The 72089-nt window shown below is 42.0% G+C and overlaps 3 protein-coding genes across 5 annotated transcripts; 1 reads left to right on the top strand and 2 right to left on the bottom strand.

Moving 5' to 3' along the window:
- Nucleotides 1-5505: 5505 nt before the first annotated feature.
- Nucleotides 5506-6773, top strand: LOC120054647 (homeobox protein Nkx-3.1-like). The gene is made up of 2 exons (XM_039002158.1): nucleotides 5506-5829; nucleotides 6048-6773. Exons 1-2 carry the CDS (start codon nucleotides 5628-5630, stop codon nucleotides 6452-6454), a joined length of 609 nt encoding a protein of 202 aa, XP_038858086.1. The 5' UTR covers nucleotides 5506-5627; the 3' UTR covers nucleotides 6455-6773.
- An 18473-nt stretch (nucleotides 6774-25246) lies between these two features.
- Nucleotides 25247-49832, bottom strand: LOC120054641 (mitoferrin-1-like). The gene is made up of 4 exons (XM_039002144.1): nucleotides 49599-49832; nucleotides 26702-26930; nucleotides 26407-26463; nucleotides 25247-26274 (listed from the first exon to the last, which is right to left on the bottom strand). The coding sequence occupies exons 1-4, from the start codon at nucleotides 49752-49754 to the stop codon at nucleotides 25742-25744; spliced, it is 975 nt and encodes a 324-aa protein (XP_038858072.1). The 5' UTR covers nucleotides 49755-49832; the 3' UTR covers nucleotides 25247-25741.
- Nucleotides 49833-61184: 11352 nt separating this feature from the next.
- LOC120066754 (ectonucleoside triphosphate diphosphohydrolase 4-like) lies at nucleotides 61185-69838 on the bottom strand. 3 transcript variants are annotated; one of them, XM_039018282.1, is made up of 13 exons: nucleotides 69713-69838; nucleotides 69155-69263; nucleotides 68793-68987; nucleotides 68465-68670; nucleotides 66123-66273; nucleotides 65909-66012; nucleotides 65713-65772; nucleotides 65405-65559; nucleotides 63678-63844; nucleotides 63242-63566; nucleotides 63021-63106; nucleotides 62764-62925; nucleotides 61185-62688 (listed from the first exon to the last, which is right to left on the bottom strand). In XM_039018282.1, exons 2-13 carry the CDS (start codon nucleotides 69160-69162, stop codon nucleotides 62457-62459), a joined length of 1851 nt encoding a protein of 616 aa, XP_038874210.1. In that variant the 5' UTR covers nucleotides 69163-69263; nucleotides 69713-69838; the 3' UTR covers nucleotides 61185-62456. The 3 variants fall into 3 exon arrangements, with proteins under 3 accessions (XP_038874210.1, XP_038874185.1, XP_038816023.1); XM_039018257.1 differs by having other exon boundaries at nucleotides 61185-62650; XM_038960095.1 differs by having other exon boundaries at nucleotides 61185-62650; nucleotides 65429-65559.
- Between the last annotated feature and the right edge of the window lie 2251 nt (nucleotides 69839-72089).

Below are 72089 nucleotides of genomic sequence, written 5' to 3'. Positions count from 1 at the left end.
GCATTTTTAAATGGTGAAAATGATCTTCCCCAAACTTGAAACACGCTGCTTATGTATGACAGTCAGGTTCTACACCTCTTGTAAAGCGAATGAATCTGCTTAATTTTAAGAAGTTATTTGGCCACTTTAGTTGTGATACAAACCTTATCAAACATATAGGCCTATGGGCTAAACTACATGAGGTGTGTGACTATGATTAGAAAAAGTCGCAAAAAAGGCATTGTTTCTTGCCTTATGCTGGGCATCATTCACAAGTGATAATATATAATTCACGCGTGATAGGCTAATATTGTCACCCATCAGAGTATTCTCGATTTAATCTTGTCTTTACATATACAAAAAAATATATGTGTGAAATTTGTTTTGATTTAGAATGGACCATTATCATGCACCTTTCTTGAAACAGGGGCAGCGGGGGGGAAAACATGTCATCTATGCACTTAAATAGCGAATGGAGGACGCTTTTCCCTTGGTTCATTTTCATGCCAGCCAGGTAGACTATACTCCTGTTGTAAAGATAAGCAATGTGCTTAATATTAGGAAAGTTGAGAAATAAATATAGCAGGCCTAGCCTATAGAAAGCTGATGGGATCCTCCTCTTTTTAATAGAGACCATCACTCTTTTTTCTCATGCAATATAGAAATGTTGCGCAACAGGAGCTCTTTGGCTCTCATGAAGTGTTTGATTAGATTTTCGATTACATTTGCATTGATGTCAGAGTGATTAGAGGTACAACAGAGTGCTGAGTACCAGGCAGTTAGCAAGTTTGGTAGGCTACTAATGACCATCAGTAGCATCAGAGCTTGGAGAAGCCTACTGTAATTACTGTGACTAAACGGTCACGTGGAATTTGCCTGACTTCATGACTGCAACAGCCCTACTTGTGTGTCTGTGTATGTTTTTCAGTATTTAGTACTCTGCAGCCACTTACTGTGGAAACCAGGTAAGGCCACACACACAGATTCCTGTGGAACACTGTCGCTTTAACTACCTGATTTTCTCAATAACAGTCTCTCTCCTTCACTTTATCCCTCTCCCCCTTCTCTCTCAATTTTCTAGGTTATATCCGCTGTGTCGGTGAAGCCCTCCCTCTTCTGAACTACCTAAAACATGCATGCTGCATGCACCCTCACGCACGACTAGCATCACTACTCTGGACGGTTCTGACAAATTCCTAGGTTAGACTGTAACCTCTCCTTCCAGACTCACATTAAGCATCTCCAATCCAAAATTAAATCTAGAATCAGCTTCCTATTTCGCAACAAAGCCTCCTTCACTCATGCTGCCAAACATACCCTCGTAAAACTGACTATCCTACCAATCCATGACTTCGGCGATGTCATTTACAAAATAGCATCCAACACTCTACTCAGCAAATTGGATGTAGTCTATCACAGTGCCATCCGTTTTGTCACCAAAGCCCCATATACTACCCACCACTGCAACCTCTATGCTCTCGTTGGCTGGCCCTCATTACATATTCGTCGCCAAACCCACTGGCTTCAGGTCATCTATAAGTCTATGCTAGGTAAAGCCCCACCTTATCCCAGCTCACTGGTCACCATAGCAACACTCACCCGTAGCACGCGCTCCAGCAGGTATATTGCACTGGTCACCCCCAAAGCCAACACTTCCTTTGGCCACCTTTCCTTCCAGTTCTCTGATGCCAATGACTGGAACGAATTGCAAAAATCACTGAAGCTGGAGACATACAGTTGAAGTCGGAAGTTTACATGCACCTTAGCCAAATACATTTAAACTCCGTTTTTCACAATTCCTGACATTTAATCATAGTAAAAATGTCCTGTCTTAGGTCAGTTAGGATCACCACTTTATTTTAAGACTGTGAAATGTTAGAAAAATAGTAGAGAGAAGGATTTACTTCAGTTTTAATTTCTTTCATCACATTCCCAGTGGGTCAGAAGTTTACATACGCTCAATTAGTATTTGGTAGCATTGCCTTTAAATTGTTTAACTTGGGTCAAACGTTTCGGATAGCCTTCCACAAGCTTCCCACAATAAGTTGGGTGAATTTTGGCCCATTCCTCCTGACAGAGCTGGTGTAACTGAGTCAGGTTTGTAGGCCTCCTTTCTCGCACACGCTTTTTCAGTTCTGCCCACAAATGTTCTATAGGATTGAGGTCAGGGCTTTGTGATGGCCACTCCAATACCTTGACTTTGTTGTCTTTAAGCCATTTTGCCACAACTTTGGAAGTATGCTTGGGGTCATTGTCCATTTGGAAGACCCATTTGCGACCAAGCTTTAACTTCCTGACTGATGACTTGAGATGTTGCTTCAATATATCCACAGATTTTTCCATCCTCATGATGCCATCTATTTTGTGAAGTGCACCAGTCTCTCCTGCAGCAAAGCACCCCCACAACATGATGCTGCCACCCCCATGCTTCACGGTTGGGATGGTGTTCTTCGGCTTGCAAGCCTCCCCCTTTTTCCTCCAAACATAACGATGGTCATTATGGCCGAACAGTTCTATTTTTGTTTCATCAGTCCAGAAGACATTTCTCCAAAAAGTACGATCTTTGTCCCCATGTGCAGTTGCAAACCGTAATGTTTTTTTAATGGCGGTTTTGAAGCAGTGGCTTCTTCCTTGCTGAGCGGCCTTTCAGGTTATGTCGATATAGGACTCGTTTACTGTAGATATAGATATTTTTGTACCTGTTTCCTCCAGAATCTTCACAAGGTCCTTTGCTGTTGTCCTGGGATTGATTTGCACTTTTCGACACCAAAGTACATTAATCTCTATGAGACAGAACGCGTCTCCTTCCTGAGCGGTATGAAGGCTGCGTGGTCGCATGGTGTTTATACTTGCGTACTATTGTTTGTACAGATGAACGTGGTACCTTCAGGCGGTTGGAAATTGCTCCCAAGGATGAACCAACCACAATTCTTTTTCTGAGATCTTGGCTGATTTCTTTTGATTTTCCCATGATGTCAAGCAAAGAGGCATTGAGTTTGAAGGTAGGCCTTGAAATACATCCACAGGTACACCTCCAATTGACTCAAATGATGTCAATTAGCCTATCAGAAGCTTCTAAAGCCATGGCATCATTTCTGGAATTTCCCAAGCTGTTTAAAGGCACAGTCAACATAGTGTATGTAAACTTCTCACCCACTGGAATTGTGATACAGTGAATTATAAGTGAAATAATCTGTCTGTAAACAATCGTTTGAAAAATTACTTGAGTCATGAACAAAGTAGATGTCCTAACTGACTTGCCAAAACTATAGTTTGTTAACAAGAAATTTGTGGTGTGGTTGAAAAATGAGTTTTAATGACTCCAACCTCAGTGTATGTAAACTTCCGACTTCAACTGTATTTCATGGGGCTCTGAGGCCAGGCTGGGTATGTACTAGGAAGGAGGGGCTAAGTGAATATAAGCGACTGTTTTGGGGCTTTTCTGAGAGATTTGTCTTGGTAGGCCTAATTGTGAGCGTAGGCTGATGTGAGCCTGGTCTAGCCTACCCCAACCTTGGTCTTATGGAATAACAGTTTGCCTGCTTGTATTTTCTTTTCATTAAAGTTATATTGAAAAGTTTGACATTTACAATCTTGATTATTTTGTAAATTGAACTTCTGGATCACGATCATCACCTGTAAATACATACTCCTTTGTGCAAAGTGATTGATGAGTATTTGATCCTGTGCTCTGCTGCACTTGCACCAGTAGAGGGCATCTCCACGAGCTTTGCATGTCCAACTTTCTTTTTACTGTGTTGTATAGAGGCAGAACGTGGAGAAAAGTGATTTATAAGTTAAATGTATCACGCATTATTATATTCATTACAACTAGCATGAATTGGACACAAATAATTGTACTGAATAAAAACAACAGAAGATTGATAGTCCAAACCAAGAGATCTTGACTGGGTGGAAACAAAACAATAGACAGTAACATGTTATTATGTATGGTGGAAGACTAATGCCTTCCTAGGCTATAGGGTCAGATTCTAACAAGCCAACATCTGGTGTGGCCATGCTGGGCCAGCCAAGAGAAAGCTTCTACTACATATCTGCACCATCCTATGAGCTTTAGGACACAATGGTGGTCTACAGAAGAGACAGAGACCAGTGTCCACATGATATGAGTAATGCTATCTTAATTACACAGCTTGTTTAACAGTCAGGGTAGGAGATGACATAGCCAGTATACAGGATAAACAGTGTTTATGCATTTACAATTAAGATAGGCATCGGGGGAAAACATTAAACCGGAAAAATACTTCATCAAAGACGTACATAAGGAATAAAGGCACTGTGAGAAGATATATCCCACAATACAACATACTCACAGAGGGAGCCGGGGGAAAGGCAGACAAAGAATTCAAGATTAACCTTATCAAACAAAACATCTTAATACAATGTTTACATGAAAATAGCTAATGTTTGAAATTAAGATGGACCCTAAAATATCCACGCTCTTGTTTTTCTACTTAAAATACCAGGCTACATGATCTACTTGGAAAGGTAACTCTCTGTTGAGATCCAATCAGTCATAAAATAATGGGAATAAAGACAACTGGGGAAATAATACAATAAATAAAATTATATATTTTAAGCAAACTTGTTATTTGCACATAACCTGCAGTGTAACAATAGAAAAGGGAATGTAAAATTAAAGTCAGAATTATTAGCTTTCATGGTGTGGTAGGTAAAGGAGATGTCAAGGAAAGCTGATGAGGTAATAGGCGAGGGCAGGGGGCATGTGGGGGTAAACTGATCTGTTTGTCATCCCTAGATTCTTGTTATTACAAACAGAGTCTCAATTCTCCAAGGGTTTGTGCCACTGAAAACAAAACAGGCAGAAGCATGGTAGAGCACAACAAACAAACAGCCGTTGAACAATGTATGTGTTGGTTAAGGAGCCAGTCTAAATCTGCTGAACACATTAGCCCCTCCAAGACGGCTGGCCACCCACGCTGACCCCTCCCTGGCACTGGCAGCCCCCGCAGCGCAGACACAAGGGTCACTTACTCCCTAGGCATGGCTGAAACCCAGGCATGGCTGTAATGATAATAGCTATCCTGTTGCACACATTTAGAAATACATCTCACAGTTCTAATAATGAGCACAAGACAAAGGGCCACATCCCCAGATCTTCCAAGTCCTATTTAATCACATCACAATAGTATTTCCACTTTTGAACAGTAGGCATAATGTTTTATAAATATACATATATTTAAATATCAGGGAGACACGGATAAATGAACATGTTCATTTTATTTATTGTCCATGCAATATTATTTATATATAATGTTTAATTTGACTATATCGTGAACTCACACATGAGGTGCCATGACAAAGATATCTTAAAATCAAGAATAGATCAATGTAAAGTGAGCACAGCAGTTCTGTTCCTATCATCAGTGTCATCCAGGTAGCCTACACCCGTGACGTCGCCGAGATTACGCGTCTCGCCAGTCGCTTGTGCTGTCATGACCACTACAGCACTAGTATAAATTGACGCGCCAGTAAGACTTTCCCAAGGTATAAGCTTTGTAACGAGTTAGCCCTGTGTCCCGGGCATCATTCCCCACTTGGCTTGTGCGATTCAGTCAAGCCTAGCATACATTCGTTGGCCCATACGGTGGATTCCTAACTGCAGAATGTCGGAGACAGTCAAGCCACCAACTTCGTTTTTCATCGAGGACATCCTCTCCATTAAAGAGAATACACGGCTAAACTTCAGGTGCTCTTCCTCACACAAGTCCAAGGAGGGATGCGCGCAATGGAATAACCAACAGTGCGAGCATGTATCACAGTCAGAGGAACTTTGCGCACAGGATACAGCATTTGAAGCGCGGAAAGGTGAGCACATTGGATTGTATGTAGGCTACTTAAAAATAGTTTAGGCTAAGGTATTGATTGACGGTGTTGTGCCAGATTCCCTGGACTCATACTAATAACAACTGGAAATAAACCTATTCCATATGAACCTGTGGAGTAGGCAGTTTACCTGTCAATTGCCAGCTTTTGACGCAAAGTCACCACACCACAAATGGGCTAATCATGTCTCTCTTTTACAGATTTATTTGACAGCTCTTGTTCTAGCACCCCAGATGCCATGATAAGTTTTACATCAGTCGGCAAACAGAAGCGCTCGCGCGCTGCCTTTACGCATCTGCAAGTGTTAGAACTGGAGAAGAAATTTAACCACCAGAAGTACCTGTCCGCTCCCGAAAGAGCCAATCTTGCCAACACGTTGGGACTGACCGAGACCCAAGTTAAAATCTGGTTTCAGAACAGAAGATACAAAACCAAACGGAAGCAGCAAGCTACGGAGTACTGTAAGGACATCTTTCAAAAGTCAGAAGAACTAAGTACAGAGGACAATTTAGTCAGATCGTCGCTTCTCTCCACGTTCTACAAAACATATAAATACCAACCATATGTGTATGACTTCAATAGCACATGGAGACCAATACTGTGGTGAACATTACATAATACTGGACAATATTCAGGTCAATGTGGACACAATGCCTTATGAGGAGAGCATGTTAAACAACTAATTATGTTACCTAGGTATTTGATCTATTCAGCACAGTAACTTGTCATATTTTTTCACAATCTACTTTTATATGGCTAAAATGTAGCCTACCAATGTCAAACTGTCAGCTGTCATTTTTCATTCATAGCCTATATGTCTGAGTATGTTATCACAGAAAAAATGACAATCACTTTGTTGCTTGCATTTTCTTTTTTATGTATATTTTTTTCCCAAAGTTGCAAGAAAATAAAGGGTAACTGATTTGAAATTGAGACTAAGTAATTCAAAGGATATTGTAGTGTCAAGGTCTATGAAAAGTTTTGCTCATTACTATTGAGAGTAGTGATGGTTATTGAAAATGACAGTTTACTCTTTCCATTTTACAGAGTTACAGCTAACACTTTATCTCTCTGTGTAAGCATACATGTCATAATTCTGAGCTCTGAGATGCTGAAGATAAACGGTGAGACACTAAAACACTATGTATGCAAAGGCCACACAACATGGCTGGTTGGAGACATGAGATGTGACCAAAATTTTACTTGGCAATATCTTGACAAACTCCTCTCCCTGGAGCAGCCATGAATGTTGCTTTAAACTGAAATGTATATTCTTACATTCAGGAATGAATGCTTGAAATATGGTCTACAGTAACTGTTGCCAGAGGCAAACAATGGTTGTACCTGTAGTTCAAATTTGATAATACTAGAAAATTGCATGAGCAGATAAGGGTTTGCCTGGGATCTTCAGAAAACATAAGGGCCCTCTCTAAACAACGATGCTTGGCTTCTTTAACCGATAAAGAGCCCCTATCCATCCATTTAAACTGAGGCTTGATTCAACATCAAGGTGTTTTTAACTGACCCTACTGAAGGCAGTTCCTCATTGTGGTGACTACATTAAATTATAAGTGGTTTCCCCCACAAGCATGCTTGTGAGAACTGTGAGACAGGCAAGGGATAGACACATTGAGGCAGCAGATAGCCATCGGCTAGAGTAGTTAGAGCGCTGGGCCACTAACAGAAAAATTGCTAGTTTGAATCCCCATGCCGACAATGTGAACAATCTTCTGATGTTCCCTTGAGCAAGGCACTTAACCCTAATTGCTCCAGGGTCACCTTTGATAATGGCAGACCCTAGCCCTGATCCTACTCTCTGAGGGTGTCTCAGGGGGGCCTGGGATATGCAAAAAAACAAAAAAAACATTTCCAATTCACACATGCATATAATACACACTTGTACTTGTGTGAATTAGGACGAATATAAACACCCACCTAAAATTCTTATTATTATATGGAGCTATGGGGGAAACCAAAGTTAGTGTTTAGCCTTCAGGATCAAATGAGGGGTATAACTGTTGGTAGAATGCCCACAATTAAAGGGTCGTTGAGTATGTGACACTTGCATGGCAGTCAGGGAAGCTGCATTGTGGCCCATATTTTCTCAGCAATGTTATGCCACCTAATAAGAGCAATCTCTTTATTGAGATAGGCAGGGTAGCATAAGGGTAGGCAAGAGTAAGATATGATGGTACCATGAATGAGAAAAATGGAATGCAACCCGCTGACCTCTTTGGCAGCCATGGAATACACTCGGTCAAGTTGTCTGTTTTCAGGAAACTGGAAGCATTTTGATATTATCCATGGCTTGTATTTAGTGCCTCCTATCCTCACTCAATCACATAGTCAAAGCGCAAGGGCCTCGCTCTTATCAGCTGAGGAGGCACAGCTTTCCGAAGCCTGAGGCCTCAGTGTCTGGAAGAGTTGTCTACTACTTCACCTCAATTTAGCTCAATGTACCTTGATTGTCATTGGCCTGTTTTTGTGATTCATTGTAAATGAGTCAGATGTGTTTTGAGTTGGTGGTTTTCTCCTCCAGAAGCCCCTCTCTTGGTGCTCTCCTAGACAGATGAGTTCTCATCCATGTCACTCAAAATGAGGGCAGGAACAATGGGCCAAGCAGAGACCCACGCTGATGATCCATCCACTGATAATCACATTCCCCTCGCTCTAGCAGAGCATGTTTTGATTTGACATCTCAGATACAAGAGGGTGCTATCAATTTTATGTAAAAAAAAATAATTAAATTCAACATTAGAATCAGAGAGCATTTTCAAGAACAATACCAGGTAGTTGTTGTTCACAATAGTTATAACTATTGAAACTGTAAGAGACACTCAACCAGACTGAAGTGAAATAGTTTATGGATAAACAGGATTAACTTAAATCCTAATGAAGGGTTTTACTTATTTCACAATGTTTCTACAGGTCAGGGAATGTTTAAGAATGAGTCTCCAAACTCGACTTTCATTAGGTTTTTGATAGAGCTATCGACAATGACTATCGACATATTTGAGGAAGCACCCCTCCTCTTTATCATTGAAGAGGGAAGTAAGCCTTTTCCATTTGGAGATAGTAGATTGCACAAAGAAAATGGACATCTACGTCATTTATCAAATAGATTTTAAATAATATTTTGTACTGTAGATTTAAGCAATACTTTTTTACTGTGTCAGAAAAATAATCGCTCACCAAAGAATGGGTAAGGACCAAAATCGAACATTGCAACAAAGTGAAGTTTCAACTATAACAGTAGCCAGACAAACAGGAAAAAATCCTCCGAACAGTGCTGATAAGATGACATGGTCTGGGGCTGTACTATGAGGGAGGGCATGTTTACAGTAGCACAACTCCAGTGTGAACAGAAATCTGATCCAGTTCAGATAACCATAGCCTTTATCTGGAAGTTTGAAGCGCCCACGCCAATAACCTGTCTGAGACTGATAACTCACTGACCTTGTGGATCCTCCTCAGGCAACCCAACTAACATGTTACACACAGTGGTATTCAACTGGTAACTCCCATATCAACTATAGGGATCATATAGGAATAATTAAACCAATGGATTATGTTTTCAATGTATGTACTGCTATTAAAATAAATAACATAAACAGTAACCTGTTTACAGATACTGTGTAAATGTAGGGTTATAAAAAGTGTAGTACTTACATGGTCAGGATTACATTTCACTATACATGTGTTCATAGTCAATAAAATGTCAAAAGCTTCACTGTACAGGTGCTGCTCGTTTTTCATCCCTTTTCTCACCCTAGAGTTGGTTGCTATTCATTCAAGTGAGGTTTTTGTTAATGTTTCCTTCTTGCAGTGCTCATCTGTCTGTCAACATTGCACACGTACGGGCAGGTCTGGGTTCTGCATCTTTGTGAAGTTAACTTGCTCTGCACTGCTTGGATGCACTCAAAAGAGTTGATTCAACCAAGCACTACTTGCTGGAGATTGTCATAAAGAGCATGACTTATGTTGTGGAGACACTCGCAGCAGGGGACTGATGCAAGATTCTCCTCTCTAAAGGATACTATGGTATAGTCAAAGAAACTAAGGTGGAATGATGCTTATGGCTTCTCATTATTATGCCAATGTGAAGTGACATTTAAAGTAACTGTCCAGTGAACTTTTAAAAGTTCATATTCTGTTTACTCATACCCAAATAAATGTTATTGACTCATCCAATACTCATATTTGTGACAAAGGCATGAATTGAAAAAAAATAACTACAAAACCCACATCATACTTGTATCTCAAACCGACCGTTTCAAAAATGCTTGCTATTTCCTCACAGAGAATGATGTCAGCTAACCAATCAGTGGTCTATTTGTATGAATATTGTTCATGACCGGTATACGCCCACACCATTCTGTTGTTGGGGTACGCCCACACCATTCCAAACACTTAAAAGCTGCTTTTAACATACTATATATACAGTATATTTTTTTAAATTGTATGGAAAATTATTTCACTCATATTGTAATTAATTATAGGTAAAATTTCATAGAAATCTGGAAACCCTGGACAGGTTAATTTAAACATATGTCTGAATGAAAGAATAACTTTAAAAAAGATGACTAAATCCCCATTCAAGTGCTCAAATAACAGAAGTGGTCTCCCTTCATCTCTAGCAAGCTATATTTTGTGAACAAGGCCCTTGGAGCACGCAGGTAATTAGCTGTGAAGAGAGGAGATCAATATCTCTCAGTGTGTCTCTGGCAACATGGTGTAAAAGAACATGCCCATCAAGATAAAGGAGCTTGGTGACAGGCATAGCTGAAGGTTAGAACTATTATTACCCCACTTGCCCTTGTGACGCCTGCACTTCCAAGAGCTGAGAGGGACACGGTACATTGATTTACAAATGCAGTAGAGTAAAACATCATCCTCCGTGTCTCTCTTCCTTCACATCTTTCTTTAGGCTCAGACAGAGGGAGTGTCTCTGCCACCTGGACAAACGGGCTTTCCAAAGTCAAAGATGAGGGGTTGGAAGGTCCCAATGCACCTTCCCACACAGAGAAGCTCATAAGCCCCCACTGTAAACATATGAACACACTCATGGAGCCATCAAAGCATGTACAGTGGCAAGAAAAATATGTGAACCCTTTGGAATTACCTGGATATCTGCATAAATTGGTCATCAAATTTGATCTGATCTTCATCTAAGTCACAACAACAGACAAACATAGTGTGCTTAAACTAATAACACACAAATTATTGTATTTTTCTTGTCTATATTGAACACATAATTTAAACATTCACAGTGTAGGTTGGAAAAAGTATGTGAACCCCTAGGATAATGACTTCTCCAAAGCTAATTGGAGTCAGGAGTCAGCTAACCTGGAGTTCAATCAATGAGACGAGATTGGAGATGTTAGTTAGAGCTGCCTTGCCCTATAAAAAACACTCACAAAATTTGAGTTTGCTATTCACAAGAAGCATTGCCTTATGTGAACCATGTCTCAAACAAAAAAGATCTCAGAAGATTTAAGATTAAAAATTGTTGACTTGCATAAAGCTGGAAAGGATTACAAAAGTATCTCTAAAAGCCTTGATGTTCATCAGTCCACGGTAAGACAAATTGTCTATAAATGGAGAAAGTTCAGCACTGTTGCTACTCTCCCTAGGAGTGGACGTCCTGCAAAGATGACTGCAAGAGCACAGCGCAGAATGCTCAATGAGGTTAAGAAGAATCCAAGAGTGTCAGCTAGACTTACAGAAATCTCTGGAACATGCTAACATCTCTGTTGACGAGTCTACGATACATAAAACACTAAACAATAATGGTGTTCATGGGAGGACACTACAGAAGAAGCCACTGCTGTCCAAAAAAAACATTGCTGCACATCTGAAGTTTGCAGAAGTGCACCTAGATGTTCCACAGCGCTACTGGAAAAATATTCTGTGAACAGAAGAAACTACAGTTGAGTTGTTTGGAAAGAACACACAACACTATGTGTGGAGAAAAAAAATGTGCAGCACACCAACATCAAAACCTCATCCCAACTGTAAAGTATGGTGGGAGGAGCATCATGGTTTGGGGCTGCTTTGCTGCCTCAGGGCCTGGACAGCTTGCTATCATCAACAGAAAAATTAATTCCCAAGTTTATCAAGACATTTTGCAGGATAATGTTAGGCTATCTGTCCACCAATTGAAGCTCAACAGAAGTTGGGTGATGCAACAGGACAGCGACTCAAAACACAGAAGTAAATCAACAGCAGAATGGCTTCAACAGAAGAAAATACGCCTTCTGGAGTGGCCCAGTTAGAGTCCTGACCTCAACCTGACAGATGCTGTGGCATGACCTCAAGAGAGCAGTTCACACCAGACATCCCAAGAATATTGCTGAACTGAAACAGTTATGTAAAAGGAATGGTCCAACATTCCTCCTGACCATTGTGCAGGTCTGATCCGCAACTACAGAAAACGTTTGGTTGAGGTTATTGCTGCAAAAGGAGGGTCAACCAGTTATTAAATCCAAGGGTTCACATACTTTTCCCACCCTGCACTGTGAATGTTTACACAGTGTGTTCAATAAAGACAAACGTATAATTGTTTGTGTGTTATTAGTTTAAGCAGACTGTGTTTGTCTATTGTTGTGACCTAGATGAAGATCAGATCAAATTTTATGACCCATTTATGCAGAAATCCAGGCATTTCCAAAGGGTTCACATACTGCAATGTTTACAGTGGCAAGAAAAAGTGAGTGCCATGAGTCCATAGTTGCCATACTATAGAAAGAGAAACTGCATAGGAACAGAGGAACACCACATTGTTTTCTTAAGAATCTTTAAAAATATTTAAGTCTATTGACGCAACTGTGCATCAATCTAAGTGACATAATACAAAAATCCCCATTACAAACTATTATGACCACTATGAAATAGGGACTCTCAAGAACACGATGTTCACAAGTGTCACGGGACTTGTCTGAAGGTAACCCATACAAACAAATGGAAGTATGGAGGTAGTTTTATGCCAACACAAATAAAGGGTTAATGATGTGTTCAAAAAAACATATTTCCTAAGCTTTTTTATATCTCCTAGATTTAGGACAGACACAGCATGCTGACTTCGGTCGCCAGCTGTACAGTGTTTCCTCCGACACATTGGTGTGGCTAGCTTCCGGGTTAAGCGGGCAGTGTGTCAAGAAGCAGTGCGGCTTGGCGGGGTCGTGTTTCGGAGGAAGCATGGCTCTCGACCTTCGCCTCTCCCGAGTCCGTACGGGAGATGCAGCGATGGGACAAGACTGTAACTACCAAATTGGATAACATGAAATTGTGGAGGAAAAAAATAAATAACCAAATAATCTAATATTATTCCTTATGAGTTATTTTTTGACAGTGGTATATCTGTAATGACTAAAGTGAAGTAAGGTTTCATGGAAATGTGCCCGTAATGTCTGAACAGAATTAAATCAATATTTTCACATTTATTTTATGATTTAAAAAAAATACCTGCATTTTGCCTCTGTTTGGTCCTGTGCTTGTATGTCCCATCTCCTCATGAATCTGATTGGCCCACACAGAGTGGTCATGAAGCCATCATACAGCTCTTCATGGTACCCACGCATACTTTTGAAAACTAACAGATTTCTTCCTTTAAAGACAGGGGAAAACCGAACTCCACCACAAAGACAGGCATTGTCAGTGCTCCAATATGCCGTGACTGGCTAACAAATTTGCTGGAGCTGATAAGGTGGTTTAAAATCAGCCCAGATCGTTGCACAAGGGAAGATTCATAAACTTCCCAGGACAGCAGTGAAACTGGATCCCTGATGTAACATGGTACCAGCACAGCTCCTTTCTTCTCCCATCTGCAGATATACCCTTGCATCCGACTCGTCAGATGGTTGTCATTGATTGTACGTACTGTCTTGAGCAAAGTGTGTGTGAGCAGTGTGTGTGTGTTTTAGCAGCATGGTTAAGAGAATGTGAGTGTGTGTATGGATCCAGTCTGTTGAAATTTCCAACGACCTTATCTCAAAGACAGAGACACAAAGTGGTGGGACGGTTTACTGCAGATAAAGTGATTAGAGAGCAGAGCAGAATGACAAGGACAGCGACATGGGCCATTCATACAGATAAACAGCCAGCAAGGAAAAACAAAACACAAAGGGGACAGCAGTCCCTCTAGGAGTGTACGTGTCTTGGGACATGTATAACTCATATTATGAATGTGATTGGTGAATACATTCATAGCATTGTAGATACAATACTAAGGGAAAAGTTATTTGAGATGCTTTTCAGTTATTACAACTCTAAAAAGGTCAAAGCATAGGTGATTAGCTATGAGACTAAATTAAGTTATTTCGAAATTATTTCAGAAAATACTGAATGCATATAGGCATAGATGAGCCAGAAATTTCACCGGATGTATAAAATGTGAAGCATCCGGTTGGCGATTCCACATACTAACAAATATGATGATGAGAGGAAGCCCTGTGGCAGGCAAGTGGGAGAAGATGGAGCGAGATGGATTTTGTCCGACTTCCTGCTCATTTTCTCATCGATGAAACATTTGATCTCCATACAGTTTTCTGTTTCCCAAACTAGAATATGTAACAGAGTGGAGTGCGTTTTGTAGACTTTACCCTTTGCCAAAGTTTTTTTTTTTAATTGCGTTGTTTAGGAGTGCAAGGGCGAATTGAGCTATTGCAAACGCACACTTCAAAGTAGGCGTTCTTTAACAGAAATATGCAAATAAATGCTAGAAGGCGCCTATAGGATCTCACTAGCTTTGCCCACCATAATTCATTTTCTCCCATAGACCGGCACATTGGACACATCATAATACCCGGTAATGGTTCCAATCGTTTTTCCCCCATTCATTTTTGCATCTGGAATTTTAAATCTACTTCACATAAGGTCTGTGTTTTGTGTCGGCTTACCCTGGCGTGACATTTTTATAGCCATGTAATTCTCTCTCGGACAAGGTGAGTTTTGTCAATATATTCGCCTCAATTTACTCTCAAATTCGAAATGCTAATTAGCAACAGAGAAGACCACAAATTCCTGCAGGAAATTCCTGCACTTAAAGCTGTCAGCTACGTTAACCAGCGTGCCCAGAGACCTGTGCCCAATCCATTAATTTGCATCCCCTTTCCTCTGTCCAAGCTAGGCCACGGACAACACATTAGCTAGTTAACAGAGTAGTAGATCAAAAAATAATGTTGCTTTACTTAGCCTAGATAATTGTTTGTACAGTATGTCAACTTGGTGTCCATTTCATACCTTATGTCATTTTTCAAGGATGAGAATAACAACATTAAAAGGGGAGAGGACCACTATAGTGAGAGGCAACTTACCGGTTTGGTCAGGGCCAGCATGACACAACTTATCCGGTGTCAGTGAGCGTAGCTATTAAGTTTGAGCATCTTAGCAATACAATGTTTTTTAATACAAAGAACCACTTATTCAATGACATAATTATTAACCAGATTACCCCTGATACCAGACTTCGATAAGTGGTAACTCGATGAGTGCTAATTCTAGAATGTTGTCATTGAGAATGAATAAAACAATCTATTGACATTCAAAATGGACTTTGTTTGGACATCCAGCCTGTATTCTAGTTTCATGACCAGAGTCAAATCTTCAAAAAGGCTATTTATTTATTTATTCAGAGTGCTACATGCATTCCGTTTTGATTTATAGGATCCTTCCCACTATATGATTGATATGTCAAGTGATAAAGTGATAGAATATTTCATAATTCTACAGCTGTAATGTCATCAATAAAATAAAACTATTTATATAGCACATTTCTTACAACAAATACATTTCAAGGTGTTTTCATTGGATGGGGGTTTGTCTGTAAAGTGAAGCACAGATAAAGAGGAGAACATCAAGGCATTCAAAATGGCTACAGGGATGGATGTGCAGGAGTCAGGACTTTGGGTCACATGGTCTGGGATCCTGGAATCACCAGATGGTCTGGTGGGCACCCCAACAGTGGTGGAGGTCAAGCGACCGTATGGTGCAAGGGACATTACCATTGAAGAGGCAGTAAAGTCAAAGGATTTCTATATCCAGAGGGGGTGTCTTACAGCCTCCGTGAAGACCATTCCTTACTGGCACCAGGTTCAAGGGCAGCTCCACATCACTGGAAGGGACACTTTATCCTTCGTTGTGTGGACCACCAAACCCTCCATCACCATCCAGCGTGACGACCTTGGGCAGACTCATATTGTTGGACTAGAGGAGCTTTTCAAGGACCACATGCTCACAAAATTGACACTGCAACAGTGAACCAGTGACCATCTAAATATCTTGTAAATAGTTTTCGCACAAATCAGTTTTTGGTCTTACATTGCGGTTTAATTCCAATTAGGTTTTTTTGGGGGGGGGGGGGGCACTGGATCAACGTTCTAGTCGCACCTCCTGTCAGTACAGGGAAAACAGGGAAGCCAAGGGTCCAAAAATATTCCACATAGATCATACGCACACTAGGCTCCCAGAATGTTATATTACATACAAGTTTTGCTCAAAGCAGCCAACTAAAGTACTGTAGTTAATGTAAGTTCAATCACAAAGGCTGGTCTGAGTGCATCTCTCACAGTTTCACTCAGTAGTACAACACAATTAACATAGCATTTTATCATGTGCACAGTAGGAATTTACACTACCGGTCAAAAGTTTTAGAACACCTACCCATTCAAGAGTTTCTTTATTTTTACTATTTTCTACACTATAGAATAACAGTGAAGACATCAAAACTATGAAATAACACATATGGAATCATGTAGTAACCAAAAAAGTGTTAAATTAAATTATATTTGAGATTCTTCAAATAGCCACCCTTTGCCTTGACAGCTTTGCACTCTTGGCATTCTCTAGATCAGCATCACCTGTAAGGAACGCTGTTTGGGTAGCAGCAGCGTGTTGGCGGTGGTGGGGGGGGGGGTGGGGGGGTGGGGGGGGGGGGGGGGGGGCAGCAATGTAAATAGTCTGGGTAGCCATTTGCCATTTGATTAGCTGTTCAGGAGTCTTATGGCTTGTGGGTAGAAGCTGTTTAGAAGCCTCTTGGATCTAGACTTGGCACTCCGGTACCGCTTGGCGTGCGGTAGCAGAGAAAACAGTCTATGACTAGGGTGGCTGGAGTCTTTGACAATCTTTAGGGTATTCCTCGGACACCACCTGGTGTAGAGATCCTGGATGGCAGGAAGCTTAGCCCCAGTGATGTACTGGGCCGTACGCACTACCCTCTGTAGTGCCTTGCGGTCGTAGGCCGAGCAGTTGCCATACCAGGCAGTGACGCAACCAGTCAGGATGCTCTCGATGTTGCAGCTGTAGAACCTTTTGAAAATCTCAGGACCCATGCCAAATCTTTTTAATTTCCTGAGGGGGAATAGGCTTTGACGTGCCCTCTTCACGACTGTCTTGGTGCGTTTGGACCATTCTAGTTTGTTGTTGATGTGGACACCAAGGAACTTGAAGCTCTCAACCTGCTCCACTACAGCCCCGTCGATGAGAATGGGGGCGTGCTCGGTCCTCCTTTTCCTGTAGTCCACAATAATCTCCTTAGTCTTGGTTACGTTGAGGGATAGGTTGTTATTCTGGCACCACCCGGCCAGGTCTCTGACCTCCTCCCTATAGGCTGTCTCGTCGTTGTCGGTGATCAGGCCTACCACTGTTGTGTCGTCTGCAAACTTAATGATGGTGTTGGAGTCGTGCCTGGCCAAGCAGTCGTGGGTGAACAGGGAGTACAGGAGGGGACTGAGCACGCACCCCTGGGGAGCTCCAGTGTTGAGGATCAGCGTGGCAGATGTGTTGCTACCTACCCTCACCACCTGGGGGCGGCCCGTCAGGAAGTCCAGGATCCAGTTGCAGAGGGAGGTGTTAAGTCCCAGGTTCCTTAGCTTAGTGATGAGCTTTGAGGGTACTATGGTGTTGAATGCTGAGCTGTAGTCAATGAATATCATTCTCACATAGGTGTTCCTTTTGTCCAGGTGGGAAAGGGCAGTGTGGAGTGCAATAGAGATCGCATCATCTGTGGATCTGTTTGGGCAGTATGCAAACTGGAGTGGGTCTAGGGTTTCTGGGATAATGGTGTTGATGTGCGCCATTACCAACCTTTCAAAGCACTTCATGGCTCCAGACGTGAGTGCTACGGTCTATAGTCATTTAGGCAGGTTGCCTTTGTGTTCTTGGGCACAGGGACTATGGTGGTCTGCTTGAAACATGTTGGTATTACAGACTTAATCAGGGACATGTTGAAAATGTCAGTGAAGACACCTGCCAGTTGGTTAGCACATGCCCGGCGCACACGTCCTGGAAATCCGTCTGGCCCCGCAGCCTTGTGTATGTTGACCTGTTTAAAGGTCTTACTCACGTCGGTTACGGAGAGCGTGATCATAGTCGCCTGGAACAGCTGATGCTCTCATGCATGCCTCAGTTTTGCTTGCCTCGAGGCGAGCATAGAAGGGATTTAGCTCGTCTGGTAGGCTTGTGTCACTGGGCAGCTCGCGACTGTGCTTCCCTTTGTAGTCTGTAATAGTTTGCAAGCCCTGCCAAATAAGCCGGTGTAGTATGATTCAATCTTAGCCCTGTGTTGACGCTTTGCCTGTTTGATGGTTCGTCGCAGGGCATAGCAGGATTTCTTGTAAGCTTCCGGGTTAGAGTCCCGCACCTTGAAAGCGGCAGCTCTACCCTTTAGCTCAGTGCGACTGTTGCCTGTAATCCATGGCTTCTGGTTGGGGTATGTACGTACAGTCACTGTGGGGACGACGTCCTCGATGCACTTATTGATAAAGCCAGTGACTGATGTGGTGTACTCCTCAATGACATCGGAAAAACCCCGGAACATGTTCCAGTCTGTGATAGCAAAACAGTCCTGTAGTTTAGCATCTGCTTCATCTGACCACTTTTTTATAGACCGAGTCACTGGTGCTTCCTGCTTAAATTTTTGCTTGTAAGCAGGAATCAGGAGGATAGAGTTGTGGTCGGATTTAACAAATGGAGAGCGAGGGAGAGCTTTGTACGCGTCTCTGTGTGTGGAGTACAGGTGATCTAGAATTGTTTTCCCTCTGGTTGCACATTTAACATGTTGATGGAAATTTGGTAGAACTGATTTAAGTTTCCCTACATTAAAGTCTCCGGCCACTAGGAGCGCCGCCTCTGGGTGAGTGGTTTCCTGTTTGCTTATTTCCTTATACAGCTGACTGAGTGCGGTCTTAGTGACAGATTGTGTCTGTGGTGGTAAATAAACAGCCACAAAAAGTATAGCTGAAAACTCTCTAGGCAAGTAGTGTGGCCTGCAATTTATCACAATATACTTCAGGCGAGCAAAATCTAGAGACTTCCTTAGATTTCGTGCACCAGCTGTTGTTATGCACAGACCCCCCCTATCACTGTTGGTCCTCCTCAGTGACCTCATGTCTTGAGAATTAGAATAAGAAGTACAGTTGTATAGCTTATCGCAATACTTCACCTCTTCGGGCAAATAGTACCCTTGACTGTCCTGATCATCTAGTTGAGCATTCCAGATAATTCCTCCAGCCCAGCAAAAATGTCCCATCCACATAAAATCCTACTATCTATTTTACCATTACTATAGTCAAGTCTGTGGGTTATGGTATTTAAATATCGATGTTACCATTTTAGTAATGAACCTAGTTGGCTAGCAAAAAGTAACTTTTTTGTTGTTGTCTTTCAGGCAGGCGGACCGGAAACCCAGTAATGACGCTCAGGTCTGCAACTGCCATTTTCTGTTGGTAAAGAGAAATGGCCCTGTATTTACCAGAAAAGGTAGGTCCAAAAGGATCCAAAATGCCGCCGGAAGAAATGGCAGCAGTTTTATGGGCGCCCAACCAATTGTGCTATTATGTTTTTTTTCGCGTTATTTGTATTTATATTTATTTATTTTGTACATAATGTTTCTGTAACCGTATCTTACGGCAAAAAAGAGCTTATGGATATCAGGACAGCGATCACTCACCTCGGATTAGACAAGGATTTTTTCTTCAACAAACAAGACGCACAAGACATCCGGCAGGGCCGACATTCACATTATGTGCAAGAGGAAGCGACGCAGGTACAGAGGACAAAGAGCCGGATGCCTGGTCAGGACCCGAAAAAGGCGAGTGGGAAAGCTGCCGTTACCGTCACTACTACTCGCCAACGTGCAATCATTGGACAATAAACTAGATGAGGTACGATCACGAATATCCTACCAACGAATATCCTACCAACGGGACATCAAAAACTGTAATATCCTATGTTTCACGGAATCGTGGCTGAATGACGACATGGATATTCAGCTAGCGGGATACACGCTGCACCGGCAAGATAGAACAGCACACTCCGGTAAGACGGGAGAAAAGAAATGCTTTGAAAGGCTGGTCATGGCTCACAACACCATTATCCCAGAAACCCTAGACCCACTCCAATTGTCATAACGCACCATCAGATCCACAGATGATGCAATCTCCATTGCACTCCACACTGCCCTTTCACACCTGGACAAAAGGAACACCTACGTTAGAATGCTATTCATTGACTACAGTTCAACGTTCAACACCATAGTGCCCTCAAAGCTCATCACTAAGCTAAGGACCCTGGGACTAAACACCTCCCTCTGCAACTGGATTCTGGACTTCCTGACGGGCCGCCCTCAGGTGAAGGGTAGGTAACAACACATCCGCCACGTTGATCCTCAACACGGGTGCCCGTCAGGGGTGCATGCTCAGTTCCCTCCTGTACTCCCTGTTCACTCATGACTGATGACACAACATTGGAAGGCCTGATCAACAACAACACAGCCTATAGGGGGGTCAGAGACCTGACCGTGTGGTGCAAGGACAACAACCTCAATGTGATCAAGAAAAAAGGACATGATTGTGGACTACAGGAAAAGCATCCTGACGGTTGCATCACTGCCTGGTATGGCAACTGCTCAGCCTCCGACCGCAAGGCACTACAGAGGGTAGTGTGTATAGCCCAGTACATCACTGGGGCTTAGCTTCCTGCCATCCAGGATCTCTATACCAGGCGGTGTCAGAGGAAGGCCCTAAAAATTGTCAAAGATTCCAGCCACCCTAGTCATAGACTGTTCTCTCTGCTACCGCACGGCAAGCGTTACCGGAGCGCCAAGTCTAGGTCCAAGAGGCTTCTAAACAGCTTCTACTCCAAGCCATAAGACTCCTGAACAGCTAATCAAATGGCTACCCAGACTACTCTCATTGCTCCCCCATTTTACACTGCTGCTACTCTCTTATCTATGTATAGTCACTTTAATAACTCTACCTACATGTACATATTACCTCAAGACCGGTGCCCCCGCAAATTGACTCTGTACCGGTATGCCCTGCTATTGTTATTTACTGCTGCTCTTTAATTATTTATCTCTTACCTTCATTTTTTCCCCTTAAATCTGCATTGTTGGTTAAGGGCTTGTAAGTAAGCATTTCACAGTAAGGTCTACACCTGTTGTATTCGGCGCATGTGACAAATATAATTTGATTAATATGAAGTAGTAGTAAAATCCCAAACAGAAAATGAATGGTGAAAGAACGATTGTAACCATTACCGGGTTTTACCACTAGGATTTATAAAGATAGTAGAACTCCTACAGTGGTACTCTTTTTGGAAAGGACAAGCTCTGGTCTATCTTGAATATAGGCCAACAACTCTAGCAGTGCCCTCATGGGTGCAGGCTGGATTAAGGAGGCTATCCATGAGATGAACTATTTCAACTATAGTGCCCTCTATTGGTTCTAATGCAACAAAGTTTAAGGTAGACTGATCAGTCTACTTTAGATTGAGCCCTCAGCGATACTCCTTTACATCATTATCAACAAAAATAATAGGTTTATCCAATAAACACAGCATTGACCACTTGCATTTTATTTGAGCTTCAGTTTTACATACTGTAGCAGCATAACCACAATCATTTTAACATTTGCATGGTGTTTTTCCCCCCAAATCTAACATATAATTTTACTGTAGATGGCACTCTAGTCATATCATCCCAGTTTCCCCCCTTGTTTTGTTGTGTGCAAAAAAGCAGCAACAATGTTACATGAACATACCTGGATAAGATTTTAATTTCCCAATTCATTGAAATATATCAATCACTTAATGTGGCATACATAATAATACTTACAATGTACATTGTTGAAATGATCTTACGGTCAAGTTAGACAAGCTAGATAATTAAGCAAGGTTTTTCCTTCAAGTATTTTTCCTTATATCTCCAGGGCTGTAATGCAATGTGTCTAAACAAGGCAAGACCTGTATTCTGTGGATATTTTATCAGAAGCTAAAAAAGGTACTTCAGACTGAATCTGTGAACAATATTAGTTAATCAAATGTTTCCAATATTCTAATTATCGTGAATTATCAACCAACCCATCGATTTCTTAAATAGAACATCAGTCCTGCTAAACATTTAACAATGTATAAGAGCAGTATTATTGAAGAGGGGTTAAAAGACCTGGTGAGTGCTTTTAATGCAATGAATTCCATCAACTGAATGACAAGCATTTAAGCATAAGATTAATACAAATTGAATAAAAGTCAGAACAGAAATAGCATGTTCTGCAATTGGATTACAGGCAACATCCACACAAAGCTAAAAAGGCTAGAGCTGCCGCTTCCAAGGAGCAGGACACTAATCCGGACGCTTATAAGAAATCCCGGTATATTTTTGTGTTACTTTTTTAAATGTTCTACTTTAGTTTATTTAGTAAACATTTTCTTAACTCTATTTCTTGAACTACATTGTTAGTAAGAATTTCACAGTAAAGGTCTACCTGTTGTATTCGGTGCATGTGACATAACATTTGATTTGTACAGAATCATACATGACAAGTCTTGAATTCACTTTTCAGAAATATGAACCAACAATATGCCATAAACTAACATCAAATTAATTAACCTTCAGCTGTCCAATAGTTGTAAAAAAGCTTGAATTTAATAAACCTAAATGTGTTAGTGTTGCATATTTGTTTACATTTACATAAAAAATAGCTGTGATATTTAGCAAAAACATAGGTGTAATTCTATAAAACACACACACAGAAAAGGTTCAAATTAAGAGTGACAATTTAAATTAAAAGAAATGGTCATGTACTGTGCCAACTTCTCTCTACCACTTAACCTGGTAGTCCCAGTTTAGACTAAAATATTCCCTTCCACCAAACACTTCAGCCTCCACAGATACAGTACATTTGGAGAAGAAATGATCATATCGCTACCCTTCATAAAAATGCTGAGGCACCCACAGATACTTTTCAAACAAAAGGCAATAAGCCTCAAGACAGCTAAATTACAAGCTTAAATAAAGAAATCCAAAGAAAAAGATGCTAAAGATATTGGCTGGAGATGATGCTTGGAATGAACGGACTGACAATAAGCAGTCCTTTAATTTATTATTATTTCACAGGTAGGTTCACCAATAACTTCAAAAATACAGGTTTGCGAGTGGAAGCATACAATGCATATCTTTAGGATTTTAACAAGGAATGAATTAGCCTACATTTGAGGGAATATTATCTTTGGAGATCTCATAGAACTTTATACTTCACTGGTCAATGAAAATAAAACAGAAGCATTTATTTAAAAACAAACAAATCTCGCAGCTTTGTGGTTACAGCAATATGTGGAGAAATGTCTTGTCTTCGGAGCAGAAAACACTGAGCCAAGATGCTGGTAAGAGGGAGAGCACAGTAAGTGGCTAAAACATGCCACAGAACAAACAGCTCATCTGGTCAACCATTAGTACTGGTCTCACGGTCACAGACAGAATCCAATGCTTAAAGGGCTTGCCTAAAAATATTTTTTAAAAAGCTTATTCTCTGCAACATAGAAGATCGTTATACAATTTACACTAACACTCTTGATCATTGTGCGTGATTCCAGTGCATAGGCCTACTACCGTGCTCAAACAAGGCTAATATTTGGGCCATTACGGCTTAATTCGAGGGATTCCAGTAACCTCAGGAAAAGGAGGCCGACTCACTTCACTGTGTGGTTAAAATAAATTACTGAAACTAAACTACTGCAGTCTTGAGTATGGGTGGTGCAGAGGTTTGAATGAAGACCAATCTAAAGTGAAAACACCCAACATGAAAATGAAAATAAACCAACATTTGTGGGTTGAGCCAATGCACTACTGTATGTAACTCTCAGAACTGCATTTCTAACAGAATAGAAAATATCCCTAATCTTGAAAGGTTCAGCTCAGACTACAGCCACATTGCATGATGCCAACCTTCTGACCAAGGAAAAATAACAATATGGTACTATTTCAGTACATTTGGTTTTAACATGAGTGGTTTCTTGTTATGATTGATCAAATCTGGCTTCCAGAGTTAACATTTAAAAGACCATTTGAGATTCAATCCACAGAATGATAAGCCCTTTTAATGGCAAACAATGATTATGGTCATGGAAATAATGATCAGTCCAATCTATTTAGGACCTGAACAACACACAAAGCTTAGCTTGTAGCGGACTTCATTACTAAAGAGGCACTTTGAAAGCGCAATTGTTCTGTGTTTACTGTGCAGCGAGACTCAGGAATGTGATCAAACAGTCCTTTATAAGTACACAAGAAAAGAAAATCAAGCAAACAGCCACATCTCTTCCTAATCCATAAAATACAAGCACTGAAAAGTACATTTAAAAAAAGTGTTCCCATATCAGATCTATACTGAACAAAAATATAAATGCAACATGTAAAGTGCTGGTCCTCTGTTTCATGAGCTGAAATAAAACATCCAATTTTTTCCCCCATATGTATGAAAAAGCACAAATGTGCACAAATTCCTTTACATCCCTGTTAGTGAACATTTCTCCATCCACCTGACAGGTGTGGCATATCAAGAAGCTGATTAAACGGCATGATCATTAAAACAGGTGCACCTTGTGCTGGGGACAATAAAGGGCCACAAAAATGTGCAGTTTTATCACACAACACAATGCCACAGATGTCTCAAGTTTTGAGGGAGCGTACAATTGGCATGCTGAATGAAGAAATGTCCACCAGGGCTGTTGCCATAGATTTGCATGTTAAAGTCTAACATAAGCCGCCTCCAACGTCGTTTTAGAGAATTTGGCAGTACGCAAACCGGCCTCACAAACACAGACCACGTGTAACCACACCAGCCCAGGACCTCCACATCTGGCTTCTTCACCTGCAGCATCGTCTAAGACCAGCCACCCGGACAGCTGATGAAACTGAGTGGTATTTCTGACTGTAATAAAGCCCTTTTGTTGGGAAATACTCATTCTGATTGGCTCCACAATGAGTGGGCCTATGCCCTCCCAGGCCCACCAATGGCTGCACCCCTGCCCAGTTACGTGAAATCCATAGATTTGGGCCTAATGAATTTCTTTCAATTGATTGATTTCCTTATATGAACTGTAACTCAATAAAATCGTTGAAATTGCATGTTGCATTTATATTTTTGTTCAGTATACATACTGTATGAATGTAGCCAAACACAATCACCAGATAGAGATAGACGAAGTAGGGAGTGTTGTGCGCTTAGTGAACAGGTGATTTGTGAAAAGGGCCTGTTGCCATATGAAGATGCCCTTTTCTCTGCATTAATGGAAAGACAAGCCATCTCTGTGCATTTCCTGTTCATGTAACAGCCTCCACTCCTCTAATGAATGACACTGTACAATGGAAGGGCTTGCTGAGTAGGTAAGAAGGGTAAGGAGTGCCACAGTCTACCACTCCCACAGCAAGTCTTTCAAACTTCCTCCATTGCAGTGACTTCCCTTCGAGAAAACACAGATTATTACACAACAGCACACAGATATAAATTATGAACACGACATTGCATACACAATGAGACTTTTGGCATGGATTCCATTGGAGAGCCAGGAGCTTCCAGAATACGTGTGGTGGATAGTCGGCCCTGTCCACAGCCCTTCCTCAGACTGGGCCTGCTGTCCCAGCCTCTCCCTCCATCTGCTGCTTGGTCAGGAAGTACTTAAAGAACTCATAGACTGACCAGGCAATTGCAGTGGAGGGCATCTGGTATATGACCCGGGCCTGGATCCCTTTGAAGAAGGCAGCCATGCCGCCAAAGCGATACACTGTCCTGAAGGCATTGGCCATGCCTGTGAGATGACCACTGATGTGCATGGAGCTGAGCGCTACGTTCTCCTGTGTGTTGAGCAGGGTCTTACACACATCCAGCGGGGTGGTTATCGCTGCAGACACGGCCCCCGCCGCAGCCCCAGACAGTATGTGGCTGCCGGGGTGGTACTGTCTGTGGGGGTTGAGCCGCTCCTGCATCAGTTCATAGGTCATAAAGTGGACAGCCTGGAAGGGAATGTTCATGGCCAGCTGTGTGCTGTAGCTGCGGTAGAAGGCTGCGAGCCCCTCAGTATGTCGTATAGTCCGAACACAGTCCAACAGGTTCCGGTAGGGAGAGTTGTACATCTGCATCCGCTGTTTCACCACTAAGACACCATGCAGGACAGCATCGTCACACAGACAGGGGAACAAAGAAAAGGGGGTTCATATTCTGTACTCATTTCTAATTGAGAACATTTCTAAATCGAACACCCCAATGCCCCCTTTGAAAGCCTTACCTTCAGCTGGGTTCATAACTGCGTCATGCAGCACAGTGGCCACACAGCCTGCCAGTCCTAGTTGGAACAGAGTCATCAGTCAGTCAGGCCTCCACATGTTACCACCCATCAACATACAATACCTCATGTGATACTACATCAGTTCTCACCTCAACTGTCTCAAGACAATTACTTATACTGTAAGTTTATCAAAACGACTACCAAAACAATTAACTTATTTCTGTGCCATGTTCCAGTGATCACCTTCCAGTGGTCAGTGTGAAACATGAGAGTTCCAAGGGAAACAGAACTGTACCATTGGCTATGTGGCTGTTTCCTCCATTCTGAATTACTTCGCTGAGTGTGCACTTGACCCGTTCGTAGCAGGCAAAGTAGAGGGCGTGGGCAGGGCCAGCCCCCAGCATGGTGATGTTGAGGCCCCTCAAGGGTCTGAGGAGACCCTCCGTTTGGATGATCCTTCTCAGGGCCTCGTATACGCTGCTGTACTGAGCCTTCGGGTCTGGCTGCAAACTCTGCATCCTGGTCTGGAGAAAGAAGAGGGTAATTTGAAGTGAGAGACCCTAGCTTCTCATGGACGTGGTTCATACAACCTGCAAAAGCTAAACTAAAGACCGTAGTCAAACCTCCACACACTCACCTGGGCTGTCTGTTTCTGAGGTTATTGTTTCTCCAGTGATCTGATGTCCTGCCATGTTTCTGTTAATGTCTGTTCTTGTCAGAACTCATGTCCTGGGGTGTATCTGTCCAAGGCCTAGGGTGGGGAACTGTGGCAATTCTTTGTTATACCCTGCCATGCCAAGTTATTTGGACAGCACAAAGAATGTTTTTATTTGGCCTAAAATGTAGGGCAGCCCAAAAGACAGGCTATTTATCTTCCTCAGCACATTGCCTTGTGTTTCCGTCCTTTCCCCAAACAATACAATATCAATTACATTTCCTTCAGATACATCTGGAGGCTTGAGGGACTCATACAACTTAGTTTAAGTTTTTGTCAAATTGAACTAAAACTCTACACGAATCACAGACATAGTTGAACTCTGCCTCAAGGAGACAATGAATTCTGCATGTGCCCTCAAGACTAGCTTCTGTAGTTGTCTTTTACTTACATGTGATATTACTTATCTTCCATCACTCTCTCAACAAGTCTTTGAAAGGGGGATTCCAATGGATCATTCCGTCTCAAAGAGCACAAGAAAGAGGATTGACACCATCTCAGATTGTTCTGAAATTGTTTATGTTCTTAGAAAAAAGATTAGCATTCCTGCAGCTTTATTTTGTTGAAATATGATTTGATCTAAGAAATTAAGCTAATTGATTGCACCCAAATTGGCCATTTTAATTTATAGGATTCATATATTTAATAAATATTACACCCAACATCTGATTTGGACTATGGATTTTGACCTTTTTCTAACAATGAGTTAGACATGAGGAATCCAAAGAAATGGTGAAAAGCCACCCACGCCAATCCCACCCAACAATGAGTATATAGTATCAGTTCTCTATGTCTCACAAGTAGTATGGTGCTGCGGCTCGGAGTATTGTTTCTTCATCCTATGTAATCTATTCACACTGAATTTGGTGATGTTTCTCCCCCTGTCCAGAGAAATTTGTCATTGAAGTTGTTAGGTTAAATGTCCTATCCTACTTCTGATATTACCAGGTTCTGACCACTAGATAGTGCTGTTCCGGGCATTCTTTTTATTCATTTAGTATTTGTGGCACAAATCCAATGCAAGTCAATCGTAGCTATATTAGAATTTTCACGCTTCATATTGTTTCATATTATGCTGTATCGTCTATTTCGTTGTGTCGCAAATCACACTCTTTTAGGCAATATTTTTCGTCAATTGGATAACACTTTGCGTTCTGAAATTTGCAACACAAACAAACATGGAGGAGAGTGAACGTGACACAGAGCACGGACACACGGAGCTCGTACCTAAATGAGGGGCTACTTCGGTCGCATGGACGTGGTTTGGGTATGAAAAGTCTGACACGGACCAGAAAACTGTCCTCTGCAAAATATGCCGCAGGCCGGTCCCGACAACAGGCTCAAACACCACTAACCTCTTACCACCTACGCAAGAATCATGTGAAACAGTACAGAGAGAGTCTACGGATGAGACCCAAAAAAGTACAGTCGAGTGCTCAAAACAAACCCGACTCAGACGTTGCAAGAGGCTTTTGCCCGCGGCACACCATATGGCAAAGAATCACGAAGATGGAAGGAGATTACAACTTACGTCTGCCAAGACGTGACCCCAATTTACACGGTCGAGAAACAGGGGTTACATGAGTTGGTGCAAACACTCGAACGGAGGTACCAAATTGATATGTGACACGTATTAATGCCAAAATAACATGCAAAACAGGTAAGCCCCCAATATATATATATATATATTTGAAGTGCTTTGAGAGGATGGTATGGCACATTAACTCCACCATCTCAGACACCCTAGACCAGTGGTAACCAACCTTTGAGTCGAGATCACTTTGAGTCAAAATGCAAGCAGAGATCTACCACCCAGATTTTTTCCAAACATGACTTAAAAAACATAAGCCTATGCATCATTAACCAGGTTTCCTCCAGATGTGACGCTTGGCACAGGCAAAAGAGTTTAATCTTGGTTTCATCAGACCAGAGATTCTTGTTTCTCATGGTCAGAGTCTTTAGGTGCCTTTTGGCAAACTCCATACGGGAGGTAGAGTGCATTTTACTGGAGGACTGATTCCGTCTGGCCACCATAAAGGCCTGATTGGTGGAGCGCTGCAGAGATGGTTGTCCTTCTGGAAGGTTCTCCCATCTCCACAGAGGAACTCTGAAGCTATTGGGTTCTTGGTCACCTCCCTGACCAAGGCCCTTCTCCCCAGATTGCTCTAGGAAGAGTCTTGGCTTCCAAACTTCTTTCATTTAAGAATGATGGAGGTTACTGCTTTCTTGGGGACCTTCAATGATGCAGAAATGTTTTAGTACCCTTCCCCAGCTCAGTGCCTTGACACAATCCTGTCTCTGAGCTAAACGGACAATTCCTTCGACCTCATGGCTTGGTTGTTGCTCTGACATGCACTGTCAACTGTGGGACCTTATATAGACAGTTGTGTGCCTTTCAAAATCATGTCTAATCAATTATATTTACCACAGGTTGTAAAAACATCAAGGGTGTTCAATGGAAAAGGGATGCATCGGAGCTCAATTTCGAGTCTCACAGCAAACAGTCTGAATATTTATGTATATCATTTCTAAAAACCTGTTTTCACTGTCATTATGGGGAATTGTGTGTAGATTGATGAGAAAAACGATTTAATACATTTTAGAGTAAGCCTGTAACGTAACAAAATGTGGAAGTCAAGGGGTCTGAATACTTTCCGAATGCACTGTTAGACGGATTTCTTCAGCCTCCTGTTGAAGAGGCGCTGTTGCACCTTCTTCATGCACTGTCTATGTGAAGGGGCCATTTCAGGTCATCAGTGATGGAACTTGAAGCTTTTGACCCTCTCCACTGAGGCCCTGTCGATGAGGGGTGCGTGCTCTCTACTGTCGCCTGTAGTCCACGATCAGCTCCATTTTGTTGACGTTGAGGGAGTTTCTTTTCCTGGCACCACTCTGCTAGCATTATCACCTCCCTGTAGGCTGTCTAGTCATTGTTGGTAATCAGGCCTACCACTGTTGTGTCGTCAGCAAACTTGATGATTGAGTTGGAGATGTGTGTGGCCATGCCGTGTTGAGGATCAGCATGGCGGAGGTGTTTTTGCCTCCCTTCACCACTTGGGGTCGGCACGTCAGGAAGTCCTGGACCCAGTGATGAGCTTGGAGGGCACTATGGTGTTGAAGGCTGAGCTGTAGTCAAACAGCATTCTTACATACAGTAAGTATTTATCTTGTCCAGTTGGGATAAGAGTGTGTGCAGTGAAATGGCGACTGCATCGTCAGTGGATCTGTTGGGGCTATTTGTGAATTGTAGTGGGTCTAGGGTGTCAGGTAAGGTGGTGGTGATATGGTCCCTAACTTGCCTTTCAAAGCTCTTCATGATGAAAGTAGTGAGTGCTACGGGGCGATAGTCATTTAGTTCAGTTACCTTCACTTTCTTGGGTACAGGAACAATGGTGGAGATCTTGAAGCAAGTGGGACAACAGACGGGGATATGAAGAAATGTAAAATGTCCGTAAAAACACCAGAGAGCTGGTCTGCACATGCTCTGAGGACGCAGCTTGGGATGCCATCTGGACCGGCAGCCTTGCAGGGGTTAACATGCTTATAATTATTTAGTCACGTCGGACACAGAGAACGAGAGCACACATTCCTTGTGAGCGTTGAGGGCTTGCGTCAGCGGCTCAATGTTGTTTTTCTCAAAGCGGGCGAAGGCGTTTAGCTCTTCCGGGAGCGAGCTGAAGGTTTTCACTACGTAGCTGGCTTTCCCTTTATAATCTGTGATTGTCTGGAGTCCCTGCCACATACGTCTCGTGTTTGAGCCGCTGAATTGCGACTACTTTGTCCCTGTACTGTCCTTTTGCCTCCGATTGCCTTACTGAGGTCAGCTGGTCTGTTTGTACACGCCGATGTTCACAGTCACCTTGCCATAGTTAAATGTGGTGGTTCGTGCTTTCATTTTTGAGCGAAAGCTACCATCTACCACGGTTTTTGGTTTGGATTAGTTGTAATCGTCACAGTGGAAACATCCTTACCACGGGAGCTTCCTTCTTAAGTTTCTCCTCTGGTGAGGAGCAGATTGGAGGCATGATCTGATGTGCCTAAGGGAGGGTGGGGGAGGGACTTGTAGCCATCCCGGAGTGGAGCTTAGCAATGATTCAGTAAAACAGAGTATGTTACAGTTCCTGATGTCTCCCTGGACAGAGATCCTCACCCTGAGCTCGTCTACTTTATCATCCAGGGACTGAAAGTAAGCAAGTAATATACTCGGAAGCAGTGAATGGTATGCACGCCGCCTGAGTCTGACTAGGGTCCTACTTCTTCCTCTTCTCCAGCGTCTTGGTGCAGACGCCAGGATGAATAGAGCTGCCTCGGGAATTTCAAATAAAGGATCCAGGTCAAATTTCAGCTCGAATTTCTGGTGAGTGCCCGCCCATCTAATATCCAAAAGTTATTGTCGGCTGGAGGTAATAATACAAGAAACGTTCTGAGCAAATAATGTAAGAAATAAACAAAAAAAATAAGGAAACTATGTCTGTCGGCTAGGGTTGCAAAGGGTCAGAAACTTTCTGGTAAATTTCCAGAATCTTTCCATGGGAAGTTAAGCCCTGGAATTTGCGGAATTTTGCTTAATTTCATCAAAAAAGTTAGCTTATAACAGTAAACCTTTTTTGTGGGATACATATAAGGCAATTCTAGGTCTTGTGGCATATTTTGTTTGAACTATCCCCAATTCAATGGAATTGCAACCCTCTTGCACACTAATGAGAAGCTATTGAGCCCAGAATACTACTGTACACTGTCTTAGCCAAGGACTACATGCTTTCTGGTAAGTTTTGATTACAATACTGGGTGGGGTGAATATATTTATATGACATACATGATTTTTTGTTAACTGGTAAATAGTAGCCTACAGCGAAGTGTGTTTAATTCATTTCAAAATTGTTAACAATTTCTGCTAGTTAGTTTTTGCTACCATGTGGGTTTTAGCTTACTTGCGCGTGCTAACTGAGGAGTGTTAATTCACCTGTTCCCATACATGCTTCATTTTAAAACATTTATTTAACAAAGGAGATGTTTAATCTAACTGCTTAACTATTTACAGTTGAAGTCAGAAGTATACATACACTTAGGTTGGAGTCATTAAAACTCGTTTTTCAACCACTCCATACATTTCTTGTTAAACTATAATTTTGGCAAGTGGGTTAGGACATCTACTTTGTGCATGACAAGCAATTTTTCCAACAATTGTTTACAGACAGATTATTTCACTTATTATTCACTGTATCACAATTCCAGTGGGTCGGAAGTTTAAAAACATAAAATTGACTGCCTTTAAACAGCTTGGAAAATTCCAGAAAATGATGTCATGGCTTTAGAAGCTTCTGATAGGCTAATTGACATAAATTGAGTCATTGAATGTGTACCTGTGGATGTATTTCACGGCCTACCTTCAAACTCAGTGCCTCTTTGCTTGACATCCTGGGAAAATCAAAAGAAAATCAGCCAAGACCTCAGAAAGGAAATTGGAGACGTCCACAAGTCTGGTTGATCCTTGGGAGCAATTTCCAAACGCCTGACGATACCACGTTCATCTGTACAAACAATAGTACGCAAGTATAAACACCATGGGACCACGCAGCCATCATACCGCTCAGGAAGGAGACGCGTTCTGTCTCCTAGAGATGAACGTACTTTGGTGCGAAAAGTGCAAATCAATCCCAGAACAACAGCAAAGGACCTTGTGAAGATGGAGGAAACACGTAGAAAAGTATCTATATCCACAGTAAAACGAGTCCTATATCGACATAACCTGAAAGGCCGCTCAGCAAGGAAGAAGCCACTGCTCCAAAACCGGCATAAAAAAAGACAGACTACGGTTTGCAACTGCACATGGGGACAAAGATCGTACTTTTTGGAGAAATGTCCTCTGGTCTGATGAAACAAAAATAGAACTGTTTGGCCATAATGACCATTGTTTTGTTTGGAGGAAAAAGGGGGAGGCTTGCAAGCCGAAGAGCACCATCCCAACCGTGAAGCACGGTGGTGGCAGCATCATGTGGGGGTGCTTTGCTGCAGGAGGGACGGGTGCACTTCACAAAATAGATGGCATCACGAGGCAGGAAAATTATGTGGATATATTGAAGCAACATCAAGACATCAGTCAGGAAGTTAAAGCTTGGTCGCAAATGGGTCTTCCACATGGACAATGACCCCAAGCATACTTCCAAAGTTGTGGCAAAATGGCTTAAGGACAACAAAGTCAAGGTATTGGAGTGGCCATCACAAAGCCCTGACCTCAATCCTATAGAAAATTTGTGGGCAGAACTGAAAAAGCGCGTGCGAGCAAGGAAGCCTACAAACCTGACTCAGTTACACCCAGGAATGGGCCAAAATTCACCCAACTTATTGTGGGAAGCTTGTGGAAGGCTACCCGAAACGTTTGACCCAAGTTAACCTGTCTAGGAGCGGAACCCCGTTCCGCTAGTGGAACCCCTCGCCAACAGCCAATGAAACTGCAGGGCGCCAAATTCAATCAACAGAAATCTCATAATTCAATTTTCTCAAACATACAAGTATTAGACACCATTTTAAAGATAAAATTCTCGTTAATCCAACCACAGTGTCCGATTTCAAAAAAACTTTTCGGAGAAAGCAGAACATCTCATTATGTTAGGTCAGCAACTAGTCACAGAAAGCATACAGCGATTTTCCAACCAAAGAGGAGTCACAAAAAGCAGAAATATTGATAAAATTAAATCACTAACCTTTGATATTCTTCATCAGATGACACTCCCGGGACAACATGTTACACAATACATGTATGTTTTGTTCGATCAAGTTCATATTTATATCCAAAAACCTCAGTTTACATTTGGCTTTGCCTCCAAAACATCCCGTGAATTTGCACAGAGCCACATCAAATCACAAAAATACTCATAAACATTAATAAAAGATACAAGTGTTATTCACAGATTTAAAGATATACTTCTCCTTAATGCAACCGCTGTGTCAGATTTCAAAAAAACTTGACAGAGAAAGCAAACCATGCAATAATCTGAGTATGGCGCTCAGAGACCAACAGAACCCAAGAAGATATCCGCCATGTTGGAATCTGTCACGTTCCTGACCTATTGTTCCTTTTTCTTTTATTTATTTAGTTGGTCAGGGCGTGAGTTGGGGTGGGTTGTCTATGTGTGTTTTTCTATGTTGGGGTTTTGTGTTCGGCCTGGTATGATTCTCAATCAGAGGCAGCTGTAGATCGTTTGTCCCTGATTGAGAATCATACTAAGGCAGCCGGGGTTTCACGTGTGTTTTGTGGGTGGTTGTATCTCGTGTCTGTATGTCTACCACACGGGACTGTTTCGTTTGTGTTTCATGTAGTCTGTTCCTGTTCGTGCGTTCTTCGTTTATGGTAGTTCTCAAGTCCAGGTCTGTCTACATCGTTTATTTGTTTTGGTAGTTTGTTAAAGTGTTTTCGTGTACACAATCTAAACTCACGACGCGTGGGCAGGTCCAGGCAAAAGTTCAGACGAAAAAAGTCATATTACAGTCCGTAGAAACATGTCAAACTAAGTATAGAATCAATCTTTAGGATGTTTTTAACATAAATCTTCAATAATGTTCCAACCGGAGAATTCCTTAGTCTTCAGAAAAGCAAATGGAACAGACCTCGCTCTCACGTGAACGAGCGGCACGAGCTCAAAGCATTCTGCCAGACCTCTGACTCATTCCCCTCTCATTCGGCCCCACTTCACAGTAGAAGCATCAAACATATAGACTGTTGACATCTAGTGGAAGCCTTAGGAAGTGCAACATGACCCATATCCCACTGTATCTTCAATAAGGAATGAGTTGAAAAACGACCAACCTCAGATTTCCCACTACCTGGTTGGATTTTTTCTCAGGTTTTTGCCTGCCATATGCGTTTTGTTATATTCAGACATCATTCAAACAGTTTTAGAAACTTCAGAGTGTTTTCTATCCAAATCTACTAATAATATGCATATATTAGCAACTGGAACTGAGTAGCAGGCAGTTTACTCTGGGCACGCTTTTCATCCAAACGTGAAAATGCTGCCCCCTATCCATAACAAAGGCAATGCTACCAAATACTAATTGAGTGTATATAAACTTCTGACCCACTGGGAATGTGATGAAATAAATAAAAGCTGAAATAAATCTCTACTATTATTCTGACATTTAACATTCTTAAAATAAAGTGGTGATCCTAACTGACCTAAGACAGGGAATTTTTATTAGGATTAAATGTGGATGATGTATTTTGGGAGAAAGTGGTAAGCAGCCTGAAACCTATAGCAGCAGCCATTGCACGGATTTAGGAAGACAATGCCATCCTGTCTGATGTTCAGATGTAAGAGAAGAAATCCGTACTGCCCTGCACACTTCACTTTTGCTCGAAGCAGAGGAAACTGCAGTTCTGAAATACATAAAAAAGCGTGAAGACTTCTGCCTGAAGCCCATACATGCCGCAGCGTACATGTTGGACCCCAAGTATGCTGGCAAGAGCATCCTGTCTGGTGTAGAGATCAACAAGGCCTATGGTGTCATCACTACAGTGTCTCACCACCTTGGCCTGGATGAGGGCAAGGTTCTTGGCAATCTGGCGAAGTACACTTCGAAGCAAGGGCTTTGGGATGGAGATGCAATATGGCAGTCGTGCCAACATACCTCAACAGCCACCTGGTGGAAGGGACTTTGTGGATCTGAGGCACTTTCCCCTGTTGCCTCCATCATCCTCCAAATCCCACCAACATCAGCCACCTCAGAGCGCAACTGGTCCTTGTTTGGGAACACACACCAAAGCACACAACAGGCTGACCAATACAAGGGTTGACAAATTGGTGGCCATCCGGGCAAATTTTAGGCTTTTTGAGCCTGACAACAAGCCATCCTCAACAAGGTTGGAAACTGACAGTGAAGATGAGGCCTCAGAGTCTGATGTTCAAGAGGTGGACATTGAGGAGTTCCAGGGAGAAGACATCATTTTACAGATGTATGTTGAAAACATTTTTGGGAGATGCGATGGCTCATTGGGGATCATTGAATATTCCCTTTCTTTTGTTGTTCAGTAAAATCATCTCATGTGAAGGGTCAACTCATTAAGTTCAATTCGTAACTAAATAGTTCTTTATTTCTATTAGAAGAATTTAATTATTTGCAATTATGTCTACTTATGACAAGGTAAAAGGTTTATGTTTGTCTCCATATGATATGGTAAATATATCCAATGCAAAAAAACATCTACATTTAAATGGTATTAATATTCATTTCCATATATTCCCTTAATTTCCACGGAAAGTTTCCACCTATGAATATTCCCCTAAATGTGCAACCCTACTGTCGGCGCCATCTTGTTCTTTCTTAAGTGGCTCACTATTTAATAAAAAGTTTAATAAAGTTTGCGGACGACACTACAGTGGTAGGCTTGATTACCAACAACGACGAGACGGCCTACAGGGAGGAGGTGAGGGCCCTCGGAGTGTGGTGTCAGGAAAATAACCTCACACTCAACGTCAACAAAACAAAGGAGATGATTGTGGACTTCAGGAAACAGCAGAGGGAGCACCCCCCTATCCACATCGATGGGACAGTAGTGGAGAGGGTAGTAAGTTTTAAGTTCCTCGGCGTACACATCACGGACAAACTGAATTGGTCCACCCACACAGACAGCGTTGTGAAGAAGGCTGAAGAAATTTGGCTTGTCACCAAAAGCACTCACAAACTTCTACAGATGCACAATCGAGAGCATCCTGTCGGGCTGTATCACCGCCTGGTACGGCAACTGCTCCGCCCACAACCGTAAGGCTCTCCAGAGGGTAGCGAGGTCTGCACAACGCATCACTGGGGGCAAACTACCTGCCCTCCAGGACACCTACACCACCCGATGTCACAGGAAGGCCATAAAAATCATCAAGGACAACAACCACCCGAGCCACTGCCTGTTCACCCCGCTATCATCCAGAAGGCGAGGTCAGTACAGGTGCATCAAAGCAGGGACCGAGAGACTGAAAAACAGCTTCTATCTCAAGGCCATCAGACTGTTAAACAGCCACCACTAACATCGAGTGGCTGCTGCCAACATACTGACTCAACTCCAGCTCACTTTAATAATGGAAATTGATGGAAATTGATCAAAAATGTATCACTAGCCACTTTAAAACAATGCCACTTAATATAATGTATATACTGTACTCTATATCATCTACAGCATCTTGCCATCTTTATGTAATACATGTATCACTAGCCACTTTAAACTATGCACTTTTATGTTTACATACCCTACATTACTCATCTCATATGTATATACTGTACTCGATACCATCTACTGCATCTTGCCTATGCCGTTCTGTACCATCACTCATTCATATATCTTTATGTACATATTCTTTATCCCTTTACACTTGTGTGTATAAGGTAGTAGTTGTGGAATTGTTAGGTTAGATTACTCGTTGGTTATTACTAGAGGTCGACCGATTATGATTTTTCAACGCCGATACCGATACCGATTATTGGAGGACAAAAAAGCCGATACCGATTAATCGGCCGATTTATTTATTTTTTTAATTAAAAAAGTTTTAGATATATATATATATATATATATATCATACACACACACATTTTTTGTAATAATGAAAACTGCAACAATACTGAATGAACAATGAACACTTTTATTTTAACTTAATATAATACATAAATACACACACACACAGCTCTGAAGTGACAATGATACTGAAGAGTCTGCTTAGGAGACAAATACTCTCAACTGTTTGAATAAAAATTGAGTTTAAGTTACCTGTGATGAATGTTGAAAACAAAAACTGTCATTTCTATATGCAGGAAATCCTATTTTAATAATGGGCATGGTAAGAATTGACGACCAAAGTGCGAGTCATAATTCCCATGACACCTTCTAGCAAAATCTGAAAAGCGGTTCCTTCATTTATTCCATAGGATATTTTTAGATTCACTTAAAATAAGGTCTGTGTTTCGTGTAGGCTTACACCACCTTGCCAATTTTATAACTGTGTAGATATCCATAGGACAAGGTAACTCTGATCAATATTGGCTAAATATAAGCGAAGATCATTTTTTTTGTAGAGTGGATTTATGAAAATACACTGCTCAAAAAAATTAAGGGAACACTTAAACAACACAATGTAACTCCAAGTCAATCACACTTCTGTGAAATCAAACTGTCCACTTAGGAAGCAACACTGATTGACAATACATTTCACATGCTGTTGTGCAAATGGAATAGACAAAAGGTGGAAATTATAGGCAATTAGCAAGACACCCCCAATAAAGGAGTGGTTCTGCAGGTGGTGACCACAGACCACTTCTCAGTTCCTATGCTTCCTGGCTGATGTTTTGGTCACTTTTGAATGCTGGCGGTGCTCTCACTCTAGTGGTAGCATGAGACGGAGTCTACAACCCACACAAGTGGCTCAGGTAGTGCAGCTCATCCAGGATGGCACATCAATGCGAGCTGTGGCAAGAAGGTTTGCTGTGTCTGTCAGCGTAGTGTCCAGAGCATGGAGGCGCTACCAGGAGACAGGCCAGTACATCAGGAGACATGGAGGAGGCCGTAGGAGGGCAACAACCCAGCAGCAGGACCGCTACCTCCGCCTTTGTGCAAGGAGGAGCACTGCCAGAGCCCTGCAAAATGACCTCCAGCAGGCCTAGGCCGTCATTGAAAATAAGAATGTGTTCTTAACTGACTTGCCTAGTTAAATAAAGATTAAATAAAGGTGTAAAAAAAAAAATATATATATAATTCTTTTTTACACCTTTATTTAACTAGGCAAGTATATATATATATATAAAAACGGCAAATCGGCGCCCAAAATACCGATTTCCGATTGTTATGAAAAGTTGAAATCGGCCATTCCGATTAATCGGTCGACCTCTAGTTATTACTGCATTGTCGGAACTAGAAGCACAAGCATTTCGCTATACTCGCATTAACATCTGCTAACCATGTGTATGTGACAAATAAAATTTGACTTGATTTAAACCTAATCCTTGAGCGAGTTAAGATTCGTCCCTTATTTACCAGCAATAGGCCAACTGCATGTCTGTAGTTTACCTCCCTATTATGCTATTATCTCAGCATCCTAATCCAAGTAATTCCATCTATTTTGCAGTTTTGCTCTAGAGTAGAGGTCGACCGATTATGATTGTTCAACGCCGATACCGATTATTGGAGGACCAAAAAAAGCCAATACCGATTATTCTGCCGATTTTTTTATTTTATTTGTTATAATGACAATTACAACAATACTGAATGAACACTTTTATTTTAACATAATACATCAATAAAATCAATTTAGCCTCAAATAAATAATGAAACATGTTCAATTTGGTTTAAATAATGCAAAAACAAAGTGTTGGAGAAGAAAGTAAAAGTGCAATATGTGCCATGTAAGAAAGCTAACGTTTAAGTTCCTTGCTCAGAACATGAGAACATATGAAAGCTGGTGCTTCCTTTTAACATGAGTATTCAATATTCCAAGGTAAGAGGTTTTAGGTTGTAGTTATTATAGGACTATTTCTCTCTATACCATTTGTATTTCATTAACCTTTGACTATCAGATGTTCTTATAGGCACTTTAGTATTGCCAGTGTAACAGTATAGCTTCCATCCCTCTCCTCGCTCCTACCTGGGCTCGAAACAGGAACACAAAGACAACAGCCACCCTCGAAGCAGCGTTACCCATGCAGAGCAAGGGGCATAACTACTCCAAGTCTCAGAGCGAGTGACGTTTGAAACGCTATTAGCGCGCACCCCGCTAACTAGCTAGCCATTTCACATCAGTTACACCAGCCTAATCTTGGGAGTTGATAGGCTTGAAGCACAGCGAAGAGCTTCTGGCAAAACGCAGGAAAGTGCTGTTTGAATGAATGCTTACGAGCCTGCTGCTGCCTACCACTGCTCAGTCAGACTGCTCTATTAAATCATAGAGTTAGTTATAACATAATAACACACAGAAATATGACCCTTTGGTCATTAATATGGTCGAATCCGGAAACTATCATCTCGAAAACAAGACGTTTATTCTTTCAGTGAAATACGGAACCGTTCCGTATTTTATCTAACGGGTGGCATGCGAGAAATTTCCAAGAAACTGAAGATCTCGTACAACGCTGTGTACTACTCCCTTCACAGAACGCAAACTGGCCCTAACCAGAATAGAAAGAGGATTGGGAGGCCCCGGTGCACAACTGAGCAAGAGGACAAGTACATTAGTGTCTAGTTTGAGAAGCAGACGCCTCAAGTCCTCAACTGGCAGCTTCATTAAATAGTACCGGCAAAACACCAGTCTCAACGTCAACAGTGAAGAGGCGACTCCGGGATGCTGGCCTTCCTACAACAGGCCAATGACACAAAGCACAGCTCCAGACTACGCAAGAACTATTTAGGGAAGAAGCAGTCAGCTGGTATTCTGTCCAGCACAGTCACCGGATCGCAACACTATTGAGCTGCTGTGGGAGCAGCTTGACCGTATGGTACGTAAGAAGTGCCCATCAAGCCAATCCAATTTGTGGGAGGTGCTTCAGGAAGCATGGGGTGAAATGTCTTCAGATTACCTCAACAAATTGACAACTAGAATGCCAAAGGTCTGCAATGCTGTAATTGCTGCAAATGGAGGATTCTTTGACGAAAGCCAAGTTTGAAGGACACAATTATCTCAATTAAAAATAATTATTTATAACCTTGTCAACATCTTGACTATATTTCCTATTCATTTTGCAACTCATGTCATGTATGTTTTCATGGAAAACAAGGACATTTCTAAGTGACCCCAAACTTTTGAAAGGTAGTATAAATAAATAAATAAAAATCCAGATCCTACTCCTACAGAGGGAAGCCTACTGGGTATCCTTCTTTTAAATAATTGACCCCTAGCAGTCTGAATATTAACTTTGATCTCAGGCCCTTCTTATGAACAATTATATTTTCTATGAACAAGTCTTAAATATGAATATATTATTTCTACAGCTTATCAGCGTACACCCAATATATTCCCCCTGTTGATGATGCTTATTATGCATTATGGTTGAACCAAAAGATATGTAAAAAAAAAAATATATATATATGAAATTGGAAACAATTTATATTTTTTTCATATGAAATTTAAAACAAATAATGTTGATGCTAATCTTATGCTAATGCTAACAATGGCCTAATATATTCAATATGCTTTAAACTATTGTCTTTTAACAGTTTCACAATTCATTCTAATCAACCTAATAATTATGACAAGACAACCCTCACTATTGTCATTGGTTTCACTAATTGCACTGTTTTGTCCACATAACCTGGTTCAAGCATTCGTGACATTACACTGAAGAAGGCACAGTGATGCCGAAACGTTTGTGTTTTACCCAATAAATCACTGGGAGTTTATACATGGAGTGTGTGACTATCTTTGTTTTTATAGCTTACAGTTTATTCACCATTAGTCAGCACGTCTACACTAAATCATTTTCTCTGGGTGTGCGCCAGCTCATGCTTTTTAATTATTCTTTTTAGAATCTAAAATAATTACACAAGAACCGTATAATTAGACATAGGAATCTTTTTCCTATTTATTTTGTTTCATAACCACTGCAGAATATATTCCTCACCTTTTCTGGCCGTGATGGGTTCATATTCCTGTAGGAGCCATACAAGAAATTACCATGGGCATCTCTCATTTAAATTGGACCTATTAGCCTAGTAAATAAATAGGCTGTATGTATTTCAGGTTTTGCAATATCATAGGCAGGGTGGTTTATAATACTGGTACACAGTCCAAATTAAACAGCTGATCTTTTACATTGAAGTAGGCCTTTGTATCAAGTTTCTATTGTCACGTGCACAAGTACAGTGAAATGCCTTTGCTTGCTCGTTCCCAATAATGCAGTAATGAATATCAGTAGTGCTATCAACAAAAAAGTAAAGTAGAACAAAAGCACACGAGAAATAGAACTAACTACTGTAAGTACTGTAATATTTTTGGGGAGAGTAGCCTGCCCTAAAATGTTTCAGAATTCACAGCCAGTCCATCATATTTAGGTTGGGGAAAAGTCTATATAAAACATTGTTGTGGACAATGCCGACAACATGGGCTTCACTACCTCGACAACCCAAGGACATATGTAAGGATATTGTTTGTGGACTTTAGCTCAGCCTTCAACACAATCATTCCGGACCAGCTAGAGCACAAATTTACCCAAGCTGAAAGTATCGGACTCCATCTGCCAGTGGAGACCCTGAGGGAAATTCCACGGTAACGAAATTATACTTTGACTCTATTTTTTTTTTTTACTTTAAAAATAAATGTATGCCAAACAAAAACCATTGATTTCAAAGTTTAACCATCCATACAACTCTATGCACAAGGTCTACTGTTAACAATTTCAACTGAAAAATGAACATAAACTAATTTAGTGGAAGAACTGTGCAAACTGGGAACAGAATTATGGTTTTTATGCAACCCCTCTGTCAATGTTGAGAACCACTTCTTGTTTTAGAAACTAGTAAATATCTGCTCCGAATTAAGATTCAAAGATGTCTGCAGAAAGAACAGAGTTTCAGCTACGACATGACACCTTGATTTTGAAAAAAAATCTAGTTTGGCTATTGAACTACAGTAAAGGAAGTGGCAACGGAATTACATCATGGGTCCCTGATCTGTACTTCACAGAAATGCATAATTATGGATATGGTCATACTCCTCATGTTTCACAAGTTTGGACATCACAGCAGAGCATAGTACAATACAGCACAGTACACTGTACTTTACTTCAATGTAATGTATTGACTGTACTCTACTCACTGTACTGTCCAAACTTGTGAAACATTCATCAATGATAGGTTCAGATTTGGTCCAGTCCGGTCCGTCTTTATTACCATCAAGGCAAGAGTGGCCAGACTAAACTTTAACGACCATGCACGTCCAGTGTTGGTCGGTGCTCAGTGAGTAAGGAAGCTGGTTACAGTAAATGGAAAGAGACGGGGCTCATTGGTAGGTGTCAGTAAGATCTGGGAGAGGTGACATTAACTGAAGTGTTAAAGAAAGAAAGAAAAGAAAGGAGAGAATGAAAGAAAGGGAGAAAGTTTGTCCAAACTGTTTTACCACTCTTGGTTTGACCACCAGACGAATTAATGAAAGAAAACAGTTCCCAGCTGAACATAACAGTATGCCAATGCATGTGACCCAACTGGCAATGAAGTCATTCATTTCTTAAAGACACCACGCACACTTTTAGAAAACAGATTGCTTCTTCAATGCAAATGTTTTTAAAATCAGTACAAATAAAATATGTTAGCAGCTGCTAAGAGAACATAAGTCCTAAATGGAAGGCATTGTTTCTCATCGGTATCCCCGTGAAATCAGCCAAAACAAGCTCAATAACTCATTCACACACACTCCTATTGAATAATATGCATTGACCTGTATTGAGAATAGACTTAGGCTACATTTTGATTTACCCAGTTTATCAATAGAGATTTACCATTCAAATAAATGATGACCATTGTTGTTTTGTAGTTAGATTGGTAAAAACATATTTTTTTTTTTTTTTTTACAATTGACTCAATTAATGCCTACATGGCTGTGTTAAGATTATGTAAATTATGTTCAAATGTAATGATATTGAACTCAGATGCCCATTGATTTTACAGCGGAGTATCTGAGTTTATATCTGTCTGGATCAAGTGCCATTCTGTGACTTTTGCTAAATACGTATTTTTTTGTGGTATTGTTTTTGTATCGTTTTGGTATTGAGTATCGTGACAGTACCGAGTAATGTGATACTAAACCTGGTATCGAAGTCAAAACACTAGGCAGTATATCTTCTCACTAAGGCATATTCTGTGTGTGTTTATACAGTGGTGTAAAGTACTTCAGTAAAAATACTTTAAAGTAATACTTAAGTAGATGTTTATGTACTTTACTATTTATATTTTTGGCAACTTTTACTTTACTACATTGCTAAAGAAAATAAATTTACTTTTTACTCACATTTTCCCTGACACCCAAAAGTACTCATTACATTTTGAATGCTTAGCAGTACAGGGAATTGGGTCCAATTCATGCACTTATCAAGAGAACACCTCGTACGGCCTCTGATCTGACGGACTCAAACACACATGCTTAGTTTGCAAATGATGTCTGAGTGTTGGAGTGTGCCCCTGGCTATCCGTAAATAAAAAATAAAAATAAAAATGGTGCTGCTTTTTATACTTAAGTACATTTTAGCAATGCCATTTACTTTTGATACATAAGTATATTTAAAACCAAATACTTTTAGACTTTTACTCAAGTAGTATTTTACTGGGTGACTCACTTTTATTTGAGTCAATTTCTATGAAGGCATCTTTACTTTTACTCAAGTATGACAATGACAAGTACTTTTTCCACCACGGTGTATAAATTTACTTGGCGAATAAAAATGATTCTGATGTAAGGCTGGGCGATGTTTTGAATTGTTTTGAATTCAAATGTTTTTGCGCAATATTTCTAATGCCTGTATCGCAAGAATCAATGTACTTTTTATTTTCAGTTTTATGAGCGTTTAGGTCTGCTTGTTCTCATGTCTTTCTGGTCTCATCTCTTTCTGTGCTGCGTGCAATGACTGTAGGCTGGATGCACCTTCCAATTACACACATCAAGCCCCTCCCCCTGCCACTCACAACAACAAAGATCACTTCCTCCTCTCTGACAACTCGCTATTTGCATTTGAGGTTTGGTCCAACAGAATCAGTCATATTGAGACATTTTACTGTAATAGAGAAGTTACACTTTTTATGTCTCTCAACTCAAATTGCGTGCAGACACTACTAAAAGAGGGGAGGTATCAATGAACATTGATTCTGGCAAATGAATTCAGTTTATTGTACCGTGTACGGCCAGCAGCATGTTTTTGCCAAAGACTGTTATACTGGCTGTCAAGTGTGTGTTTTAATGCAATAAGCATAAAACAAAATTATATAAGGAATTGGCAATTTGTTCTCATTTTGAGAAAAGGGGTAGGCTCCTTGATTTCAACATCTGAACAAAGTGGACAAGCTAGCATGCTGTTTAAACAGTTGGAGATGGACAGAAGGGTGTGTGCATAACAATTCAACTATTCTACCCTGTTAGCTAGGAAATAGATACAAGTTGGCTAAACTTGAAATATAAAGATTGGGCCTATGTTGCGACTCACTAGCACATAGGCTTGTGCTTGAGAGATTGTTTATGAGACCTGTGTTAATTTTCTATAATGCCAGCTACAAGAAGTTACGCCTCAATCACACCGACAGCGTTATTGCATTTTGGTACACCAGAAGTACATTCATTTCCAATGGAACGCTGCGTTTGCCTTGCAGCATTGCGTTGCAGAGGCAGTGCGTCCTGTGTGGTGCATACGTTGGATTTATCGAACGTATGTGTCAAACTGTATGCATAGACGGCTTGACAGAAATGGTGGAAGGTGAATGTTGAACTTCTGCGGCACATATCCAGATGATACTCTGTACTATCTTGCGCAATGACGCTAATCGGTGTGATCAAGGCATTAGTCATTATTAGTGAATGTGCATTATATGCATGGTTCTGGTTAAAAAAAATATAACCAAATGGATATTTTTAAAGAGACTTGAAAGCCAGATCAGTGATTATTGTGATCTCAGATCTGTAATACTGATACATGTTGGACATCCTCTTTCAGAGCCTACTTTAAGTGATTAGTAAAGTGTCCTGTTCCCTCTTAAGCACTAATGAAGTGAGACATACAAAATTGAGCAATCACAAAGTGGTGAAGGAAGTGTACAGAATGAGACTGTGCTGTCAAACATCTTACTTTTTGATACTCTAGGCTCATTCGGTACTTCTGGGCTCAGCCTTGCAGAGAGAGACTTTGCCTGCCTCCGTCTGCACTCAGTCCACTTGACAAAACAGAGCTAGCTTTATCCCGATTGGCGGGTCTCACAGTGACGGTACAATGCCTCAGGCTATTAAAATGGCTACTCTTTCTGGCTGTGCAGTGCCAAAGAAACAGGAAACTAGCCTATTGATTGAATATTAGACAAACTTGTTGACCTTACTTCATTTGGTTTATTTTCTCACCTTTTCCAACAAGCAACTAATGTAAAATCTCCAACAATGTAATAACTCATATTTAGGCCAACAGTATAACATAAATCAAATAAATCTGCTGCATAACACGCAATGACTCATTTGTTTGCATTGTTCTACTGCCATCGATCTTAGTTTACCACCAAGAGATGCATTCCTGATAGGATTAAGACATACAAGAAGTAGATAAATAAATAAAATGATTAAAAAATTATGATAAAACACACCCTTTGGAGATGACAGAGTAATAAAACTATTAGTAAATATATGCTACCAGGATCTAGGGTTAGGCTAACTGCAAAGTAATCTCCAATACATCCAACTGAAACTCAAATTTTTTCAATTAACTCTTTATTACACAATATTCTTGTAAAGAAATTAATTACGTTCACCCTTCCTACTGGCAAGGGGGGGAAAAGGACCCATTTGGCACTGGAGTGGAAAAATCACACCAGCTCATCCTGGTTGTTTTGGGCAGGAGTGAAAAGCAGGTCTGGAAGGAGCAAAATTAATCTGGGCTCTATGGGAGGCATAAGACATGCTGTTCTTTTACACTGTTCCATGACAATGTATGGAGTTTGTAGTTTAGACATGGGGCAGGGAATCCCTGTTTCTGTGTGACACAGCTGCTTTAGTTGTTCAGAAGGGAGTGACTTCATCAGTAGCAAGCTAACTTCAGAAGCCTGAGAAACCTCACACACTGTAGGGGTTAAAAGGTCACCCTACCATGATAAAACTGGGAGACCAGAACATAGTCTTCAGATTGCTGGGGATGTCTATGTGTTTTGTTTCTATTACATTAAAAGTCATGACTAATTCCTTCCGAGTGGTGGAGCGGTCGAAGGCACTGCAATGCAGTGCTAGCTGTGTCACTACAGATCCTGGTTTGAATCCAGGCTGTGTCGCAGCCGGCCACGACGAGGAGACCCATGAGGCAGTGCACAATTGGCCCAGCGTCGTCCGAGATAGGGGAGGGTTAGGCCGGCCGGGATGCCCTTGTCCCATTGCGTTCTAGCGACTCCTGTGACGGACCGGGCGCATGCACACTGACACGGTCGCCAGGTGCATGGTGTTTCCTCCGACACATTGGTGCGGCTGGCTTCCGGGTTAAGCAGGCATTGTGTCAAGAAGCAGTGCAGCTTGGCGGGTTGTGTTTTGGAGGACGCGCGGCTCTCGACCGTCGCCTCTCCTGAGTCCATACGGGAGTTGCAGCGATGGGACAAGACTAACTACCAATTGGATACCACGAAATTGGGGAGAATCATGACTAAATATGTGCTCATAGCATGTGTGTAAATACATTTCATGAGTGCATCCCATGGCTGGCACAAGCTGTTTGCTAATCAGCTTGTATAAGAGGGGGATAGTGCGCACAACATTTTTCTGCAAGTGAATAATTCGAAACACTTCCACGCTGGGACATGAAGATAACACCCGACACTTCTGGAAGTAGTACAGAGGGCCGTATAGGTAACTCCCTGCAACTCCCTCATAAATAAAAGGTTAGATCAGTAATGTAGGCTCCTGAAAAGCACATGGGTTATTGTTTTATGAATTAATGTAGCCTGTGTTTATCCTGCACTGGCAATCCTTATCCTTATCACAGGGACATCAACAACTAAGTTATTGTTTCTTAATTTTACAGAGATTCAGTAAATAGTTTTCTGCTGTGTCTTGGGTCTCCTAAGCGGGGAAATCACCCTGGTACCATCTTTCTTCTCATAATGTTTTTATAGAGTATGAGTAATGTCTTATGCAGCCACTGAATTGGCCTAGCCCAATGACAAACAATTGAAGTGATGAGCTGCATCATAGTTGTCAGGGTTATTTTCCTTGTCAGTAGTCACTAAACTTTTAGGCCTAACGCTTCACGGTAGACGGCAAACCCGATGTCATTGTTTTCAATGAGAGCATGACGGTGAATGCCATTGAGACTGGCGGTGAATGCTGTCAGCCTCCACAGTAGACGGACATTGCCGCCAAAGTTTGAATACATCATATTTTGCCATAGCATTGTTTTCTAAGATGTTGATTTGCACTCATTGTTTACTGAAATAACCATAGCAACGCATACCCTCGTGCCGGCTTGCTTTTGCCGTCACCCTCTTTATTGCTTTCTTGTCCCGCTACGCCGATACATTACGGTTTTTGCGTCCCTAATCTAAACGCAGATTTAGTGACGAAGAAGCAATCTTTCAATGGACAATTTAAAGTAAGGGGTACAGAATATCTACTGAACTTTAATCTATTCCTATATTAAAATGAAGTTCATAGCAGCTGAGTTAATGAAACACTGTGGCTATGTGTTGATCAAACATGTCAAGTCTGGCTCTTAAACCTTGAGCTGTAAAATGGACAGCGTGAAAGGTCCAACACCAGATCCTGGCAGCTACTGAGGAAGTGGCGACAATGGCTTGTGTAACCCTGTTGAATAGACACACAACCTAGTTTGGCTCCATGTCAGATTGTCTCATTCTAATGGTTTGATTAAGATAAAAAGTTGTATACCTTTTTTGCCACAAACTTTATTCTGTTGATGTGTCAAGTCAAGTGTTTATGTAGACAGGGCTATCCAGCAATGTACTTAGATAAACGTGTATGAATGAACTTCACTGAATGAGCTGGAAAACAATAACTACCGGTATGCAATGAAAGGGGGCATAGCAGGGAACAAAGTTCACAACCACTTACTCATTACTTATATGTCTTACTATAGGCTACCTACATGCCCTTCAGCCCTGACTAGTCCAGCCCAGGACTAAACCACTTGGTTTGGTATATTTAACATGAAAAATAATATTGACCACTAACTACAGTTGTCCAGTTCCTTTAGGAACACCTTTCCCCCAAAGCCACCTAAATTTGAGCCCGTTTGACAGCTTTTGACCTTCACCTGTTTGCCTCAATTGCCTGACAACTAGTTTAATAAGACGGTCGGTTGTGGGTACGATAAAGAATTATATAGAACAAATGGGCACTGTGTGGTTAATGTCAGAGAGCTATCTCAACATGTGCAGGCGTTAACCAGTACTTGATGGTTGTTGGATTTGAAAGTTTTAGCAAACAAGCTAACTGTTATACGTTACCTAACTAGCAACTGTAGCTAAGTGTGCGGCTGAATAGCTTACTGGAAACGTTCAATAGCATGTTTCGTTAACAGGGTGAGTATTTTAAGGGAGACAGGGAGGATTTCACATATGCTAGCAACAGTGTCTTGCATGTCTCATAACGTTAGTTAGCTGGCTAGTTAGCAGCTAGCTAGCCAAATAGCTAGTTTTCACACAAGCAAATCTGGTAAGGTTATTTCCTCCTCTGCTTGTTGGTGGGCTGGAAAGCAGAAATGCATAATGATGCGAATGAAATGGGTCATTGAGTCATCACTTGGTTCATGCGGTAGCTAGCTCACCTACCTTGACAGAGTCCACGGGGTACATCACCGTGTGCTCCAGGATTCCAGCCACTGCTCCTGCTGTCATGTGGATTGTCAATGAGGCATGAGGTGGTAAACTTTCGTAGTCACCGTCGCCTTCCAAAGGCTCTTCATCTTTACCTTTAATCTCCGACATCTCCACGGTTGCCGTCAGCGCGCAACTCCATGCGAGGCAGACTGGTCAAAAGGATATCTTCAGACACAAGCACTGAATGAGAGGCATGGATAACCACAACATCATTACCGAGTTCCAGCGCCTAGATGACGTCGGCAGTAAACACGATGGCTGTCTAGTTTGAGCAATGAACATCCAGAAAACCGAAAATGAGGCGGGACCAACAGCCAATGAGAGTAGCCACGCTAGGCATACTCTACTACCAAAATGAGGGTGTTCGATTGATCTCACGTGCCCGTGTAGGCATGTTTTGCATCGGTTGAAAGTTAATTGCATTCGGCGAAGTCGGCTCCAAACAAAAGTGATGTAATTAAGTACGTGTAGCAATTAGTAGGATTCTGGGTTTCCCATGCAAAAGTGTTTGCTTTAAATAACAACGCTTTATCTACCTTTCCAATTAAAAATTGTTAGATAATTCAAACATTTACTTAATGGAAAAGAGATGTATGTTTTTGGACTATGCACGATGCTTCCTTCTTGGCAAAATGACCGAGCAGCACAGATTACTGCTCGATTTGAGATGGCGATCCTCCCACCCCGCTCTTGCCCGGTGCCCCGCGGCTCAACATAATCGAATCCGCGCACTGACAGTTCTTTTCAATGACCAATATGAGCACACAAAGGTCATTGATCCCTTGTCTATTTCAAAAGTAATACATTTTTCTATGATTTTTGTCATTTTTACCCTTACTAAATAATAACCGACAATGCCACTAGAATACCGCATGAGGAAGCACTTAAAATCCCCTCAACATTAGCTGAAGGTTGATGCGAGCATGGAGTACAAGGAGTGGAACATTAGCTAAACCAAAGAGGAAGAGAGAGGCCCAACTCGGTAGAAAATCTAGCTGTCTCCCTCCAAGCATGGAGTTTTTGTATGGAGGTCAATAGGGTACCACAGTATGAGCCATAATTACCATATAATCTGGCGGTCAAACAGGGAAATGGTTCCAATCATTTTTCCACCATTCATTTTTCCCATAGGGGATTTTAGAAACAAGTAAAATAAGTGCTGTGTTTTGTGTAGGCTTACCCTGGTGTGACGTTTTGATAATCGTGTAAATCTCTCTAGGACAAGGTTACTTTTATCAATATATTGGCCTGTATCCTACATTACTTTAAATGGACAATTCTGTGAACTTTCTTGTGCAAGTTTTAAATTGACACAATACCTGTTAGCAAAGGTGTCAGCTAGAGATGACGTGTAGGAGCTTGCAGGGATTTGTAGTTTTGCAAGATGTCTACATTAATGCTAATTAGAATTTTTGAATCTGAGACTAAATAGAGCCAAATGTATTGATAGAAGTGTCCTTGTCCAAGAGAGATTTACATGGTTAACAAAATGTCATGCCAGGGTAAGCCTACATGAAACATAGCCCTTATTTTAAAATGACTGGAACATTTCCCTGTTTGACCACTAAGATTTATGTGTATTATGACACCTCCACTGTGGGGCTCAATCAGACTGTTGAATTTGGTTTAAAAAAAAAGTTTTGTTTATTTGATTAAATACAAGTTTCATAATTCTTAAATTGTAACAAGTGTACTGATATAAGTAGGACACGTGAGAAAAAAACACTACATCGGAGTTGTCTCGAGATGGTTATGCATATTCATGGCATGAGGCTAGTAGCATAGCATCTCTCTCCATTGAATACAGGAAGTTGACGTCAACAACCCTCATCGAAAATATTTAAAAATGGATTACAATAATGAGATGTATCCACCAATCCAAAGAAAGGATAGGTGGGAGCTAGACAGACTACTGTGCCACTTTGTGGACAACGACTCCCATTTTTAGGGCGAAGAGACAAGATGGCGCCGACAGACATGGCAGCTCTGCTTCTAGCTCTTAAGCAACTTTGCACTATTTCGTTTTTTTGTCTGTTATTTCTTACATTGTTAGCCCAGAAAGTTTATGTTATTACATACAGCCAGAAATAACTTTTGGATATCAGAACGGCGGTAACTCACCAGCATTACGACCAGGAATACGACTTTCCCGAATTGGATCCTTTGTTCGTACCCCCCAGGGCAAGGGAACTTATCCCAGAGGCTGCTCCAAGACACCGCTGGCGGAGAAGAGGTAGTCGGAGTGGACTTCTAGTCCGACTCAGGAGGCATGCACACCATCCACCGCTTCCGAGTATATTACTTGCTAATGTTCAGTCTCTGAACAATAAAGTAGATGAGCTCAGGGCGAGGATCTCCTTCCAGAGAGACATCAAGGACCGTAACATACTCTGTTTCATGGAATCATGGCTCTCTCCGGATATAATGTCCCCATCCATAAGGCCAGCTGGGTTCTGAGTACATCGCGCAGACAGGAATAAAGAACTCTCCAGGAAGAAGAAAGGCGGGGGTGTATGTTTCATGATTAACTACTCATGGTGTGATTCTGATAACATACATAAACTCAAGTCCTTGTGTTCACCCGACCTAGAATACTTCACAATCAAATGACGAACCTATTACCTCACAAAAGAATGATCTTCGGTTATAGTCATAGCCATGTATATTCCCCCTCATGCCGATACCACGACAACCCTCAAAAAACTACACTGTACTTTATGCAAACTGGAAACCACATATCCTGAGTGTAGCTGGAGATTTTAACAAAGCAAATTTGAGGAAAACGCTACCGAAGTTCTACCAATACATAGACTGTGGTACTCGCACTGGAAAGACATTGGACCACTGCTACTCAACTTTTTGAAATGTCTACAAGTCCCTCCCCTGCCCTCCCTTTGGCAAATCTGATCACGACTTCATTTTACTCCTCCCTCCTATATGCAGAAAATCAAACAGGAAGTACCCGTGCTAAGGTCTATTTAACGCTGGTCTGACCAATCGGAATCCATGCTTCAAGATTGTCAGGAAGTGTATAGGAGATGTTGTACCCACTGTAACTATTAAAACCTACCTAAACCAGAAACTGTGGATAGATGGCAGCATTCACGCAAAATTTCAAGCACAAACCACCACATTGAACCATGGCAAGGTGACTGGGAATATGGCCGAATACAAAGAGTGTAGTTATTCCCTGCATAATGCAATCAAACAGGCAAAAGTCAATACAGAGACAAAATGGAGTCGTAACTCAACGGCTCCGACACAAGACGTATGTGGCAGGGTCTACAGACAATCACGGACTACAAAGGAAAAACCATCCACGTCGTGGACACTGACGTCTTCCTTCTGGACAAGCTAAACACCTTCTTCGCCTGCTTTGAGGATACACTGGGCCACTGACGCGGCCCGCTACCAAGGACTGTGGCCTCTCCTTCTCTGTGGCCGACATGAGTGAGACATTTAAGCGTGTTAACCCTCGCAAGGCTGCCGGCCCAGACGGCATCCTTAGATGTGTTCTCAGAACATGCGCAGACCAGCTGGCTGGAGTGTTTACAGCCATATTCAATCTCTCCCTATCCCAGTCTGCTGTCCCAACTTGCTTCAATATGTCTACCATTGTTCCTGTACCCAAGAAAGCAAAGATAAGTGAACTAAATGACTATCGCCCTGTAACACTCACTTCTGTCATCATGAAGTGCTTTGAGAGGCTAGTTAAGGATCATATCACCTTTACCTTACCTGACACCCTGGACCCACTTCAATTTGTTTACCGCCCCAATAGATCAACAGACGATGCAATCGCCATCGCACTACACACTGCCCTATCCCATCTGGACAAAAGGAATACCCATGTAAGAATGCTGTTCATTGACTATAGCTCAGCATTCAACACCATAGTACCCCCCAAGCTCATCATTAAGCTCGAGGCCCTGGGTCTGAACCTCGCCCTGTGCAACTGGGTCCTGGACTTCCTGACAGTCCACACCCCAGCTGGTGAAGGTAGGAAACAATACCTCCACTTTGCTGATTCTCAACACGGGGCCCCACAAGGGTGCATGCTCAGCCCCCTCCTGTACTCCCTGTTTACCCATGACTGCGTGGCCACGCACGCCTCCAACTCAATCATCAAGTTTGCAGACGACACAACAGTAGTAGGCCTGATTACCAACATTGACAAGACAGCCTACAAGGAGGAGGTGAGGGCCCTGGGAGAGTGGTACCAGGAAAATAACCTCTCACTCAACATCAACAAAACAAAGAAGCTGATCGTGGACTTCAACAGCAAAGGGAGTACGCCCCTATCCACATCAACGGGACCACAGTGGAGATGGTGAAATCAGATCATCCTGCCTGATACAGCAACTGCACCGCCCGCAACTGCAGGGCTCTCCAGAGGGTGGTGCAGTCTGCCCAACACAGCACTGGGGGCAAACTACCTGCCTTTCAGGACACCTACAGCACCCGATGTCACAGGAAGGCCAAAAAGATCATCAAGGACATCAACCACCCAAGCTACGGCCTGTTCACCCCACTATCATCCAGAAGGCTAGGTCGGTATAGGTGCATCAGACTGAAAAACAGCTTCTATCTCAAAGAGGAGCAGCATATCAATCCTTTAGTTTCAGATACTCTAGAAATACCAGAACAGGAGTTAATCAATCACAGTTGGTCTGGGATCTTTCAATGGGAGGTTTACTGCTCCAAATCTTCTGTAATGTAGTTTTGGTTCAAAATGGCCTCTAACAACCAAAAAAGCTCAACACGTGTGTTCAAAACCCATTCTCACATTTTCTACATTACATCTCTCAGTAATTTGTTATCTGGCTTTCTGCTATCCACTGACTCTGGTTGCAGACCAGAAGTAAAAATGTAACTTTGAGATCAAATTAGGCCCACCAGTGCAAACCTTAGTTGTGGCAACAGGAACATTTAATTACCTTCTGGCAGTTTGATGTTGATTGACATCTCATTTCACCTCATTTCAAGAAGCATTTATTTTGACGTTAGGCGGCGCATTTTTCAAATCGAGGACGAGGAAGAGAGAATATTAACGTTGGTTGCGAGATACAGAAGAATAAGAAGAAGATACAGAAGAAGAAGAGATAATATTGCCACAGCTCCACGAGCTCTTCAAAGCGATTGGCGAAAGCATCAGATTTGAAGTAAGTTTTAAGGTTTAGCATCGGGTTTAGTTTTCCTGAACAATTTTTACGAAAGTTGATTCGCTGTGTAAGTTAACGTTAGACCTTTGGCAGACAGTTAACCAGATAAGAGAGATCGGTTCCCAATTTAGCCTAACATTATGTTTACATCTGTGCTAGTAATACACACATACAGTGCAGTGTCGTAAGTTACAGTATACGAATGTTTAGCTAATGTGGGGTAACTAGTAGGCTACAGCTGTCAGTGTTCAGCAAGTTGACAATCAGCAATTTGAAATCCATTAACTCAGTTAGATTGTCATACTTGAACTCAAAACGAACAATTGTTATTATCAATATGTTAACATTACTCAAAAGATTACCACAGTTTGCAGATAGCCTGTTTGCTATCGTAAAGTTGTAAGAAATTGTAGCTAGCTAAATTACTTAATGCAGAGTAGGGCTAGCCATGATCTAACTAGTAATTTAGGCTGGTAGTTGATTTTAACGTACAGTTATGATAATGGGCATTTGTAATTGAGATTGGACTAAAATGTGGGTAATTGGATGCTTAGATGTAACCATAGACGGTCTTACTTTTGCATAGGGTCAATTAAACAGGAAAAGAAAGGCAGATATATCAGACTTCTGTTCCAAAAGGACCCAATGGTAAGCCTATTGACAGCAACTCATCAATGTTAGATGTCATAAATGAGGACCGGGAAAAGAAAGTGAAGGAAAACTGTACTTACATTAAAACAATTGCAGATGTGCTCCTACTATTTGCCACTCAAAATGTAGCGCAGAGGTCATCGAGAGTCTGATGACTCTCACAAGGGTCATTTTTTGACAATCTTAGAAGAAATAGCAACGTATGACCCTCTCATAGAGAAAAGGATGAATGCATGTGGCAATGCTAAGTACACAAGACACCAAATCCAGAACAAAGTTATTGAGGGCTTAGCTGAGATGGTACAAAGTAAAATAATAAGAGAAGTAAAAGAAAGTGGATTTTTTAGTGTAATTGCAGATGAAACCAAAGATTTAAAGAAAAAAGAACAAATGGCTTTAGTTGTGAGGTACTATTACAACGGGGTCATCCACGGAAGCTCTTTACACTTTCAGTCAGCTGAAAGCTTAGATGCAGCAGGTCTCACAAGAATTATAGTTGATTGCCTTGAAAAACATGGTCTGGACTACATGGCATGCCGTAATCTGAGGGACAGTCTTCCAGCAGTTCTGAGAGTGCTACAGGTATTCACACTTGAAAATAGTGGTGATAGATCAGTGGAGGCAAGCGGCCTTCTTTCTCAGATAGATTTACATTTCATAGGGCTTTTGGTTACCTTTTGTAAAGTGCTTGGTGATGCCAAATGTCTTTCTGACATGCTCCAATCAAGCTCTCTTGACCTAGCAAGGGCTGTGGATCTAATATGTGCCCTAACACACACATTACAGGACTACAGAAGTGAGTGTTACTTTGGAGAGCTATGGAAAGAGTTTGAAGAGATTGCAGAGCACTGCAAAATAAGTGTACAAACAGTGTGTAAAAAAACAGCCTAAAACAAGCTTAAGATTTCACGACTCATTGATGATGAGCACTGTAGGACAGAAAAATAGTGACCATAGTGATGGTGAGAGCTTCCAAAGAGCTATCTTTTATCAGGTGCTTGACAGTCTCACAGCTGAGCTGCAGAGGTGTTTTTCAAAGAAGAATTGCAAGATAATGCAAGGGGTCCAGTCTCTCAACCCAAAGAATACAACGTTCTTGAATGAGGAGCCTCTGTTTGTCTTTGCTCAGACCTTTGAGTCAGATTTAGAGGACCTCAACATGAGGTTCATCAAACCAAGCGGCTTCTTGATAGGAGAGAGAAAAGTGGAATGTACAGACCGTCTACTCTCCTTGACTTTGTTGTGTTTCTAGAACCTTATAAAGAGATCTTCCATGAGCTATTTCGACTTTGTAAGATTTCTGTTACACCAGTCAGCAGTGCTTCTTGCGAGAGAAGCTTCTCAGCTTTAAAACGAATTAAAACCCACTTTAGGACAACAATGGTTGATGACAGGTCAAGTCACCTCGGAATTCTCAGTGTTGAGTCAAGGAGGGCACGCTCCCTCAACATGGATGAGTTTGTGAAACATTTTGCCAGTTCTCACCAGAACCGCAGAATTATGCTGTTTTAAATCTACCTAGGATATTTCGGTCCCTCTGGTCATGATTAAAACCTGGACTGTGTACTAGCTAGTACACTGACATTCTAAAATGATAAATCCAAAGGATATCATGTCACAGAGATTTAATTTGGTCTTTATTAGGCCAATTCCAAAACTCTTCTTTGCTATTAGTTAACATAATATATATGAGCATAAATATGATACTGTAAATTTGTAATATTGCTGGGCACCAAAATTATTTTTAAAGTCCATTTCTGCTTGATATCTGGTATGTCAAATTGCAGTAAGTTTACCTTTTTGTAAATAAACAATGCAATTGATGTAACACACAAATGCTAGCTTATCTCCTTGGTGCTTGAGCTTTATTTTCTGAAAATATTTTGGATGTTCAACACTTATAGACCCAGATTATATATTCATGAAAACAGAGTGACCCAAGTCTCTCCTGTGTGTGAGAGAAAGAAATTGAGCTGCAGGTAGAGACACTGACTATTCATAGTATGTTAAAGAATTCTAGAGAAGTAACCCTTTTGGACCACACTATCTGTCACATTGAAAACTCCGGGTTAAGTGAATTATCACTTCTACCTCTAATCAGCAATTATAGGATTCATTCATGCTCCTTAGATGCCAGGTTAGGGTTACACACTAATTTTCTGTCATGGTCTATGGACCCCCTGAAGTAGCCTTGGTCACCCCCTGGCCACCCCATGTATAAAACTTTAGTTCTGCCACTGAACAGGACCAAATGTTGATCTACATAAGTAGTTTAAAAGAACGTCACATAAAATAGGTTTCCATCCAATTGCCGACAGATTTTCATGTGAATATTCTAAAAGCATTTTTCCACCAGAGATGTTTCCATCAATTTTACTTTATGAAAGGCTGTGCGTGTTGAGTAGTGCACATAAAACTAGCTGTTGCGGTTAAATTCCCATGTACCTAATACAAAATCCAATTTAAATGGGTTTCCATCGCATTTTCAACTCTACTGATCGTTTTATCACAATTTTTGTGGGGGTTATACAGCGAATGTGACCACTCAGTGCGGGTATAGCCTACTGCATGATGAGTATATTATGGACAAAAGAGCAAGACTATTTTTATTTGTCAAACGGCAGCAAAGCATCTATCATCATGTCACCAGAATAAGATCCTCGGTATTTATTGGAAAGGATCGTCAAGCTCATGACCGTGCACTTTCGCCACCCTGTGAAGTTGATCATAATTTATTTAATCTAGCCTAATAAACTGCATGCTTTCCCAAATCGAAGTGGGAGGACCACACAACACATAATCGCGTGACTCCAAATTGACTTTGATATGATGGTTATTATGTAAATTCTTTCGCATAAAGGCGTTTCCACCGCCATTTCCCGCATAATTAATTTTACCAACCCAAATGACACCAATTTGTCTAGCATATTTTGTTTTGTCGACATTTCAACTGTCTTGAAATGTTTTGTCCAACATTTAGCCTACTCTACTGCATAAAAAGGTTGGATGGAAACCTGTCTAGTGTCGCAAAGACAGAATGATCATCTACTCATTATCAATCATAAAACATTTAAGATGAGGCTACTTAAATTGTTATCAAGATTGTTCTCCCTAGTCTAGACACCTGTCCAGATACAGTATACACTACATCACCAAAGGCATGTGGTCACCCCTTCAAATTAGTGGATTTGGCTATTTCAACCACACCCGTTGCTGATGTGTATAAAATCGAGCACACCACCATGCAATCTCCATAGACAAACATTGGCAGTATAATGGCATTACTGAAGAGTTCAGTGACTTTCAACGTGGAACTGTCATAGGATGCCACTTTTCCAACAAGTCAGTTTGTCAAATTTCTGCCCTGCTAGAGCTGCCCCGGTCAACTGTAATTGATTTGATTCTGAATTGGAAACATCCAGGAGCAACAACGGCTCATTGCGAAGTGGTAGGCCACACAAGCTCACAGAACGGGATCGCCGAGGCGCGTAGAGCATAAAAATTGTATGTCCTTGGTTGCAACACTCACTATCGAGTTCCAAACTGCCTCTGGAAGCAACGTCAGCACAAGGGAGCTTCATGAAATGGGTTTCCATAGCTGAGCAGCTGCACATAAGCCTAAGATCACCATGTGCAATGCCAAGCGTCGGGTGGAGTGGTATAAAGTTTGCTGCCGTTGGACTCTGGAGTAGTGGAAACTCTGCTGGAGGAGGAATAATGTTCTGGGGATGTTTCTCATGGTTCAGCCTATGCCCCTTAGTTCCAGTGAAGGGAAATTTTAACTATACAGCATACAATGGCATTCTTGACGATTCTGTGCTTCCAACTTTGTGGCAACAGTTTGTGGAAGGCCCTTTCCTGTTTCAGCATGACAATACCCCCGTGCAAGGTCCATACAGAAAAGGTTTGTCGAGATCGGTGTGGAAGAACTTGACTGGCCTGCACAAAGCCCTGACCTCAACCCCATCAAACACCTTTGGGATGAATTGGAACGCTGACTGTGAGCCAGGTCTAACTGCCCAACATCACTAATGCTCTTGTGGCTGAATGGAAGCAAGTCCCTCCAGCAATATTCCAACATCTAGTGCAAAGCCTCCCCAGAAGAGTGGAGGCTGCTATTGCAGCAAATGGGGGACCAACTCCATTTTAATGCCCATGGTTTTGAAATGAGATGTTCAACGAGCAGGTGTCCACATACTTTTGGTCATGTAGTGTACTTTAAACTGTATGTCTATGTCTCATATATACATTAAAATGTAATATTCTGCCACAACAGATTTATCCCAATCTAATCCAAGTGGTAAAGCTGTGGAAATAAATTCTCGTTAGTTTGTTTATAAGGCCTACTCTGTTTAAGACAGTGAATGAGGTGCAGCAGAGGCAGGATCAGATGGGATCCCTCCCACAGCCCTACCATCACCTCACAAGTTGTAGCGTAAACTCCTCAAACATCCCGCCTTCAAACTTCCTCACGTAACCAACGTCAGTGCAACTCAGTGGGGAGGGAGGAAGTTGAAGTGGTATGACCCATGTGTAGACAGAGGATGACTCAGCACATGAAGAGCAGCCTCTTGAAGCACCTGCACCACTTGTACACAAATGCTGCTGGTGACAACTACAGCTGGTATACACTTTCAACAATGATCTGAGGGAATTTAAAAATTAGAGCAAATATTGGACTATATTCCCTCTCACATATGCTGTGGCTATTACATGACTATTTCTGATTTGTAACATTCTGCTTGGTTTGATACATTTAATTATATAAGACTACTTACAGGGTAACTGTAAAATGCTACCATGGGTAACAATGCCCCCTATTGGAATTAAAACCATTGGCTGCCCTAGGGTGCAGACAGAGCATCAAAACACATCTGTGATGTGCAATTATGCATGCAGTATGTACTTTCTATAATTCCATATGGACATTGCGATAAGGTTATCTGTGACAGGAATAGTGTAGGCCAGCAGGAGGTTTGTGAGGTTAGACCTTTACTGAATTTACAAATGCGAAGTGCCGACATCTCAGACAGCTACTGTCACTAGTCTCTGGCACTTTGAATTAATGACCACTAGCTAAGCTAAACAATTTGACCAGTTAAATACTGTTGTTTCAGCTCAAAGCATTTCTCACAATTACAGGACAATGACAATAGCCAAGTGGCCACAGAGATAAGGACAATTCATAGTGAAAATAGATAAATCTGTAAAATGCATTGCATGTAATCTGTTCAATGCAGTATTTACATTCCCCATCATAATGGTCAACCTGTATTAAACTAAACGTCCTCGTCAGACTCATCCATCACCAGCTGGCAGACCTGAAATGTAACACAGCACAGATAGGGAGAATGAAAACAAACCCCCAGTGCAGTGTTTCAAACCTGGTCACCCAGACTCTGAGACAGGCCGGCTACAACAACATGGGCTTGGGTGACCTGGTCATTAGTGGCTGACTGCAGCTTAGTAGTCTTGATTGATATCCTTGTGGTACACTCCTTTTCTTCCCGTGCTACTGGGGACGTGTAAACCCTGACCATGGCTGCTGTAAATATGCATGTGTTTATTTACTCAATACTTACGTCACCAGCGGGGACTCAAACTCATCAGCAATTTCCATCCAACTCTCCTCAAGACCACCCAATATATTCCACGTGAACACAAGTGAAAATCAACAGATTGCATTTGATGATTTTTGTAGCTTTCATTGATATTTTGAACCATAAGTCTCAAAACAATCTCTTTATTATTCAACACCAATGGTATTGTAAAACAAAACAAAAATCCTGTGCAAACTGAATTGATCTAAGTACACCCTTCAATATAAATATGGCCTATATGCTTTCATAAACTAACCCCTTTACAGCAGTGATATCACAGCTTCTGAAAACGAAGCCCAGTGTGTTTGTCGAGATTCCAAATGAAATGATCTGCATCCCATCACTTGCCACCATTGAGCTGAAAAGACAGCAGACATTTTTACCCTACCCTTTTACCCAGCAGACATTTTTACCCTGAATCCACACAGGGCTCTGAGCCCTGTGTGGATTCAGCTGATGTGGGCTGGAGTGTCTCTCCAGTGATAAGACAATAAATATTGCACCATTGCAGCTTTGATAAATGCTGCCTGTTCTGCAATAGAAGGCAGAACAAAGGATACAAAGAAACTAAAGTAAAAAAAGAAGCGGTGACAATCAAAATAAGTATGACAGGTGTCTGTCTACACTGAGGAGTACACAGAGGGTAAGCAGAGGCATACACCATTCCTCCACACAATAAATAAGCATTCAGTAATCATGCACCCAAACAGAGCTGCTAGTACACAAACAAATTAAATTGCATCAGGATAATGTGACAGGAAAGGAAGTGAAACTCCACTCAAGTACAGAGAATCTATACATATGAGCTAATACAGTATGTACTCTAAACAGTAACGGTTTCACTATCATCCTCGAACCTGCTCTTGTCTATTCACATTTCCAATTAGTGCACAGCATTGAATCAAAGACAGTAATTTAGGGACTTTCTTTAAAAATGTGTTTTTGATTGACTAATTAGGGGACGTTATGAGGCAGCTGCCATTCGAACCTTACAGGAAGCTTTAACGAAACCGGTGTGACTGGATAAAGTATGCATGGGGAGCTCTCAAACCTCAGGCAAGGATAGTTACACTTAGTACCTAGTTCATATTTCCAGCAACATAAAAAAGGCAGATTGACATCATTAAAAATAAGACAATCATGGCTAACTCAAGTATGCAAACTCAACATGCAAGATCTCCCATACCAGAGTCCCTTCCCAGTGCTGTTTCTCTGTTCATTGGACTCATTCAAAATCCAACTCAGTTTTAGAGTTTTTCGTCATGACCAGCTAACAAATGAAGGCCTGAACATAAAAGTGCAGGCATAGGGACTCCAACTAGGGAAATGAGCTGGTTTTGGCGTGAAAGTTGAAGTCTAGAGGGTGATAGGGAGTGAGGGGGATCCCAGACCCTCCTCTAACCACTCAACAGTAGAGGGGGTGCAGCGCTGCGTGGTACAGCTGTGGATACGTCGGAGTCGCAGCAAGTAGAGCAGGATGGAGAGGAAGACAACCAGGAAGCAGGCCAGAAACAAGTAGTGGTTGTTGACAAAGGAGAAGCTGTGACGCCAGTGGGCGTGGACTCCTTTGAGGGTCTCCTGCTGAATATCCCTTGGAAAGGAATGTAAAAGTGTGGTTTTCTCCATATCCTAATCAGCAAAAATATATTGGCTTATCACAGTGTTAAAGCATGATGAAGTATGACACAGCAAGTGTTCTCTTACCTTAAAGGTAGAAAGCGGGTTCTGTAAAGGATGGCTCCAAGAGTCCATTGCACCTCTTTATCATAAACTAAGAGGGCAGTCCTCAGGTTTTTGTAGTCTATAGGGAAGGAGAAGCCTGAGTGGAATACCTCATACATCCAGGCTGATTTAAAACACTGGTACCTGCACACAAGACAAATGTTTACATGAATTCTCCCCGACAACTCTTTACTATTACTGGACTCAAGTCTTACTAAAGAGCCAGAGCTGGGACTTACTTGAGCCTGTGAACATCAGCGTGAGATGCATATAAGCCTGAGTCAAATCGCTCTTTCAGAGATCTCCACTGGGTGGCGCAGTAACCCTGGAGATGAAGCACAAAGTAGATTGTAAACACAGCCACCATCTTACTGCAATTAGCCTAGGCTATGGTGAAATACATGCATTTCCATGCAGTTAGGAGTGCCATCTACATTGAAGTGCTGCGGTAAGGCCTCACCTTGGCAGCAACAGAATACTTTGAGGAGTTAAAATCACCGCCCATGCGCAACACATCCTCTGTGCAGTAGTAGAACTCAGAGAACCCATAGAACTGGCTGTTGGGGTAGTCGATGGGAGGCTGGTAGATGCCATTGAGGGAGGAGTGAGTCACGTTGGTGCGGTTAAGGAAGGGCTGAAGCAGCTGTCTGCAGTGATCAAAATCCCCTGTGCCACGCAGGTGGAGTTTCTGTGTGGCTGGCCCCACCTCGTCCTGCAGGTCTGTAGGTAGACACGGGTCGAGCAGGGGGGACTCTGCCGTTTCACCTACATGCTGACCCAGGAGCCTGGACAAACCAACTAAAATGAGCTCTCCATAATGACAGCACTGAGCAATGTCAAACTAGTAAACTATCAGTATTATTAGCTGTCATAGCATTTGTGTTAAAGGTTCTTACGTGTTTTTAGTGAGAGTGTTCCTGACAATGCTCTCCTCATATCTTTGTCGAGCAGCATTGCCTCCAAAGCCCAGGAAGGTGGACACATACACCCGGTAGACATGCTCTGTCCGGTGTGCATCGCAACCCAGGTTGAACTCCGCAAGTAAGTTCTTGGCCACTTCCTCCTATAAAAATCAAACATTCAATATCAGCCAGGAAATTACATTCTCTTTTTTCTAGGACTATGTCTACACTAATATCCAACATATTAATTGATAATAGAAAGACTAGATGTATAACAACCATTTACTTAAAGAAACTTTGATCAAGATGACAGTTCTATTAAGTTCCGCATTTAGAAAAAACTGCAGGTGAACTACTTTCACTGGAAAGCAAAAACTACAAGAGTAAGAGCACATGCAAATTGTCATAGTAAATTAAAAACCAAACATTTTTGTGAACTGGCAAAAATAATTGAGCAGGACTGAAAAGCTGATGGACTTGGACTGCTTTAGATGAATGCATTATTATCTGGTCATGGATGTTTTGCACGATGGCTCTTAAGCATTATCTGTGATCTTAAAAGTAGACTCAGCAAAATGACGTTGCCACGAGCAGCACCGCAGATATTGAAATGAGCGAGATGCAAAACTTTGCTCTCACACAGTAACCATGTTTCCATTTAACCGTTTTATGCAAGTACAGTACATGTCGGATAAAAAAAAGAAAGTCATAACAGGCCTGATGGAAACAGAAGATTTGTCAGTAAACTTTCCATACGTCGACAAGATAAAATAAGCTAGACAATGTGGGATCTTTTTGTGTCGGAAAAATTATGCAAGAAATGTCGGCGTTAACACTTACACACAAATATTGATATTATAACCATCATATTGAAGTAAAGTCACCCAATAACATGTGTGGTCCTCCTACGACTCGTCGGGAAACCATACAGTTTGTTAGGCTACAGATTAAACTTCACAGGGTGGTGAAAGTGCAAGGTGATGAGCTTGATGCTCCTTTCCAATAAATATTGAGGATCTTATTCAGGTGATATGATCTATTTTGTTCATAATAAATCTAGGTCCTACCCACACTGTATCTGCGAGCGGTTGTGGGAAAACACGCTATATAATGCAAAATTTTTTGATAGAAAACCATTAGTAGAGTTAAATGCAATGGAAATCCATTTAACTAGTATTTATTTAACCGCAAAAGTTTGTTGTTTTTGTTTTATGTGCACTATGTCATCACACAGCCATTTATCCACAACAAGTCAATTTGATAGAATCTGGTGGGAAAATGCGATTTTAGAATATTTCCATGAAAATCTGTTGCCAATTGGATGGAAAGCTAGCTACAGACAATATCTGCGCATGGGTTCGCTTCATGCTGTAACAGCATGGTAGCCAGAGGATCAAAAACAGCGAAGAAGTTGATTCTTGCACTTTAACGCTCTTAGCTATTGCAGAAATTAACCCACTATGCGGTTTATTGTATGCCTCTACATCAAATTGCAGAGTCTACCTTTAGAGTTTGAACTAACACATTCTGCTATGAAGCAAAGCTGCAGGCTTATCTTTAGAGCAGACCTCCAATAGTCCACTCTGAATGGAGAGGACTTCATCTCCAGAGGACAAACATGATGTTTACAGGTTTAACCAGGGAATGAGTGGTGGGAAGAGAAAATGAGTGAGTGACAAATTAAAAGAGCACAAAAAAGGGAAATTGTTGTTGATAATAACCTGTTGTGGAGAAGCAAAGCTTACAGTTTTGGGCACTTCATATGCTATCTGTGTGGAGACACCCCCCATGTCCAGAACACCAGCAGTCCTTTTCCTCACCAGCACCTCCTGCTGGTCACCTCCAGGTACCTGCACCTCTACTACTGCATCCCTCTCTATAGGAAGGATAGGGGAAGGAGCCAAGGGTCCCATTGAAGAAAAGAATGGAAAACAAATAAAGTGGTGTCAGAGGTAAGTAAAATAAGGGAGTTAAAGTATTCCGTGTGAAGATATGCAGATCTCTTAAGGAAATGTATTTAGATACTTACCACTAGCCACATGATTAAACCTTCCAAGGACAAAGTTGATTCCAATCCATGCATACACACCTGTCCAAAAACAAGGACAATTTATATATTCCAGCATTTCCACTGTTGTGTTACACATTTTCAACACAGATGGTGACATCTCAGTGTTGAATGGCCAGTGTTTAGCTTGCCTGCTACTCTAAACAGGTTAGCTCACCTTCCTGCTTGCCAGAAATGACCTCCACATGGGAATCAGAAAAGAGGAAGTTGAAATGTACAGGGATATCGGTCCGTAGATCCTCCAGAAGTGCTTCCTGTTGACTGAAAAATAGTAAATAAGCCAATGTTAACATGGGAGGTCACATCGGTAATAAAAAATAAACACTTGCAAGTTTCCATCTCAAGATGAGAAATACTCAGTTTTGGTGTACCTGTCAGACAGCACCCTCATTCCAGCCGTGCACAGGATGTAGAGAGGGGTCTCCTGGTGCTTGTGTTTGGGGATGTGCTGGGCAGCAAAGCTCAGCAGGGGGTGGATGTAATCACTGGCCTTCTCTGGTGTTTTTGCAAGCTCTGAGATGCCTACAAAAAAATATTAAGACCATGGATCCGTCTTTATTGGGTGGAATGGATAAGAGCTTTAAACTAAGCCAATGTCTTCTAAACTCGGCAAAAAAAGAAACGTCCTTTTTCAGGACCCTGTCTTTCAAAGATAATTTGTAAAAATCCAAATAACTTCATTGTACAGGGTATAAACACTGTTTCCCATGCTTGTTCAATGAACCATAAACAATTAAGGAACATGCACCTGTGGAACGGTTAACTTCTTGAAGGCCGGTGGGAGTATTCGGTAATTCGGATGACTGACGTGACCAAAGTAAACTGCCTGTTACTCAGGCCCAGAAGCTAGGATATGCATATAATTGGTAGTATTGGAAAGAAAACAATCTGAAATTACTAAAACTGTTCAAATAATGTCTGAGTATAACAGAACTAATATGGCAGGCAAAAACCAGAGGAGAATCCATCCTGAGGGCCTCCCGGGTGGCGCAGTGGTCTAGGGCACTGCATAGCAGTGGGAGGTCCGTGGGGCGACGCACAATTGTCCTAGCGTCGTCCGGGTTAGGGAGGGTTTGGCCAGTAGGGATATCCTTGTCTCATCGCGCACTAGCGACTCCTGTGGCGGCCCCGGCTAACCAGGTCGCCAGGTGCACGGTGTTTCCTTCGACACATTGGTGCGGCTGGCTTCCGGGTTGGATGCGCGCTGTGTTAAGAAGCAGTGCGGCTTGGTTGGGTTGTGTTTCGGAGGACGCATGGCTTTCGACCTTCGTCTCTCCCGAGCCCATATGGGAGTTGTAGCAATGAGACAAGATAGTAACTACTAACAATTGGATAACACGAAATTGGGGAGAAAAGGAGGTAAAATTCAACAAAAAAAATTAAATAAATGAGAATCCATCCTGATTTTTCGGAGCGAAATCGGACAGCAAAAGAAAGATGCCCAGGGTCCCTGCTCATCTGCGTGAACGTGCCTTAGGCATGCTGCAAGGAGGCATGAGGACTGCAGATGTGGCCAGGGCAATAAATTGCAATGTCTGTACTGTGAGACGCCTAAGACAGCACTACAGGGAGACAGGACGGACAGCTGATCGTCCTCGCAGTGGCAGACCATGTGTAACACCTGCTCAGGATCGGTACATCCGAACATCACACCTGCGGGACAGGTACAGGATGGCAACAACAACTGCCCGAGTTAGACCAGGAACGCACAATCCCTCCATCAGTGCTCAGACTGTCCGCAATAGGCTGAGAGAGGCTGGACTGAGGGCTTGTGTGCCTGTTGTAAGGCAGGTCCTCACCAAACATCACCGGCAACAACGTCACCTATGGGCACAAACCCACCGTCGCTGGACCAGACAGGACTGGCAGAAAGTGCTCTTCACTGACAAGTCACGGTTGTCTCACCAGGGGTGATGGTCGGATTCGCGTTTATTGTCAAAGGAATGAGCATTACACCGAGGCCTGTACTCTGGAACGGGATCGATTTGGAGGAGGAGGGTCCGACATGGTCTGGGGCGGTGTGTCACAGCATCATCGGACTGAGCTTGTTGTCATTGCAGGCAATCTCAACGCTGTGCGTTACAGGGAAGACATCCTCCTCCCTCATGTGGTACCCTTCCTGCAGGCTCATCCTGACATGACCCTCCATGACAATTCCACCAGCCATACTGCTCGTTCTGTGCGTGAAATCCTGCAAGACAGGAATGTCAGTGTTCTGCCATGGCCAGCGAAGAGCCCGGATCTCAATCCCATTGACCACGTCTAGGACCTGTTGGATCGGAGGGTGAGGGCTAGGGCCATTCCCCCCAGAAATGTCCAGGAACTTGCAGGTGCCTTGTTGGAAGAGTGGGGTAACATCTCACAGCAAGAACTGGCAAATATGGTGCAGTCCATGAGGAGGAGATGCACTACAGTGCTTAATGCAGCTGGTGTTACTTTTGATTTTGACCCCGACCCCCCCTTTGTTCAGGGACACATTATTCAATTTCTGTTAGTCACATGTCTGTGGAACTTGTTCAGTTTATGTCTCAGTTGATGAATCTTGTTATGTTCATACAAATATTTACACCTAAGTTTGCTGAAAATAAACGCAGTTGACAGTGAGATAACGTTTCTTTTTTTGCTGAGTTTACATTATGAAACCAGAGTGTAAATGTATACATGTGGCTCTTCCCAGCAGCACACCAGTCATCAGCAACCAGGTATGTCTCACCTGGCTTGATCTTCATGACCACTGGTTTCCTGTACTGGTCTCTCATCTGTCGTATGTCAAGCAGATCATGGGGATTACCATTGTGCTGGGGCCAACAATACACAAACACCCTGGAGCCACTGCTACCGCAGTCTACCACCAAACCGTAGTTCAGGTTGGGATTGCTGGTGTCGGTGGCCTCCACATCTGTGACTCTTGCCAAGTGTCTGGTGATCAGAGGTGAATGAAAAGATGACAATTTTAAGCCAAATTCAGCTAACCATTTTCTTCCTTGTCTTTTCAGGAATACGTAAGGATATCTTCTAATGTGCAGCTACTAGTGACTCACCTATGGAAGTAGTTGTCCTTTCTGATCCAGCTGTCCTGGCCCTTTCCTGTTACCAACACCAGGTAAAGCAGTCCTAGCAATCCCACCAGCAGACCAAATAAGAGTAGCTGCCTGAATGAAGGTAGCAGTAGACGAGGAAGAACCAGGGGTGACAGGCTGAAGTGCCAGGAGGCTGGGAGGCACGAGAAGCTGATCCTGTAAGGACAAGTGAGACCTTGGTATGTATGGATAAATACACTTTGACTAGTCTATGCAATAGCGGCATGCACGCCGACCATGGAATAATAATTAAAGGGTAGAGCAAAATGTGACACATTTTGCCAAACACTTCCTTAGTCCTCTACTCAGTCGGTCGAGCCTACCTTCCCATGACGTGGACTGTCCTAGTTCACTGGATGAAAATCATTCAAAGGGGACACGAGTCTGGGGTGTTGGCTTCAGAGCCTCACCATTTCGCCATCTGCTCATTGTCTTGATAAAATAAAATAAACACGTTAGCAACAAGCTAAGTAGTAATTATTACTGATGGCATCGATACCAACGCGTGTCAATACCAAATGGTGACATTTGGCCACTAGTGCATCCACCGGCACAACTGCCACGTAGTAACCGTACTGCATTGCATAATAATGTAATGATACTGGTCCGATTTTAACTAGTTAGCTTGCTAGCTGGTTTAGTTAGCCAAGACAATACGTTAGCTGGCTAGGTAGCGTTTCCTAGTCTATTGGGTAAACAATATAACTGTTAGCTAGCAAGCTTATTAAGCGGGCGAATGTTTGGATTCTGGCTAGCGAAACAAACAGATCACTGGTTAACCAACGACGATAGCCGTGGTATTGCTAGGCTACCGTTAGCCCCTGTACTAGGAGTATGCTATGCCCACGGTCCATCTAAAACCAAACTTAAAATGTACTTACCGTTGCGTTTCGAACGACTTCGTTGCATAACATTTACATTAGCTCGTTTGCTGCTGAATATTGTTACTAATACTATTGGGAGGATGCGCTAACAGCACCCTAACTAGCTAGTATTCAGTGCGCAAGTCAGGCAGATGTGACGTAGCTAGTAAAAGGTGCGGTGCGAATGTTTTTAAATCATTGGCACTCCCTGGCGGCTTTCACTGGTATAGCATGCTTGCTCAGGGTTGGGAAACTGGCAGCATGCGGCCCCCCTTTTGAAGGTCCTCTGATCCTTTTTGGAGGGGGACTCAGGCGGTGTCTCTGCTTACTGTTGCGAGGGAAAATACACAAGGTGCAATTTCGAAATTTAGTTGTGCATCAGTTTTCTTGCTGCCCCTCATGAGTTTAGATTGGTGGCCCCCACCCCCAACAAAGTTGCCTATCCCTGCTCTAAGTAGTCAGACAGTGTCATTCTTAAAGCAAATCTGATTTGGGTAATTTAGCAAATTAACTGTGGCAGTCACCAAACTCAAAGTTGCCACAAATGAAGAAACATGTGCAACTACACTGAAAACAAGGAAATAAAGAAAACTGGGTAACACTTGACACCCAGTGTCATAACAGCTGACATAACATGGTCTTAATACTGTCATGGCACATCTATTTAGACCTGTTGTGACAAATTGCATTATTTTATGGCTGGTAATGACACCTACATAGAGTCAAAACCCCAATACCTACCACACAAGGCCAAACATTCAATTACAGTATAGCCTACTTGTCAACAGTATGTTTATGTTATAAAATTCTGAAATTGACCATATTAAATCATTGTAATTGCGCACAACAAATGACAGACATGCACCTACCCCAATGCTGTTGCTTGGGGTGGATAAAGGAGCAGGACAAGACACCCTCTTTTTGACTGATGACTGACATAAGGGAATGTACGTGATAGGCCAATCTGGCATTATGTCATAAAGTGTACTTTCTTGACATAATGACAAAGAAAATACAGGTTTAGATGTTTTTGCACATTTATATTAAAAAAAAGAAGAAATATCAGATTTACATAAGTATTCAGGCTCTTTACTCTGGACTTTGTTAAAGCATCTTTTGCAGGGATATAAGCCTCTAGTCTTCTCGGGTATGACGCTACAAGCTTGGCACACCTGTATTTGGGGAGTTTCTCCCATTCTTCTCTGCAGATCCTCTCAAGCGCTGTCAGGTTGGATGGAGAGTGTCGCTGCACAGCTATTTTCAGGTCTCTCCAGAGATGTTCGATTGCGTTCAAATCCAGGCTCTGGCTGGCCCACTCAAGGACATTCAGAGACTTGTCCCGAAGCCACTCCTGAATGGTCTTGGCTGTGTGCTTAGGGTCGTTGTCCTGTTGGAAGGTAAACCTTCGCCCCAGTCGGAGGTCCTGAGCACTCTGAAGCAGGTTTTCATCAAGGATCTCTGTACTTTGCTCTGGTCATCTTTCCCTCGATTCTGACTAGTTTCCCAGTCCCTACCACTGAAAAACATCCCCACAGCATGACGCTGCCACCACCATGCTTCATCGTAGGGATGGTGCCAGGTTGCCTCCAGACGTAACGTTTGGCATTCAGGCCAAAGAGTTCAATCTTGGTTACATCAGACCAGAGGATCTTGTTACTCATGGTCTGAGAGTCTTTAGGTGCCAAGTGGCAAACACGAAGCGGGCTGTCATGCAGTTTACTGAGGAGTGGCTTCCATCTGGCCACTCTACCATAAAGGCCTGATTTGGTGGAATGCTGCAGAGATGGTTGTCCTTCCGGAAGGTTCTCCCATCTCCAGAGGAACTCTGGAGCTCTGTCAGAGTGACCATTGGGTTCTTGGTCACCTCCCTGACCAAGGCCGTTATCCCCCGATTGCTCAGCTTGGCAGCCAGCTCTAGGAAGAGTCTTGGTGGTTCCAAACTTCTTCCATTTAAGAAGGATTGTGTTCTTAGGACCTTCAATGCTGCAGAAATGTTTGGTACCCTTCTCCATGTCGGTGCCTCGACACAATCCTGTCTAAGAGCTCTAGGGACAATTCCTTCTACCTCATGGCTTGGTTTTTGCTCTGACATGCACTTCTTCGATGAGGTTTAATGGCGGTTGGCATCCAATATGTTGCATTACCGCCACCTACTAGACTGGAGTACACCTCCCTTGTACTTCGCTTAATTAAAATAAATCTACCATCTAACTACTCACAAAAAATAAATAAAACCACCCTACTCCACTATTTAATCATTTAGTCTGACCTCATACCAACAACCTGAAATGATGGTACATCACCACTTAACACACCCTACAACTCTTCTGAAGTCAAGTCACGAACACCCAAATACTTCTCTGCAGCTGCCACCACAACCTCAATATTCTGCGAC

Source organism: Salvelinus namaycush, chromosome 1, assembly GCF_016432855.1.
Source record: "Salvelinus namaycush isolate Seneca chromosome 1, SaNama_1.0, whole genome shotgun sequence".
In the NCBI taxonomy this organism is placed as follows: Eukaryota; Metazoa; Chordata; class Actinopteri; order Salmoniformes; family Salmonidae; genus Salvelinus; species Salvelinus namaycush.
This window is presented reverse-complemented; position numbering and strand designations above follow the sequence as displayed.

Bases quoted from the DNA above. Each gene is read 5' to 3' on its own strand.
- LOC120054647 (XM_039002158.1), top strand. From the start codon at position 5,628: ATGTCGGAGACAGTCAAGCCACCAACTTCGTTTTTCATCGAGGACATC. The intron at 5,830-6,047 runs GTGAGCACATTG...TCTCTTTTACAG, and splicing joins AGCATTTGAAGCGCGGAAAG to ATTTATTTGACAGCTCTTGT.
- LOC120054641 (XM_039002144.1), bottom strand. From the start codon at position 49,754: ATGTCGGAGATTAAAGGTAAAGATGAAGAGCCTTTGGAAGGCGACGGT. The intron at 26,931-49,598 runs GTAGGTGAGCTA...TTCTTTCTCCAG, and splicing joins ACCCCGTGGACTCTGTCAAG to ACCAGGATGCAGAGTTTGCA. The intron at 26,464-26,701 runs GTACAGTTCTGT...TGTTCCAACTAG, and splicing joins AAACAGCCACATAGCCAATG to GACTGGCAGGCTGTGTGGCC.
- LOC120066754 (XM_039018257.1), bottom strand. The intron at 65,773-65,908 runs GTGAGCTAACCT...GTTTTTGGACAG, and splicing joins CATTTCTGGCAAGCAGGAAG to GTGTGTATGCATGGATTGGA. The intron at 63,107-63,241 runs GTGAGGCCTTAC...CTTCATCTCCAG, and splicing joins AGTATTCTGTTGCTGCCAAG to GGTTACTGCGCCACCCAGTG.